Consider the following 72,089-nt stretch of genomic DNA (forward strand, 5'->3'; position numbering starts at 1 on the left):
TCCCACCAGTCTGTGCTTGTTTCCCGGGCCCAGAATCGGCGTTCCACGGCTATAACCTGCCCCATTAACAGCATGATCTCCAAAGCACCGGATCCCGCGGTTCGATAGAATTCCATGTCCATATCCTCATCACTCTCGCTGCCGCGCTGCCATAGCCTGCTCCTCGCCGCCTGGTTTTCCAGGTTCTTGTTCAGCATAAACTGCACGATAAGGCGCGAGGTATTTACAATGTTCATGACTGCTGTCTTGAGCTGAGCGGGCTCCATGCTTGCCGTGGTATGGCGTCTGCACTGTTCACCCAGGAAAAAGGCGCAAAACGGTTGTCTGCCGTTGCTTCCTGGAGAGGGGGGAGGATATACCCAGAACCACCCGCGACAATGTTTTTGGCCCCATCAGGCATTGGGATCTCAACCCAGAATTCCAATGGGCGGAGGAGACTGCGGGAACTATGGGATAGCTATGGGATAGCTACCCACAGTGCAACGCTCCAGAAATCGACGCTAGCCCCGGTACATGGACGCACACCGCCGAATTACTGTGCTTAGTGTGGTTGCATACATTCGACTTTATACAATCTGTTTTACAAATTCGAATTATATAAATTCGGATTAATCCCATAGTGTAGACATACCCTAACTTCATTACCAGGAGAATTGGTTGTACCTATACTAAAGAACAGAATTATCTGACACGTAGAAGAAGAACACGATTTGTTAAGAAAGAGTCAACACAGTTTTTGTAAAGGGAAATCATGTCTCACCAATCTATTAGAATTCTTTGAGGGAGTCAACAAGCATGTGGACAAGGATGATCCCGGGATTTAGTGTAGTTGGACTTTCAGAAAGCCTTTGTCAAGGTCCCTCACCAAAGGCGCTTAAGCAAACTAAGCTGTCATGGGATAATAGGGAAGGTCCTCTCATGAACCAGTAATTGGTTAAAAGATAAGGAATAAAGAGTAAGAATAAATGGGCAGTTTTCCCAATGGAGTGAGGTAAATAGCGGGGTCCCCCAAGGATCTGTACTGGGGCCTGTTCTGTTCAACATATTTATAAATGATCTGGTGATCAGTCAGGTGGCAAAATTTGAAGATGATACAAAATTACTCAAAATAGTTAAGTCCAAATCTGACTGCAAAGAGTTACAAAGGGATCTCACTAAACTGGCTGACTGGTCAACAAAATGGCAGATGAAATTCAATATTGATAAATGCGAAGTAATGCACATTGGGGGGAAAAATCCCAACTATACATACACTATGATGGGGTCTAAATTAGCTGTTACCACTCAAGAAAGAGATCTTGGAGTCATTGTGATTAGTTCTCTGAAAACATCTCCTCAATATGCAGCAGCAGTCAAAAAAACTAACAGAATGTTAGGAACCATTAGGAAAGGGATAGATATCATAATGCCACTATATAAATACATGGTACACCCACACCTTGAATACTGCATGCAGCTCTGGTCACCCCATCTCAAAAACGATGTATTAGAGTTGGAAAAAGTACAGAGAAGGGCAACAAAAATGATTAGGCGTATGCAATAGCTTCCATACAAAGAGAGATGATAAAAACTGGGACTGTTCATTTTAGAAAAGAGATGGCTAAGGAGGGGATACTATAGAGATCTATAAAATCATGAAAGATTTGGAGAAAGTGAATAGTGAAGTGTTATTTACCCCTTCATATAGCACAAGAATTAGGGGTCATCCAATGAAAGCAAAAGGGAGCAGATTTAAAACAAACAAAAGGAAGTGCTTCTTCACCCCGTGGACATTCAACCAGTGGAACTCATTGCCATGGATGTTGTAAAGACCAAAAGTATAACTGGGTTCAAAAAAGAATTAGATAATTTTCATGGAGGATAAGTCCATGAATGGCTATTAGCCAAGATGGTCAGGGACGCAACCCCATGCTCTGAGTGTCTTTTAACCTCAAACTGCCAGACACTGGGACTAGATGACATGGGATGGATCACTCGAAATTGCTCTGCTCTGTACATTCCCTCTGAAGCATCCAGTACTGGCCACTGTCAGAAGACAGAATACTGGGCTAGATGGACCACTGGTTTACTCCAGTATGACCATTCTTATGTTCTTATATCAATGCTCTATTGATGCTCTAATGGCTCTAACCCATTCTACTTGCGTTTTTCATTCTGTGCTCATCAACAGGGTGTCTGATCTCCTTTGGATGTCTTACATTTCCCTGCCTTCAAAAAAAGGCCAGATTTCTCAGCTACTGCAACCCCTGCAACCTCAAAGACCTGGGCTCTTTGGTCAAATAGAAATTCAGGATTTCCCCCTCCTTTGGGGAAAAATGATGTGGGGCAAAGAGGAGGGAGGCATCAGTTGATTTAGGACCTGGCGAAAGGGGCTCAGGTAAGCCATTGACTGCACTCTCTCACTCTCAGATCAGCAGCTCCCTCCCAGGGGATCAGAGTAGGCTGGGGTTTTGTGATCTGTTGTGGGCAATGCACAAATCATCCATTTGGAAGTAGGAGGGAATTTTCCCTTTCCGCCAGACTGACCAGGGCAGAATGGGATTTTTCACTTTCCCCCCAGCAGCTCCAGGATCCAGTGGGGTAGGTCAGGAGGTTAGGACCAATTAAAACATTGATCAGAAGAATTACATGCAGCAAAATAACACAAAACACGTCCAACTTCAGTTTCAAGTTTTGTTTTGTTTCATTATTGATTCTTAGATTTGTATTTGCCAAAAGTTACTTATCTCTCTCTGAGCTTTAACCTACCAAAGTTAAATCCAGGCCATAGAAAAGACACGGGAAGTGAATGACATGTGAAATAAAGATCATGTGAAGAATGTGCCCTCTGTTCATAAGTAACCAGCCTCTGACATTCAACTTCTCAGTTGCATTTCTGCTTTTTCAAGCATAGAAGAAACAAGGAATAACTTCAAGGAAATGAAACTACATGTTTGCAAGTATCCGTGTGATTATAGTTATTATATCTGATCCAAGAAACATGAGTTTTTATTTAAAACTGAAATTCTCAAAGAGACGCTTCAGGTAATTACAATACAGAATGTGAATAGCTTCTACATGAGAAGTGGGTAGAAGGTTAAAAAAACTCCTTACCACCATCTTTGTGCTTTGGAGCAAGGCCTAGTTCAGGGGTCGGCAGCCTCTGGCATGCGGCTTGCCAGGGTAAGCACCCTGGCAGGCCGGGCCAGTTTGTTTACCTGCCGCGTCGGCAGATTCGGCCGATCGCGGCTCCCACTGGCCGCGGTTCGCTGTCCCAGGCCAATGGGGGCTGTGGGAAGCGGCGCGGGCGAGGGATGTGCTGGCCGCAGCTTCCCGCAGCCCCCATTGGCCTGGAATGGCGAACCGCAGCCAGTGGGAGCCGCGATCGGCCGAACTTGCCAACGTGGCAGGTAAATAAACTGGCCCAGCCCGCCAGGGTGCTTACCCTGGTGAGCCGCGTGCCAGAGGTTGCCGATCCCTGGCCTAGTTATAACTTCAGCTTCCCAAATGAAAGGATTATGGACCTGATCCAACCCCCCTGAAGTCAATGAAAAAACTCACATTGACTTCAGTTGGTTTTGTATCAGACCATGTGGCCCCAATCCAGCAAAGTACTTAAGCATAAGTGTAACTTCAAGTACATAAATTCTACCATTGACTCCTACTTTGGATTCAACAAGAAGACTATTCATGTTCTTACACACAAGTTTTAGTGCTTTATTGGATTAGGGTCTTAGTTTGGCTAGTACTGACAGTAGTGGTAGTCAGTTTAAAGAAGAGTGTGTGAGGGCAGGCCTTGGCTATGTCTCCTGCTACACTGGCCGGTTGAGCTGAGACAGCATGGAGGAGAGTGCATGCTGCACCTTTTAAAAGGATGCAGCAAGAAATGTTTTAGCCAGCATACCCGGTGGTATTTTGCCTTGATCACTGAATCTCTACACCCACTTTAACATGGGCCCCAGTTTATATTCCACAGTCTTGTCCCGGTGCATACATTATTGGAAAATTTCAAATTAATCTTGGTGGAATGTTTAGAACCTTCACGATTTTCTTTTGTGCTTCATATATTAATACATTTCCTTAATAAAATAATAGAATATTTTTCTACAAGAGAAATGTTGATTACAACAAACTCGTTTCACATATGTAAGTAAAAGAGACAAGAGGAGTGGCTAATGAATACAGAAAATATTGTGTTTTTATTGTGATATATCTTTGCCTGGTTTAACATAATAATCTGCCACTTCAGCCAACTCGACATACGTATAGAAGAAACGCTATGTACTGTAGCCATGCTGCAAATCAGATTAATATGTTCACTCAGTTGATATGACTATCAGTGATCTGTTATACTAAGAGCTCACTGCTGTTCCTAATGAAGCTAGTGGAAGTTTTGCCATTGACTATCGTTGGAGCAATATTCAACTCTAAAATGTTCTTTTGAGGTGGATTGGATGACTTGTTGGATTAATACATTGATACAGAGCATTTTACCTCTAGGTCACTTGTTTGAGTCTCTTCTAATTTAATGATTCCTTGGTTATATAGACTTCTGTTGTCAGCTACACTGCACATTGTGGCTGTATTTTTAGAACTCAAGCCCTTCTGTCCATCCTTTTAGACCTTAAAACGTGTGCAAAGCAGGAGTATTATTAGAGCTTATATTCAGTGTGTATCAGAGACTTGAGAATGGCATGATCTCACAGAGAGCTCAGCAGGTCTGAAATTCCATCCCCATAAGACACTAGCTGTTCTATTATGACATGTCAGTGTTAAACAAAAGTCAATCATCTGATGGCAGTTTTGTGGCCTATGTGCAGTGGCGCTGGGACAATTTGTATAGTGGGGGTGCTGAGAGCCATTGAACCAAACTGTAAATCCTGTATATGAAGGAAATCACTTCAAGCCAGGGTGTGCAGCAGCACCCCCAGGATCCCTAGTTCCACCACCTATACCTATGTGAGATGGGTTGATGATTTCAGATAGGTGGGAAGGTATGGGGAAGCTTACATTACTATTGACCTTGCAGTGCCTGCTCCCAAGTGTCATTGACAGTCAATGGGACAGAGGTTCCTAAGGCCCAGATCTTCAAATTTAGGGGCCTAACTCTCATTGAAGTTAGTGGGAGTTAAGCATCTAAGTATCTTTGAGGATCTGGGCATAGCTCACTTAAATTTTCAAAAATGCCTTGCTCTATACACATTTACAAATTTCTCACCTTTTAAAGTTTAATGGAGACAACTAAACAGTTCTTTCAGATTCTATTTAAATAATCAAGGAGACCGGGAAAAAATCTAATAATCTAATGTAATAATCAAAGGGTGAAATAACTCAGTGTGTTTAAGCGTGATTAAGCATGTGAAGTTGTGAATTATTTCACTGATTCATACATGTTAAAACCTTTTACTTAGACTGATATTTATTATTAATAAGGGCTGGTGATGATGCTTGTTAACAATAGGTTTGAAGATGTGGTCAACATGTCCCAGAACTAGGATATGTGAAACATCACCCCTCTTAACACTTTTGTGGATAGTTACATTATATGAGTGTATTCATAATAAACTAGTTTGAAATGGAAATTGACATCAAGTTAATGGAGAATAACTAAATCCCTGGGTATGCTCAGAACCTTGCAGGTTTGGGCCCAGAACTGATAAGGCTAGTCTCATAAGTGTTGCAGGATCCAGCCTTTATACTATGTTTATGTCACTCTCCTTTTATTAACAGCCATTTTCATAGCTTGAGAAAGAAAACATTAGGTGAAGGAAAATTTGTTTTATCTTTTGAACTTATGGAAAGGTGGAGATCACATGCAGATTGCTCTCAGTGAATGTTTCAACTTAAACAAAATGTTATTCAGGTTAAGTGATTTCAGGGCCTGATTTTGCCAGGTGTTTTATGTTTTTCCAGATACAAAGAGCAGACTGCACACTCTGGCTGATGAATATTTAATTTTAGATTAAGGGAAATAAAAAATGAAAATAAAGTCTCCACAAGAAAGCACAGAGACTGTATGTGAACTTGGGGAAGGGGGAAAGAGGGCAGAGACAGCAAACTCCTAGAAATTTCTAGTGAAGTACTCAGTAAATAAAATAATAACATTTACACAGGCATCCAGAGGTGGATGCATTTCAGCAGAGTATATGTGATCCCAATCTATATAAAGGGTCAAATCCTCAGTGCTCAATGATGCTGGGCTGATTTACACCGGGTGAAGATCTGGCCCCAAGTCAATAGAGTACTTTGGCTAAAAGATAATAAGAGTAAGAGCAAGATATTGTTATACTCTTTTAGTTGTCTCTCATTTGCTTGACAATACTCTGGATTGTCACTGATTTCTGTTTAAAGAATTGCAGAATATAGTGAAGCGCTCAACTCTTATTAGAGATCTCAGTTTGGTGTATTGTTTGGTACTTTGACTAATTTCAATATTTTTAGTATTTGAAATAGACTGCTTGGGAAAATTCCATTTGTGGTGGGATGAAAACCTCATGGTGCCTGCCAAGAGTATGTGGGAGAGAGAGCTGAACTTTGCTTACACTGTAGCTCAGAGGCCTTGATATCTGTAATGCTTTCATTCAGGCCTTACTTACTGAAAATGTAAAACCTCAGAGAGCCTAGAGAAAAGCTTTACTTTTAAGATACAGGTTAATATTTGTCAAGCCAGTGGCTGCAGGTGGGTTTTTGGCTGTAACATGAAGCTGGTCTTAGTACAGCTTTTTTCAAAATCTCTTCTCTTTTTAAACACTTTTTTTCTGCATGCTGACTTGCGGAATCAGCCCCCTATTGCCGGAAGCAGCAGATGGGAAAGTTAGGATGTGAGATGCTTCAACCTCCAGTCCTGTTGCCTAGTAGAGGGACCAACAGCCTGTGAGCTGCTGAGTCAGTTTAGGAGTGCCAAAACATTCAGAGTCCCTTGCTGGTTAGATTACTTGTGCCAAAGAATGACCCTGCCGATTTAAGTGGTTAAACTGTATGAAATTCTTTGGATGTGGCTTTTCTTCTCACCTCAATCTTACCACCTCCATCTGACACAACACAGATATCATCATCTCACTGTCGTACACTCTGCACAGATTCAGGAATGGCGACTCACCAATAGGTTATTTATTTAGTAGGCAATGTTATTAGGACAGATCCCACACACAAGTGCATGTGTACACACACACCTTGAGGAAAATTGTGAGATTCCCCTCTGCAGGGAGGTGTTAGGGCACGTCAGATTTTGGAGGCTGCCCCCTTAATTGTCCAGAGATCTTGAGGGTCCACAGGGAAGGGATCACTGTCACCCCTTGCCCTTGGGGATATTGCTCCTGCTAGAGCCATGCTGCCATTTGCTGTCTCCCTCTGTGGCTCATTAGTAGTAGCTGCAGAGAGGACCCAGAGGCTCTATTACCTCCTGCCTGGATTTCCATTCCGGGTGCAAAAAAGGGGATAGTGATGCAGAAAGGGGCAATTCCCTTGCTGCACCCCTTCCTGCCTCCAGAAATCCATGGAGCACCCACAAAGAGGTATTTATGGAGGCTGGGGTGGAGTATTGTGCCATAAAAGCAGAACTCTCTCACTTCCCATGCAGTAAGGGAGAGATGGTCCTGCCCACAAGCTTCCAGACCACTCATTTTTCTGGCTCTCTTCATTTTGGGAGTCTGTTCTTGATAAAGTGAGAGAGCTGCTTCTGTGTTGATTTTAAGTAAATGCTTTCTAGCTTTATCAGGTGCAGACCAAGCCACTGCCAGCCAATCAGCAAGCTGGAAAGATACTGGGGCAAATGGAATTTATTGTGCAGAATATTCCTGTGTGTTTATAAAGATGCTTTATAAACTGCTGAAATGATTTTTACGTAAATTTTATTTCCTTTTTCATTTGTAATTAAGATTTATATGGCAAAGGTAATGTATGTCGTAAATGCAACAAGAATATTGCTGCCCATGACAATAAAATTCTGGTGTATAAAATGAACGCACAAACTGTGCCCACATCTAAAAATACAAATGACATCTACAGCAATGCCCTCTTGACTGCTCAGTCCAAATACTCCAGCATCATAGACAACCATTTTTACATTTAGTTTTACACTGCATTTTATGTTACATTTTTTTTCACATTTTAGCCATACTTTTATATTCACAATCTTCCACCTGATCCCTGATCATGGTATGAGGAATTGCTAGTTATGTGTTCAGTAACTAACCACGGTGGCTTTTTAGTTGTGTAATTGTATTGTATAATCTAATACTCGTACCTTTTCTTTATTAGTGAGTGACACACTAATTGATGAATTTACCATATGCTCAGAGACAAGGATAAGTCTGGACTACTTGTTGACTAGAAAATTGCTGAGTCATGTGCTTAGGCTCATAATGAAACTGTGTTTGACCTGTCAAAGTGCAAAAAAGCTATCCACTCTAATTATTAATTGCTGGAAACTGAATACTATTTAAGGACTGCTGAGCTGTTGCTGATTAAAAAGGATTCCCACACCCCCCAACTTTACTACTTTCAAGATGGAAAGTGGACAATATGGAGAGCTGGCAGGGTTAGATTTATTCCCTTTTATGTGATCTTGTTGTTTTTAAATAGTAAAAGTAAGAAAATACTCAGAATATTTTCAGTACTTGATTTAATGGCAAATCCTGCTTGCCTTTTCATGTGTGCAGACCCAATGTCTGCAGTACATGGCTCCATGTCTGTGGTAACTTTGGCCCAAACTGATGCCTGGTGTAACACCATTGTTCTCAATGTGATATTTTTAAGTCCTGAAAAATATAGGTATTATTTTAGGTGAGATGGATGGGAAAGCAGTCTCCTTAGGTCTTGACAATGGGCACCTGCCTGATGCCAGGTAGAAGGGGAAAAGATTAAAAAAAGTTGAGCTAACACATTCACAGCTAGAATTTAACAGTTTTCAATTTGGCAACATTCCCAACTGTTCTGGGATCCAAAAGGCAGGAGAAGAGAGACCGGAACTGTTACCTGAGATTCTTGGGTTTCTCTTGGCACCTGATTATCTCCTCCTGTATTCTTCTTCCACCCTCCACACCCTTGGGTTCTACTGAGGCTGGAGACTGAAGTCCTGTATTTATCAGTAGAGCAGATGAAAGCTTGGCAAAGTCCATAAAAAGTAGACAGGGCACTCCTGTTCAGGTACAACATGTTCCATTCTGTACACCCTCTCTGCTACATGCTCATCTTGTTTTCTGAGCTGATTCTGCAGTCCCTCTGCCAGCAGAGCTCTCATTGACTTCCCATTGCACAGAAGGGCTGAAATGCACACAAAAACCTGCTCTCTGGGGATATACACCATTGCCTTGATACTGCACATTGCAGCACCATTACTGCTAGTGTTGTGTCCTAAAAAGAGACAGAAAAACACAGGGAGGAAAACCTGGGAGGGTGATAATGGCTGATGCTGGGCTCCCTACTTGACCAGGGAGGGAATATTACTTCGGACTCAACTACCTCCCTACCCCCTCAGCACTGGTCAGTCACTACTGAGGGGATATGGCCATGCTGTCTTTAGGGATTAAGAAGCTTAGAGAGGAGCAGGTATGATGGTAAGGAGTTCCCTGGGGAAGCCTGTAAAGCTCCGGAGGCCTATGAAAAGGTCAGTGAACCCTAACAGGCCTGGGACAACCTGTAAAGCCAGAGAGATCTAGGAAAGGGGACAACAAGCCATCTAGATTACAAGAGATGGTGATCTCTTTCTGGATCCAGAACCAGGGTCCTGAGGTGAGGACCTTACCAACTGTTTGTTTTAATTGCACCTTTCCTGAAATTGTATTAAAGGAGACATGCGCTTTGGCCAGTTTGTGTTGACTTCTCCTTGGCTGGATCTGTTAAAGTGATATTATTGTGCCCAGTCAGGGAAAAGTAAAGTAGGGCTCACCTGCAATACCACACCTGGCCACAAATGGGTGTGCAGAGATGACCCACACCTTTACAACTTTCTTACGCACTTTACATTACATGGGGATAGGAAGGGTACCTGGAGTGAGAACCATTTGTAGGTGTCCAGCATCACTGTTGTATGAATTTTACGTGTAGTTTCACATACAATCAGTGTCACTTTTCTTCCATATAAAATCCATTTTTGAAAGTTAGATTAATCAAAGTACAAGTTGAAAAGTGTGGCCAACCTGGCTCCTTCTGCCCCAGAGGATGGGGGCTTATTCTGTGAGACAGCAGAGAGTAATACTTGTAAACTTTTCCACCAGTGAAGGGCAGCTTGAAATTATCATTAGAGTCTGATGTGGAATTTGCTTAAGCAATATGCTGAATCAGCATATTCCCCAGCTGTATTGGCCTCTTACCCAGCCAGTCTTGTTCACTGTTTGGGTAGCACTTGCCTCCTGTAGGCCTTCAAGGTAGAGGAGGTTGCAGCTGCTTTATACCACTATAAATCCCCATCTCCATCCTTTTTCCATTGTGGAATTGCACTTACTAGAGTTCTGCACTTGGGTTTACCCCCAGCTCTTTGATCCCACTCAAGTGAACACTTTAGCACTTCTTCCCACAACCTGGCTTTTATATACTCCCCAGGCTCAGTATTTAGCTCTTTGTCCCAAAACACTTTAGTGGATTTTTCCTCTTAGCCCTCTTCTTTCAGGTTATTCCCCCAACCTCTCCCATTACTGATTCCTGGATTCTTTGATCTTGCCGTCCAACCCCAGACAGACTCTTGGTTTCTCAGTGCCTCACTGCTGTATTAGGTGTCCTCAGACCACAAAGCCCAGATCACATGATTCTGGCTTTTAATTCACCCCTAAGGAATGCCACTTGAACTACCATAGTTCAGCTTGTCACTGCATCATTACACAAGTTTCTATGCTTTCCTCATTCCACTGTGAGCCCTGATGTGTCCTCCCATGTCAATTCTTCATACTCTTCCAGTGACAGAGGACACATCAGGATACAGTGGTGTTCACTACAGATGAGACACGACCTGGCGTTCTGTTTACTTGAATAGATATTCCTTTAAAATTCTTGCCAAAACACAAGCACAGACTTCACTGATGGAGAAGTTAAAATAAGCTATCCAAATACCGTAGTTACCATACATGTAGCTTTTTAGTTGTCAGGTTATTTATTTAGCTAATTTACAGTGACGAGTGCAGTATAAGAACCTGAACAGAATATATACTTGCTGTAGCCTGAATGTAAACTAGCCTTTCATTTAGGGAGTATTTATTGTGACTGTAGCTACCAGTCAGTTTGTTTTTAACTTTTGGGATCTTCAATTTTAAATCTTAGCATTTAGTCAGTTTGTTTTAAAATCAGCTCTGAAACACACTCATAATCTTAGCATCAGCTTTTTAAAAGTGCACATTCTTTATAAATGACAGGCTTGCCAGCTGTGTTCATCTTCCTCATACAAATTTTTGTGGTGATAACCAAGCTTGTTGTAATAATCAATTATCTGGATCTTGTAAAATGAGAATTGCTGAGTCACTTCTAGCTATAGCCAGTAATACATCGTATCACTTCCTCATATTTATCTTGCATAACCACTTTTTCCTCTTTTAACAATGTCCTTCAAACACTTAAGCAAAGCTGGTCATGTGCAAGTATATTGTGGAAAACAAAGCCAGTACTATAATACAGTGAATTGTACAGCCAAATGAATTGTTCACATCTGTTTTATTACTTAAACGTACATGACATACAAACTTTTCTTGCTCAATAAGTGCATCCTTGGCAACATTTTAAAAAATTAAATATATACTCAGCCATTATTATAGCAACCAGGATAACATAGGATTGTCCTTTTTTAAAGTGTTTAACAAGAGGATTAGAAATGTAAAAGCTGTTTAATGAATGTATGTCTCATGCTGAAGACAAAAGACCAAAAAGGTCACCAAGAAATCTGTTTCTTTAGTGTATATAGCATCTACATCAGTGATTTCTAAAAATAGGTGCTTGTCATGCTTTTAAAAGTTCATTGTCTTCGAATTTTTATAATGAAAGGGATGCACACAGGGTCAATAATCCCCTCCACAGTAAAGCCACATACACACAACTCCAGGAAACTGAAAGTTTCAGCTCATGCAGGTGACATGGGATCATCTTGTTGGGTGGGTGGGTGGAGGAAATAGTTAACGTTTGCACCCTAAGGATTAGTCCACCAAACCCACTGATGTCATCCATAAAGGGCTAGTGAATTCCCATGGGGGAGCAATGCCTCCTCCCAGCTCCCTGGGGCCATGGCAACAATGCTTCTTCTAGAACCTTCTCCCCACAAGCAGCTGCCCCCCATTCCCACCAGGGCCGGCTCTAGCTTTTTTGCCGCCCCAGGCAAAAAAAAAAAAAAAAGCGGCCAGACTGCTGAAGCAAAAAAAAAAACGGCAGCCGCAGGGAGCGCGTGGAGGGCGGTCAAGGCAGCTTGCAGGGGGGTGAAGGGCGGCACCTGCCCGCTCCCTCCGCCCGTGGGCAGCCAGGCGCTGTAGCCCGCTCGCAGCCAGGTGAGGGGCTCCCCCCTCCGGCCTTGGGGTGCCTCTCCCGGCCGGGCAGGCTCCGAGGGGGCCGACATAGGCAGTGCTGGCTGGGGTCTGCGACCTCCGAGCGGGGCCGGCATTGCAGCGGGGCTCGGCACAGAGCAAACGGTGCTGGGATCAGTGGGGCCTGCCCCTCCGCTGCCCGCCGGGCCGCCACAGAACCCTCCCTCCTTCCGGTGCCTGGGGGCTGCAGGAGGTGCTGGCTCAGCCGCTCCTTTAAAGGCGGCTCGGCCGGGCCGGGCTGAGAGCGGCGCGGGAGGCAGAGGCCAGTGCAGGCGGTGGGGAGTGGCACGTCCCGGGGAGCCCGGCGGCACGGTGAGCGGCGGGGATCGCTAGTTTGTGCCCCTGCAGGGCTGGGCTGGCCGCCTCAAAATTGGCCAGAATGCCGCCCCTTACAATGTGCCGCCCCAGGCACGTGCTTTCTCGTCTGGTGCCTGGAGCCGGCCCTGATTCCCACAGGGAGGTATTTTGGAGTACACAATGGGAATCACCATAAAATAAAGCTGACAAAGGATTAAAATGGACAATGCATAAAAATCACACACAGGATAGGAGATGTTTAGGAAATTTACAAATAAGGAGCAATTTTTGTCAGAGGTTGGAGTGGCTAATCCTTAATGGCATCATCCATCCTGACTGCATAGAAGCCACCTCCATGAGTTTGGGGCTCCGTTGGCCTGGAGGATTCTGGCTGGGAGAAGGCTGGTATCTATTGCAATATCTTCCCTCACACCTAGGGGATTTACACAATTAGCATAATCTTCTACTGCTTCCCTGCTCTGTGGCTCTGAAACACAACCTCTGTGGTTGAATGGGGAAACATCAACTGGACGTTAGACACCATGAGAGAAAGGGATGAGGAATCAGTGTAAACTACAGTATACATATGTTTTTATTGGTCACCCAGAAGTTGGTCTTTGTCTCTTCGGCCTACTCCTTCTTGTTCTATTTGTCCTCGCTGGAGTGGCCACTGCATGACAGACACAGCCTGGACAATTAGGGACCCTTCCATTTGTTTCTACAATTAAGCTCCATCTTCTTGTTTGGACTGGCTGTTCTTTTTTGTAAATCCAAAGGGCAGACATCACTGGCCAAATTCTTCCACTGATTTCACAGTACTTATATCTGGGATGACTGTAGCCCCACAAGCTCACAAAACATCACATCCCAGGAAAGAAATCCAGCATGAGAACAATAACCCTTTCTTTTCTTTTGGCTGGACCTGAGCCTGGTAACACTGAGTTGAAGGACAGAACTAAAGGTTATCAAATGTTTTATCTGGAGCTGTTCTGTGGAAATATAGAGGACTTCAGGGTCCAGTGCTATGAGGTTGGCGCTATTCACCAGTGCTACTCTCACTAATACAAACATTCAAGGTTTTGGAAAAGAGAAAGGAAAAACCTTTGCCATAGCATAAATAGACATATGATTCTATTGTCAGGCTCCTATCCCAAGCCCCTGGGCATCTGAATTCCAAGTCTCCCTTTGTCCTGCTTTCAAGTGTCAGTACTGCAGCTACCATCAGATATAAGACGGATACAGCATCACTTTGCCTTTGCCTTAACAAAAGGGGTTTCTTGCAAAAACGTGGGACTTGCACTTGCACTTACAGTAATATATAAACTGTAAAGCTAAATTCATATTTGATATTTGTCAACTATGCCTTAATAAAATGGCCAGATCTTCTTGTGAACAGTCACTTTACCTCTAATACTTAAGCATGGTCATGTGTAAGCATTTTTTTTTCAACAAAGGATAGGAGGTGGGTAAATGGCAACTGTGACATTCCCCAGGGTACAATCTGAAGGACAGCTGTGTCCCCTCAGTTCTCACCTGGGGTGCCTTTTACACTGCTTCACTGTGAGAGTAACCACTCCTTGGCCTGCTTACACACAGCCTCCAGCATGTAAATCACTCCCAGCTATAATGCATGAGTGCTCTAGCCAGCCACTCATGAATTACATTGCAGGGTAACACTAGCAGACTCCCAGTCCCAGACTTTCCCCCCAGAAATGTCTGTCTTGTACTGCCCAGCACCCTCCTGGACAACAAGAGCTCATATGAAGTCTGTCATTTCATTAATAGAAAATGATATGCACAAATCTTATCTCAAATGGAGTTTCCCAAACACTTCAATCCAAACATACACTGGTTTAGATAAAACAATAAAACAAGTTTATTAAGATAAAGATAGATTTTAAGTGATTACAAGTAATGAGGCATAAAAGTCAGACTTGGTTACAAAGAAATAAAAGTAAAACACAAACTAACACCTAACTTAACAAGCAAAGTGATTTCAAAGCAAAAGTTTCTCTCACCACATGCTCTGGAATCCTTTCAGCCAGCATCTCTTCCCAATCCAATGATGCTTTTTTGTCCTTCAAGTGTTGTTGGTGCCGTGAGTAGAGATGAAGGAAGAGATGATTTGGGGCCTCTGTTCCTCATTTTCCTATTCTTTGAGAATCCTTTCCAGCTGGGGTTCAGGAGACAGAAAGTCTTGGGAGACGGGAACCTCCAGCTGATTTTTGCCAAGAAATAAATTTCTCACTTACATCCTTTTTCCTATCAAAGAATGGCTGCTTAATCAGTCCATTTGATTTTGTTGACACCTGGCTGAGCATGAGTTTGCCGTTTGTATAAGGAACTGGTTTGTGCCTGCTTTTTTTTAAACTTTGAACATGTCTCAGTAATGTTATACAGTAAAATGTTATAACTTTGCATACAATGTTGCCACACATATTTTAACAGGACAATAATGATCAGCAAATTATGAGTTTTCAAATAATACTTCACAAGGCATACTTGTGTACAAAATCCATTATAGTTTTTTAAAAATGGTGAGCATAGGGATATAGTCTGTCACAGCAACCCATCCTGGGTTTTGTGCATGTGGTTAAGGGGATAATGTATGTACTTTGGGGTAGGGACTGTCTCTTATTATGTGTATAAATAGCACTTAACACAATATGGTTCTCATTTCAGTTGGGGCTTCCAGGTATTACTGGAAATAATAATAAAAATGCTATATCTAGTCCAGCACAGAGTTCCATAAACTCTGTATGTACAAAATAACTGCTGTTTTTGCACAAGGTCATTTATAGCTTATAAATTATCATATTTATGCCTTGCATGGACTGAAGAGAAAAGTTATGGTTTAAAAAAATAGCTTCATGACACAGATGTATTTGTCAGATATTTCAAATGGGCAAGGAAGCTTGTTGCAAAACTTCTAGAGGTTCTAGGTACAAAAGAACTACATATCTCTTCCCCTGAAAGGAGCCCTTAGGCATGACTGGGTACATGTCACCTCAGGACGGGATGCAGAGATAAAGTTTCTAGACACCTTAAATGACTGCTTCTTTGAGCAGCTGGTCCTGGAACCCACCAGAGGAGAGGCAATTCTTGATTTAGTCCTAAGTGGAGCACAGGATCTGGTCCAAGAGGTGAATATAGTTGGACCGCTTGGTAATAGTGACCATAATATAATTAAATTTAATATCTCTGTGGCAGGAAAAACACCACAGCAGCCCAACATTGTAGCATTTAATTTCAGAAAGAGGAACTACACAAAAATTAAAGGGTACAGTGCCAAAAGTGAAATCTCTGCAAGCTGTGTGGAAACTTTTTAAAGACACCATGATAGAGGCTCAACTTAAATGTATACCCCAAATTAAAAAACATAGTAAGAGAACCAAAAAGGAGCCACCGTGGCTAAACAACAAAGTAAAAGAAGCAGTGAGAGGCAAAAAGGCATCCTTTAAAAAGTGGAAGTTAACTCCTAGTGAGGAAAATAGTAAGGAGCATAAACACTGGCAAATGAAGTATACAAATACAATTAGGAAGGCCAAAAAAAAATTGAGGATCCATTAGCCAAAGACTCAAAAAGTAATTGCAATTTTTTTTTAAGTACATCAGAAGCAGGAAGCCTGCTAAACAACCAGTGGGGCCACTGGACGATCCAGGTGCTAAAGAAGCACTCAAGGACGATAAGGCCATTGCGGAGAAACTAAATGAATTCTTTGCATCAGTCTTCATGGCTGAGGATGTGAGGGAGATTCCCAAACCTGAGCCATTCTTTTTAGATGACAGATCTGAGGAACTGTCCCAGATTGAGGTATCATTAGAGGAGGTACTGACTTCAGTACTGGGCAAACTGGCTGAAACTATAATAAAGAACAATATTGTCAGACATATAGATGAACATAATTTGTTGAGGAAGAGTCAACATGGTTTTAGTAAAGGGAAATCATGCATCGCCAATCTACTAGAATTCTTTGAGGGGATCAACAAGCATGTGGACCAAGGGGATCCAATGGATATAGTGTACTTAGATTTTCTGAAAGCCTTTGACAAGGTCCCTCCCCAAAGGCTCTTACGCAAAGTAAGCTGCCATGGGATAAGAGGGAAGGTGCGCTCATGAATTGGTAACTGGTTAAAAGATAGGAAACAAAAGGTAGGTATAAATGGTCAGTTTTCAGAATGGAGAGAGGTAAATAGTGGTGTCCCCCAGGGGTCTGTTCTGGAACCAGTCCTATTCAACATATTCATAAATGATCTGGAAAAAGGGGTAAACAGTGAGATGGCAAAATTTGCAGGTGATACAAAATTATTAAAGATAGTTAAGACCCAGGCAGACTGCAAAGAGCTACAAAAGGATCTCTCAAAACTGGGTGACTGGGCAACAAAATGGCAGATGAAATTTAATGTTGATAAATGCAAAGTAATGCACATTGGAAATCATAATCCCAACTATACATATAAAATGATGGGATCTAAATTAGCTATTACCACTCAAGAAAGAGATCTTGGAGTCATTGTGGATAGTTCTCTGAAAACATCCACTCAATGTGCACCGGCAGTCAAAAAAGCGAACAGAATGCTGGGAATAATTAAGAAAGGGATAGATAATAGGACAGAAAATATCATGTTGCCTCTATATAAATCCATGGTACGCCCACATCTTGAATACTGTGTGCAGATGTGATCGCCCCATCTCAGAAAAGATATATTGGAATTGGAAAAGGTTCAGAAAAGGGCAACAAAAATGATTAGGGGTATGGAACAACTTCCATATGAGGAGAGATTAATAAGACTGGGACTTTTCAGCTTGGAAAAGAGACGGCTAAGGGAAGACATGATTGAGGTCTATAAAATCATGACTGGTGTAGAGAAAGTAGATAAGGAAGTGATGTTTACTACTTCTCATAACACAAGAACTAGGGGTCAACAAATGAAATTAATAGGCAGCAGGTTTAAAACAAATAAAAGGAAGTATTTCTTCACACAGCGCACAGTCAACTTGTGGAATTCCTTGCCAGAGGATGTTGTGAAGGCCAAGACCAGAACAGGGTTCAAAAAAGAACTAGATAAATTCATGGAGGATAGGTCCATCAATGGCTGTTAGCCAGGATGGGCAGGAATGGTGTCCCTAGCCTCTGTTTGCCAGAAGCTGGGAATGAGCAACAGGGGATGGATCACTTGATGATTACCTGTTCTGTTCATTCCCTCTGGGGCACCTGGCACTGGCCACTGTCGGAAGACAGGATACTGGGCTAGATGGACCTTTGGTCTGACCCAGTAGGGCCATTCTTATGTTCTTATGTATGTCTAAGTTCCAATCCTAGGCATATGCTACCCCAAGTGTGATTTTTTTATGGGTTTTCACTCAGAGATCCTCCTGGTTGTCCTAATAATGAAGATGGGATGTTTCCCACTCCTCACAGGACTAGAATTTGGTTTCATCCTCTCAACCCACTGTTGCCCAGATTTGTGGTGCATCCTAAGATTTCCACAAGGCTTCTGCCAAGCTCCCTTAATTTAGCTCCCTCCCAAAATCAGCCTGAAATTAGGTGCCATGTGGACCATGTTGCTAGCTCCTCCAATGCTCCAGCAGTGGAGGTTTGCAGCTGGTAATGCAGAGTTACTGCTGACTTGACCCTTATTTTTTTTGGTCACTATATATATATATATATATATATATATATTTCTAATGCAGTCACACAAAACAAAACATGCATACACAGTGAATTAAAAACAATTTTCTCAGTATGGGTTTGCTCAGTTTTCTCCCTTTGAATCTTTAGTCAAAGTTATACCATAACCATGGTTTCTGTATTTTAGTGTTTTGTTTTTTCCCCACATTACCCCTCAACGGATAACTGGAGTGCCGGGCATTTTATACTATAATCAGTAACTTTGACTGGCCTCACTCCAGGAACAGCTGAACAAATATTTCTAACATTGGCAACTTTCCTCCTTCCTGCTTCTGCCTGCCTTCTTCAGTCACTGCTTATGTCTAGCATGGTCAGCTTGTGGAAATGAACTGCCAGTAATAAGAGGGTGAAAATCTAAGTACTGTTTTTATATGTTAAAGGGACACACATAATCTCCTTAAGACCAAAGATGTACCTTGCTTGAAGCATCTCTGGAGTACACCTTAAAATATTGTGTATGTAGAAATATAACATACATAGTCTAAGGTCCTCTGCAATGATATTATGGCACTTAAAAGCAAAGCATATTGTGAAATACTTTCTGAAGGTCAGTCAATAGATGTAGGACAATGATGTTTGTGCCTCTGCTAACAAAGGTATGCCCTCATGCTAAGCAATAATGAGGCAGATCCCATTTATTTCGAGAATGTTTACAGGTTTCCCATGAACCGTATACATAAGGACATTAGTCAGAAGGCATCATTCTGATTCCTTGGGCTCAAGATAAAATCTCTGAAGTGGCTTGACCTATATTAAAGGCCCTACATATGAGGGATGAAGCATGCATTATTTTCTAACCTCAGCTCACTTGCACAGCCCAGAAAGAAAGAGTCCTGCTCTAAAAATGTCTTTGCATAATGAAGGGGATGGTGCCTCATTGCTCTTGTTCTTTTTGTAATTTGAGGATTTTCACACCAGAGCCTGCCTTTGGTGCTTCTGATTCAGCATCCTGTCTTAGGCAGCGGCTATTACCTGGTTTTTTAGAACACGGGTCTGCTGCATACCTGCTGTGGGAAATTTGGCCAAGGCACACGGCAATGGGGAGGTGGCTTTGACTAAGGATATCAAGGCAAACCTCAACTCTTAAAAAGTGTTTCTTGAAATCTTTAATGTCCATGCAGAACAGACTTTAATAGCAAGTTTCACAGACTGCCTATAGACTGCCAGCTAAACTCAGGATCTTAAATGGAGACAAAAACTACATTTATTGGAATTATGAATAGGGCAAGCCAGCTATTAGAGAGAACTCTGGAAAGTAATTGACTGGTGGTTACCAAGCATGAAAAGTCAATACCTGAATTGGCCCACAGGCTGTACAGTGGTTGTGGAGGATAAAATTGGGCTAAACAGACTATGGAAGTATCCTACACTTTGCAGTTTTAGCAATAGACTATAGGCTTTTTATAGATCTATTACATATACACAAATTTTCTTCAGACTCTGTGACATAGTATATGTTGGCTAGATGGTAGCAATATTCTATAATTCATCTTTCCCTCTTAGAAATAATAAATACTGGCTGAACCTGTATTGCTAGATGCATATACTGAAACATTTCATTTATGGTTCCATAGAACTCTCATAATTGGCTGTTTGTTAATTCTATTGAGCATGTCTTTTTATGTTACAGATAGACTGAGGGATGTTTGGTACAGCATAGTGATCAATAAATCTCTAATAGCAATGTTTGTTATAATTTCACACTCATCCCCTTGACTGCCTTGGGATCAGGAATAGGCCCTTTAAGTGTAAACGTAGAGAAAGATACTTGCCTTGTAACAGAGTTGGAACCCTCTGCTTGCATGTGTGACACGTGGATATCCACTTTATTACATGTATTTGGAATAGGATTGCTCTCTGCACTTTGTTGTGTACTTTTCTTCCGGCAAAATGCAATAAAGGAAAAGTTTAACTACAATGAATGTTGACTCACACTAGGACAGGTTGAAGTATTTGTATAAAGCATTACAGAACAGCATGCACTTTGTCCTCTCAGTTTGCCTGTCTTTAAGTAAACACACTTGTTCAGTTTTCTGTCCTCCACACTTTAAACACTAAGTTAAGGTAGAAGTGGAGGGTCCAATCATGCTACCATTTGAAGTCAGTCAAAACTCCCATTGATTTAAAGGGAACAGGAACAGATCCAGAATGATCCACCCATAGCAAAGTCAGGGGACAGATTACAGAGAGGTTGGTTGTGCTAGTTTGACTTCTCTACCAGAAACTTAGCCCCAAGTAAGCATAGGGTAAAATAAACCTCACTTGCTTGTAGCAGTGAAGCACTGTTTCAGGGCTGTGCTGGATCTAGTCTTCCTGGCAGCTACCAGTCAATGATGTCCATCAATCTTTCAGTTTTAAAAGCATTGAAATTCACTAATTGTTTGAACAACCAGAGAGGAAAAAGCAACACTCAGATTGCCTATATCCATTACTCTGTTTGCCTTTAGGTAACTTGGCTAGTATGACTGGTAACTGAAGATTAAGTGAGCAGCAGGGTCTGTGACTGCTCCTTAGTACTTGGAGCATACTCTGCTCCCAGGGGGGTGGAAGGGCTTTCTGTTGTTCCAATAACGGCCAAGTGTTGGGCTCAAAGGAGTTCTCTCCAGTCTTCCACATGGTGGGAATGGAATGGTGAATACTGTGACGGGGATGATTAGGGCTTAGAGTGGGGAGAATGCAGAGGGTGCTGATAGGGATGTGGCCAAAATAATACTGAAAGTGCTTTTTGGAAACCAGGGAATTATACTATACATTCTATAGAACAAAAAGCTGCAGTTACAGGATGTTAAGTGAGCTTTTACCCAGCAGCTTTATTTACTCTTAAATTTCTGAATAGTAATAGACATTTTCCTTGAACTGCAGGCAGAGAGTAATTTGAGTGGAAGGGAACAAGTTCACTATGTCCTTTGCTTTTTACCACATTTCAGTTTTAAAACCCACTTTAGAATGTACAAAACACCCATCTTTAAGTTTTGAAAAGAAAATGCATCAAACAGGTCCCATGCTCAAAAACATCAACTATGGAATATGGTATTATTATTATTGCAGAATAGTTTATTGTTCATGGGCTGCTTAGCTTTATCACAATCAGTATATATTTTGATCACACTTCAGAGGATGCACATGGATGTGGTGTACTGAATTCCAGGGCACTTAATTGTGAAACAACTCTACTTTGAATTTATAATATTCCAATTCTCATGTGGCATAATTGACTTATAGACTTTAGCATGATGTAACTTTAGAAAAATAGCCAATGGCAGGTCTTCCTAAATATATGCTCTAGCTCAGGGGTTCCCAAACTGGGGGTTGGGACCCCTCAGGGGGTTGTGAGGTTATTATATGGAGGGGTTGCAAGCTGTCAGCCTGCACCCCAAACCTCACTTTGCAGCCAGCATTTATAATGGTGTTAAATATATTAAAAAGTGTTTTTAATTTATAAGGGGGGGGGGGTCACACTCAGAGGCTTGCTATGTGAAAGGGGTCACCAGTACAAAAGTTTGAGAACCATCGCTCTAGCTCAAATAGGAATTATTCAGAAAAGCCCTATGACTTGTGTTCTATCAAGAGTCAGACTTGATCACAGTAGTCCATTCTGGCTTTCTAATCTATTTTTTAAAATCAATAACATTTAATAAGAGAAGAGGCCTTGCATAAAACATTCATGCTCTGTATTAAAGTATTTGTGTAATTTTAAGAACACACAAGTCTGGAGAAGAAATGTTTTCTGTCTCCATACAGGGATAACTTTTTGGCCCCATTGAAGTCAAGGAGAGTTTTGCCATGGACTTCAATGGGACCATGATGTCACTCTAGCTACTTAAAACAAAAGCCACTACACACACTGTGGTACCTTTTGTTACCGGTTTTATCCCATTTGTTTGCACTTCCTGACCGTATCTATCAAGCTTTAAATTGAGGAACAGACCAAAGTATTCGGATTATAAAACTTAGTCTAAAATGGGGTAGACTTTGGTCCATCAAATACACCCACCTATATACAGAATAAAACCAAATAGAACTAAAGCTGCTCATCCAGATTTATTCACAAGGTTTAATTAATGAGATTAACAGATCAACTACTATATCCTACATAAAAGGATAACAAAAATAGGAATAGTAATATTGGTTTTACTATGCACATTAAGAGGTTCCCCTCCCATCTAATTTGACATGTTTTAATTTAAAAAACCCAAAACAAAACAAACAAAAAAGAAAAGAAAGATGATGACAGGCTTCTTCCTAAAGTGCCTACTCAACAAAACTTGCATAAAGTAAGACTACTTCAGGGCCCATGGTGCTTCAAAGCACAAATGGCACATACCCATGTACATTTGTTTCCTGACATGTTTAGGCTAGGTCCAAAGCATTCTAGTTGTATGAAATAAATGGGAGTAAGAAGGGTTATTCTTTAGGATTATCTCTTGGCACCTAGTTGCGCATTGCTTGCCTATCCTAAACTCTCATTCAAATCAGTGGGAGTTTGTATCATTAGGGGGCCTGGTATTTCATATTTTGCACACACCAAAGTTAACAAAATGTATGGCGTAGCATTTTATGCCACAAGTAGAGCAAGTAATCTTTATTCACATTCAATATTAGAATGTGGCCTCAACTGAGATTACAGATAATCAGAAATAAAATGACACATTTAGCAATTCAGAGATCTAAGTTTTATTGTTTAGTCCACTGCCCCAAGTGGACATTCATCTTTAGTATAAATCCATTGTCTTCAAAGTCTAACGTTATAGGTATCCATTCTATAAAACATGATTAGACAGTCCACACAAACAAGACCTGATTTAATTTCTTTCCTGACAAAGTTCTGTTGATGGCAAAACTCAAATTTCCTTCAGGAGTTATGCCCCAGGATTGAGCCACTGATTTTGTTAATAAAAAAAATCAATACATGTGATATTTTATTACAGTGCAAAACCAGATTTTGTTGGAAAGTAGGAACAATTATAAATCTAATTAAAGAGTCCCTGAGTGCCATTCAGTAAAGAATCATCAAGGATTAACATTGATCCTTAAGAGAAAAAAAGGGGATTGTTGTTACAAGCACTTACTGAATTTTGAGGGCTACTACTTTATTTAAAGTTTAGATTTGATATGGGATCCTCACGCATTCACTTCAGATTTTTTCAAAAAAATATTGGTCACAAACAAATATTAAATTTTTTTTACATTCTATTTAAAATGGAAATACAATACAAGTTATCACAGTTTTGAGGAAAGTGACCCAGATTCAGCCATGGTATAAACACCAATAGTTTCAATGGAGTTGTGACTACTTACACCAAGGTTGAAGTTGGCCAACACATAAGACTGTTTGAAAAAGATAGTACAAAAAGGCAAAGTGAAAAAAATTATATTTTTTTCCAAACATTTTACAAAGACTTCTTAACATTGTTTAAAAGTCATACTCTCATAGCATAGGAAACTCAGAATACTAAAGCAACATTACTGCAGTTTCCACAAAAGTGCATAAATGGTTAATATAAAAGCTCTGTCCATACCTGCACATTGAAAAATGACTCCTTTTAAAAAAGAAAAGGTCACTCTCCACTGTTCTCCCAAAAATTGCTTTAAAAGGGTCATACTGTCACAGCTTGTTTGTTTTACAGATGTTTAAAAATACAAGTTTCTAGTAATTTAAAAGTGTGAGATGTTTTACAAGAGAATTTAAAAAGATGTATCAATGTTCTTAAAATATTTTAAGTTGTCCTTTACATTTAGTTTAGCCTGGATTAGTAATTTTCTAATACACCAGGCTGATGTTCGGGTTTCTTAAAGCAATGGCATTAGATTAAAACGAAACTGAAGCTGCTCATATTCTGATAATTTTCAGAAAGGCAACCAATAGATTTAGCCCTTAGCCTATCTTTCTATATCCAAACTCATGACCCTTAACATTATCTGCTCTGTCAAACCTTCTTTAGCACATTTGGTGTGCTTTAATAGAAAAGCTTTGCTTTACAATGCTACATTACATTCATAGCTTCGGCTTACTTGGTTATACTGTACTTAATTTTATGAAGTGCTACATACATGTAATACAATATTTTGAACTTATTTATTCATGAACTAGAATAGTATAAGCTAAAACTGCAAAGGTGTTTCTCTAAAGTTAATCAAAACCAGACAAAGGCAAAGAGATATATTTTAGGCAAACTTCAGATATTAGACAAACATCAGAACTTTAAAAAAAAAAAAATACACAGTACACACAACTTGTTTGTTAGTATAACATTTCAGCCAGTTTAGAAAAAAAAAAAATCCAGTTCTCTTAACTGGAGCAGCATATAGGCAGAAACCACAACATTTATGTAAAGGGGAAAAACCCCAACAAAATAAAAAACATAAAACAAGTTTTACTCAAGCTAATAAACATGAACTATATTGCTCAATGGGTAAATAATTGCTCTAAATTCAGGTGAAGACTACACATGTACATCAGCTAAAGAGTACTGTATGTATTTATGCTAGTGAGGCCATAGTCTTCATCACGGTTAAAATGGAAGAAATTCAAAATTACAATTATGATAAAATATTGTTGCATTCCTACACTACATATTTTGGTGATTCAGTTTAAACCCTAAACTTAGTGTCAGAATAATTTCCTTATAACCCAAACTTGAAACTTGAATTTGGCCAAGTTTCTTAGCTGGTTAGGAGGTCTCCCTTGAAGTGAGTGTACTATGACTGTGTTAGACTGTAGAGAAACACCTTACTTTGCCCTTTATGGCTACTTTGAAGCATCTAACTGCATACATGTATTATAATTAAACAGGGGGTGGCAATAGTTTGAGACCCCCTAAACAGTGGATGTATTACTAGGTGGTGAATCGTTAGAGACTGCTTTGGATTTAAGACCACAGCAAGCAAAGAGCTGATTCCCCAAGGTTTTTTGGGCAAATCGGAAGTACATTATATGGCCCATTGCAACAAAGGACACAGAAATAAGCACCAGTAAGCCGAAAGCTTCAGGGTTGGGGGCCAGGATGACCATGATGAAATGCAGCAGATCAAGAAGGTAATTCATGGAGTTCTGGACACCGTTTATAATGCCTCTTTCAGACTCAATCACATTTTCTTGGAGCAACTGTGTGACAGTCAAATCAAAGGACCAGAGGCCTATGGGGAAAAAAACAAAAAACAAAAAACAAAAAGAAAAACCTTGATTTATATCGAAAGGTTAGATTTTCAAAGGGGTCTCATTCTACAGTTATTTCTTTACCAACCCAATCTTCATTATATAGCACTGATTTGAAGTCAAACATCTGGGTCAAGTTGTGATCTCATCTGACTTGAATAGACTTTCCATCAGTGTAACTAAAGGCAGAATTTGGCCCTTCGCTGCTATTTCTTATAGAGAGAGAACTGGTGCAACACTGAATTAAGTATGCCTGTCAAACAATGCTTTGTACAATAATCCTTTCCTTATTAAGGAGCGAATGGAAATACTCTAGGATTGTGAAAAAAAATCTGGATTATTTGACACACATACTAAAACTGAGTAAGGTAAATATTGTAACATTTAAATTCCTTTAACTAGTTTAAATTCTCCATGTGCAAAAGAGGAAAATGTACAGATACAGTAAGATTAACTTTTTTCCAAAGTAAAATTAAAGAAATTTAGAGCACATCATGTAGACTATAACCAAAGTCTACTTATTGTTTAAAGAATTTTTCATTCCAGTTGTCATCTCCATTTAAGGTTTGTGACTGTAATAAATAATAGTTCTGTCCTGTGGAGAGATTAATGTGGGGGGGGGGGGGGGAGGGGGGAAAGAGAGAGAGAGAGAGAGCGCGCGCATGTTTTCAACTGTAAACACTGCAGGAAAGTTTGATTTCAAGGAGAAACTCATTGTAGTAGCTCCTGTGCCTGATTAATCTGTTTAATTATGATTTAAATTCTCTTTGCAAGTAACCTAAATGCATGCAAGCCAAGTATTTTCTCCTCCCAAAAGAACAAAAGTATAGAGAAGCCATAAGAGCAGTACTACAAAATGATAGTTATACATTGTTTCATTCATGCAATTAAATTGTTCTGCTCTTTGATTCTGTTGAGGTGTTAATACTAGGCTATCTAGCAAATCCTCAAAGCTTTAATTAAATGTTATCAAATATATAGCAATTTTAATTAAACATCTGCAAATACTTAACTCCATCTCATGAGAGAGTATACTACATATGTTTACAAAGGGTACTGAGTAAAGAAAATTACGACTTAATGAAGGCATTGTGCAATATTATACACAAGAAACTAGGGGCTACGGTAACTACATAGGCAAGACTACTGCAAGATCAAATACAGCAAGTTTTAGACTTGTTATGAGTAAGAGTAATGCAGTCAATCTTGGGTTCTTTATTAAAATCTGAGTTTAACAAAAAGGATCTACAACTAATAAAGTTCTAATAGAATTAAAAATAAGCACAGATTAGAGAGTTTAATAGACAGACATTACTTACCAACTCTAGCAGCAATGACTCCTGCAAACAGAAGACTAACAGAGATTAAAGGCACAGAGTCAGAACTCATCTCTAGGTCACTGTTAACAGAGCTAGACCTGTTTAACCAGTTGTGCATTCCAGTTGTAAAGGATATTTCAGACATATCAGCTGGAAGTGCAGTAGGCAATGGTTGTCCTTCCAATAACCTGGTACGGATGTCAGCAAATGGGGAAACAGTCAAATCCAAAGGACTTCCAGGCATGAACACAGAAATCACACACAAGACCAAGCAGGCAAACTGGGCTATTCCAGAGATGAAGCCTGTGCGAACTAGGCCACATTTGCGACGGAGCCAGGTAAAGGCTACTGTTCCCATGATTCCAGTTATGGCCGAGGCCCCCATCAGAAGGCTTAGCACAGAACCACTCAAACCCTGAGTGTATGCATAACCTGTAGTAATGCAATCAAAGCCCAGAACGGTCATATAGAGGAATGCAAGACCCAGGCCTGCAAGAAACACAGGTTGGTTGTAGTATGCAACCCAGCCATCACGAAATGTGATGAAAGGTTCAGCAATCCGGGCACTACAGCTGATTTCCTTCTCCAGCTGGGGCTCAAAGACTGTTACATCTTTCTCACCAATTAACTGGACTCCTTCAGTGGGCTTCAATTCGCTATCTGTAAAACAGAAACATAACTATTAAGTGCTTTCCTGCAAAAGAACTATAGGAGTATAGCTCCTTATGTTGTATGTATTTAATGAAGGTGCTTCCTTTCTGGGAGGTTTGTCATTTTAAATATATTCTGGTTAATTATGTTACAAAAACAGCTTTGTTAAAATTATTATATTTCACATTCTACCCATGCCCTTAAATCCAGAAAGGAATAGGGGGAACCAAAAAAATAAAGCTAATTTTCATTGATTTAAAAAGCAGCTTGTTGTGTTACATTGGTGAAGAGAGAGTAGCCTACTCTCTCTTCTCACACTAGGTTTCTTGTGAAATGTGAACACTAAGCAATGGCTTGTGCAAAATAATTTGCTTAATGACACAACTAGGCACTTATATAGGGCTTTAGTTTTCAAAGCACTGTACAAACAATTAAAAACCTTCTCAACGCCCCATGAGGTAGGTAAGCAAATATTATTCCCTATGTTATTGGTGGGTAAACCAACACAGAGAAGTTAAGTGACTTGCTGAAGGCCACTTAGGGAGTCTGTGTGATAGCTGGGATTCTAATAGAGTCATTCCTGATTTCCAATCCTAGACACTCACACTGTGCCAGGTTCTCATTTTGTTGCAAACCTAAAGCCAGGATAGAGTTGGCAAAGGTTGAAAAAGCCTTTCAGCTAGAGTGGAAGCCATCTGACACTTTGTGGATGGCTGAACTTTAGTGTGTGTTCTGGAGTTTATTTGAACATGAAGCTTTGCACAAATCCCTGCAAACTGGAAGGCCTGCATGAGGCATATTAACAGCCCTAACAAGTCTAGTTTTAAACCAAGTCAAAATAATAGTGGGGAATGAGACAGGTTTTCTAAACACTGCCAGTTGCTAAGTTTGTCCTTAGTCTTGAGGAGCTTGAAGAAGCCCCATTCAGAGCTCCAAGGAGCTGTACTCGCCTTTTAACCTCTTCACGTCACCCCATCAACCTGTGTTGTCACCAACCTCTTGGTATAGGAGAGGTGACAAGGTCTGTTTCTGGAGCACACCACCACTGCTCCAGTATTAACCCCAGGGCACTCTCCTCCACAGAGGCTAAATGTGCTTTCTCAGGAGTCCCATGCACTGCTGGTTGGGGAGAAAAGCACTCAGGGAATGTTACTATCTAGGATCTCCTAAACTGTAGTGCGTGGTACTAGCAGTAGACTGCTAAGATGGCATCATCCTTCACCATCTTTTTACTCTAACATTAGACTATTATAAGTCGTCCTAGAATTTACAAAGAATGTATTTCTTCTTACAATGGCCCTACCCATATGTCCCCCAGGACTACTCTGGTCCCTCCTTAAGAACCCTAATCAAACCTTAAGTCTTCGAAAGGACAGTCCTCACTTAGTGGTACCTCACATTTAGAGTATCTTTTTCCAGCTACTGCAACAAATTCCATATCCTTGGGGGAGGGGGGGTGTTGGAAGCTCTGTGTTTCCTAGGTGCTTTGAGTGGTATTTCCCTGTTAGACATCTTCCTTTTTCAAAGGGAAAAATATTCTTTAGACTCCATATTCCAACATCTGCCACATTTTGGATACATTCTATAATTAAAACTGGCTAGTTTAAGATACCAATTCAAGGTGAGAGTACCAAAATGTCCATTCTTTGGCTGCTGTTTATGGGGTATTCCAGCCATCTGCAACCTCAAATATTGTTACTCAAAACTAAGTTAATTGGTAACGACACCCGACACTAAAACAAGTTGCTCTAACAGTAAAGAGTAAAATCCTGAAAAGTATCATTAAGCAAAAAAACTAAGATGGTCTACAGGAGAATAAAATGGAAAATGAATGGTTTCCAGTTTTGGTACGATTGATGTAATGTATAAAATCAATTTTAAAGATATCATTGATACCTTTCTGTACATTCAGTTGTTTCAGCTCTGATTCCTCAATTTTTGAAGTAGCTTTGAGAGCTAGAGCAGGGGTTTTCTGGTAGACTTTCCAGAGCAGCAGATATTCCAAACACATAGACAACAGGTTCCAGCCAGAAATGAAGCCACAGCCAATCACTGGTGAGCCAAAGGTCATTATTTGGCCAACTGCCATTGGGGCCAAGATATTGGTCAGCTGGTCAATTCTTCGTACTGTAGCATTCATATCTATAATTTGATAAGCAAAATATTAATGAAAACTTACAGCAGAAGTATTCATTTTAATCTTCTATTATATTACACATACTTGAGCCAAATCCCAGTCCCTACAAAAACCAATAGCAAAACTCCTATTGACTTCACTGGGACCAGGATTTAGCCCTTATGTATGATAATACTTCTGTGTCTGATGAAAGTTAGTTTAGTTTGATTAGCCCAATACAATTAAACTCCCATTGCGATCAGAGTTTTGTCTGAGTGAGATGTTCATGATTGGGCATACTGGGATTAAAGTAAGCAGGGTGAAAAATTATCAAATGTCTTCAGAATAATACTCAAATGATTCCCCTTTCATCAAAGATCACTATGCACTCCTGGCCCAGTTCTGAAGCAACTCTCCTGAAATTAGTGGGCGCACCAAATACAGAATGGATCATGCCCTACGAAAAAAATATTTCTGTAATGGATGACAGTTTAAGAAACTTCTATCTGTACAACACTGAAACCATGTATTTCTTTGCTTCCTCAGTTCACCTCTCTCCAATTACAAATGACCATATAATACCCATTCCGATAGCAACAGACCTTTGATTTGACTAAATTTCTTTACTGAGGCACGCAGTGGTCATCAATCATTCTGCAATTTCAGAGAGCAAAGTTCTCTCTCCCCCTTCTGTTCCACTCATGCACATTTAGGTGCAGTCCTCTTGGGTTTTGACATTAATATATAGCTCATGGTTCCATTCTAATAATGGGAAGAAGAGTCCTCCCTCTTCCCTCCCCTGACCCCATGAACTTTTGCCTTACTTTCCCCACCAAGTTGCTGTGCATATAGCAGTGACTAATCTTTATTTGCATTGAACTGGTGCCATTAGGAATAACTTTATAACTAAAAGCTCTGGAAGAGGCTTCCATCTTTAATTAAGGAGGTAGTGGAATCCCAGTCAATGGAGGCTTTTAAGAACAGGTTGGACAAACCTGTCGGGGATAGTCTAGATTGAACTTGGTCCTGCCTCAGTGAAGGGGGCTAGACTTGATGACCTCTCGAGGTCCCTTTCAGCCCTACATTTCTGACTGTTCTGTGGCCAACAGAAGTCACTGAATGCTCAGCTCTCTCCACCCCTCTCAACAGGACACATATGTAGGTGCTTAAATATAGATATAAGAGCCTAATTTTAGAGTCCTATTTTGGAAAATCTTGGCCTAAGCTTTCTGTAAAAACATGAACCAACGGTAAACCAATATACTGATGTTTTCTGGAGTCTGCAGAAAGCCTGAAATTGCTTGTTCCTTTCAAGGAATTAACTCTGAAATCTAAAGATGATAAATTGTCAGTATTAATAGCCAATTCACTGCTGATCAAAGCACACAAGACAGAGGAGTCTTCACACAAAGACCTGCCTGATCTACAGAGAGAGAGAGAGAGAGAGAGAGAGATTGTTTCAGCAAGGAGCTTGGGAAAGTAGCATTCCTCCCACAACACCCCCCCCCCCCACACACACACACACACAAATGAGTTAGAAGGGAAGCCATATGGGAATCAAAATGGAGAGAACCATCTGGGATAAGTGAGGCGAGAACACAATAGCTTTTATTTGCCTGTTCTGCTAAATTACATAGCTGTGTGCCGCCTTTGTGAAAAGAGTGAACAGAAACATGTTCTTTTGGCCTTTGGTCATTCTGCATATTTCACAATCAAGGTAAATATTTTACAGATGTTCCTCACAATACAATCCTTGTTGTGTTTTTATTTTTTTTTAAAATTAGTTATAACAGTATCTAAAACAAAACACACCCCACACCAGACACAAAACCCTCCTTGGGAGAAGTCTATAAAATTGGAACAGGTTTTCTGTGTGAGGTATTTGTTTGAAACAGAGTTGCAAGAAGGAATGTGCAGGAACCAATTGCCTGATTTCCGAGGCAATCGTACAGAACACAAATGGTCATATGATGCCATTAATCTGTCAGAATTGAGGAAAGACAAAAAAGGCAATACTGTCTCTATTACATTACACCTATTACATGATAGCTCCCCCCAGGGGTGACATGCACCTCTTCTTGTGTGAAGAAGCAGAGAAGGGATGTGATTTGCTAAATACAAACAAGATTAGTGAGAACCATTAACATTAAGGCTCTGCAAGGGAACTTCCAACAACAACTTGTGTTTTTGAAGAAACTTAAAAGAAATTAAAACACTACTGTTCTACAGAAGGTAATTGCTAAGAAACTACTGCAAGGTCAAAATAGGGGACTAAGAGGAAGTTTGTAATTTGAGAAATTAAAAATAAATCAGAAAAGGTTACAAGTTGTGCACTTTCTTTGCCTAATAAGAAGGTTAATCTCTCTAATGTTCTCTGGATATGGGATTCCCTTGGTAATAAATGTTGATAAATCTTAATCATATCCTGTTAGTCAATGCATTTACTATTGAGTATTAAATACTAAACACAGATGATTTGATGAAATTATATATTTGGTTTGCAGAAATAAAACTCATCTCCCTCGACAGTGTTAGAGTTGGATTAAAACTAGAACTAGATAGTTACCTAGTCATAAAACTATGTTGTAATCAGAGTTTTACAACAGTCATTTCAAATCTCTGTAAATATAGTGAGGAATATGGTAGGGGGAAAGCTGCCCTTTTAAACTGTTGTTCTCTCACAGCTCTTGGAACATAGAAGAATGTGCTGACTTCAAGGTAAAACTGCAGTCTGTTAAAAATCAAGCCCACATGCTAAGACTTTTAGGTAGTGGAAATAATGTATTTCACCTGCCAATTTGCTTCTGTCTTCACCTGCAACCACAACAATCCAGTCTCTCTGAATTGTAATTGTAGTGGCAGTGCTGGCCAAATTTGCAATATTTGCTATTGTGATAACCAGGATATAGCACATGGTCTGGAGGAAAGGAAAGAAGAAGTGTTAAACATGAGTAAAATGATGGACCAAGTTAATGACTAAAAGACATCATGACTTTTTCTTGGACAACCAAAATTATAGTTCTGTATTTTAAAATATTCACATAAATGTTACTTTTCAGACCGTACAATGATAATATGAACATTTTTAAAAAATATTTTATTTATTAACAAAAAGGTATGTTCCCCTGTGCCCTTTTGCAACAAAGCTAAAAACAGTAAGTAGGATTTAATGGCCTGATCCTGCATCACTGAAGCCAATGGCAAAGCCTCCATTGATGTCCATGAGTGTAGGAAGAGACTCACTGGGGCAGATCCTCAGTTGTAAGAGCTGTATTGGAGTCAAATTAAACTACCGGTAGTTGCTTTCCTTTACTAGTGACATGTAAGAAGTCTTAAATTTGAGCACTTACAAGAAGCCATCCAGAGTATAAGGTCAAAAGTTGGGTCTTAAACAAGAAGACAATCATCAGGATGATACCACACAGGATGACAGATGCATTCTGTACAACCAAGGAAGTCTGAGCCACTGTTTCAGGTAAAAAAAAAAAAAAGTTTATAGAATCTGTGGATATTCCCCATCTTCATGTTTGGAATTATTTAATAATTATTTTTTTCTATACAAGCTATATTCAAGTCCTTTCCCCCCCCCCCCCATTTTCTCTTTTAAAAATTAAGTTTATTTACAAGGTAAACTGTTTAGTGTGCAGAGATCTCATTTTAACTTTGAATCAACCACTGTCTTACAGAGTCTACACAGAATCAAATTCATTCTTAGTGTAGTTCCACTGACCTACTAGTGTAATACAATAAGAGAAAAGTAGACATTTTCCTCCATTCAGCAGGACTTCAAAACACTGTTTTTAAAAAAAGCGAGTGCTATTGTGTAAATGCTTTAAAATTAATTTTACAGAACAGGTTTTCAATTAACTACATAATATGTACTCTTCAGTCACCTCTTAACATACAAGAGTAACAAATTACAAAGGCAGTTATAATATACACAGTGTGGAATAATGCTAGACAGAAGGAAGTGTTAAATTATGTTGTCAGATTACTGGATTCCAGGAAACTGATTCTGCAATCCTTGTTCAGGCAAAATTCACATGGATTTCACTTTCTCTCTCTAGCTACAATTAGAGTTTTGCATGAGTAAGGAATAGATCAGCGCTTAAAATTGGTGTTCTCTTATCTTTGAGATTATCCATATAGAATTTAGTCTATTATTATTCTGAATAGTTTCAGATTTATAGACAGTTAGTAAATTAAGCCTGGTTTTCATATTTAACCAGAGGATCTTTCTAGCATGCCATTATGCAAACAGCTGCTTTAAATGGCTTCCTCTTCCGACTTGGATTTGAGTCACCCCATAATAGACAATAGCCTCCACTAAGGTTGCTAACCTTTAAGCCTTGGGTTCTTGTCCACCCAATCTCCGATAATGGCTCCCAAAAGGAGAACTGATCCTGCCACAACCAGTCCATAGACGGCAGTCAAGAGGAGGCTGTTTCCATAAAGTTCAACCAGAAAGACAGACACTGCAAAGTGCCACATCCGATCTCCCTTAAATAAGAAAAAAGTTGATATCAGTATTTGCATTTTGCTAGATGGTAACTGATTTCCATGTTTTAATAGCTCCACAAAGAATACCTATGCTTACATGGCATTTAACAACTTGGTTACTCCCTGCCCTCCTGCTCCCAATATAAGTCCTATCTGCCATTCTGTGCATGGAGCACCCTCCAATGTCAATGGGAGCTTGGGTCCAGACCAATACTATTATTGGCCCCCAAGTAATGTTGGTTATCCCCAATATGTCATAGTACCAAAGGCTTTCTATGGTAGTATGAGCCAAAATTCTGTCCTCAGTTACAATCAACGAGCCTGAGAAAGGACTAAGTTTTATGAAGATTCTTTGGGATAGCTCAGTGGTTTGAGCATTGGCCTGCTAAACCCAGGGTTGTCAGTTCAATCCTTGAAGGGGCCATTTAGGGAACTGGGGTAAAAATCTGTCTGGGGATTGGTCCTGCTTTGAGCAGGGGGTTAGACTAGATGACCTCCTGAGGTCCCTTCCAACCCTGATATTCTATGAAGCTTACATTTTCTAAAAAGAGCACTGATGATGGTAACTTTGTCCATGTGGAACTTTAGTTTCACAGGGTGGAACTAAGCAACTCTGTCATCTATTCTAGCTGTGCAAGTTTAAAATGACACTGCCAACTTTAATCAGCACTTCTGTCTGAATACATTTCACCTACAAAATACCTTCCAAGACCACTGTTAATTGTTTCCCCTGTAGAAGGCCAGATTCCTCTGGCATTTGTATGGAGCTTCTACTTAGGAAAATGTGATTGGAAAACTACAAATTAGTAGGGAGACAGGTGGCAGGTGTTGAATATGAAACCAGATTTTAATTCAGTTATTGAAATTGACTAGATTTCAAGTTAAGCATCCTTAAGTTTCCAACAGAAGAGTGGTATTTAGAAATAATGTATCCTTCCTGTATTGTAGTACCACCAAGGTGATGCAAAACTTATGATAGCAATTGCAATAGTTTAAAAACAACTAAGTGTTAAAGATATTCACGGATCTAGTGTAAAGGTAGCCCTTCTTAATTTTATGCAAAACAAGTTTCCATTATTGTGATTTACTAACAATGCTGTGCAATATGCATAAATCCACAGCTGGCCATTGAATTTTATTTTTCCTTTATTTAGGCCACATAATTTAGGTCATTAGCTCAATTTACTTTAGAAGTATATTGCAACAAATGCATTGCAGAAGTTGTAGTGTACTACTGCAGACAGTTTGGTTAAGGAGAGTCCCTAATGTTAATCTATTATAGAATATATATGCTTCAGTTATCAGCTTCTTTTGAAAGGCTCAGTAATCATCTGCATTTCAAAGTCCTTTGTACCACACAGAAGAGTGTTCCAAGTTTGTTGCAAAAAAAAAAAAAAAAAAAAAAAAAAAACACTAACAAATTGAACAAGATGGCAATAAAGGAAAAGGCCTCCAAAGTGTCACTCTGTTTGGGACCAAATTAATTGTTGCTGAAAGTCCAGGGGAGTAGCAGCAGTATACCCCAGTGATGAATTTGGCTTTCGGGATTCGTTAGAATACATGCACGGAGGCTTTTCTGGAGATGGGTTGCTCCAAACACTCACAAATTTAGAAGCTCTATCATTTATGCAAGTGCCTGTGATAGCGGTCAGAAGCAGGGCCACACAGATTTTTGGGGCTCAAGACAAAAATCTGAAACTGAGGCCCCTGTGGAGGGAGGGTTGGAGAGCAAGTCTACCCCACATTCACCTTGCAATGGTAGATGTTGTCTTGGGGACCTGGGCCCATTCACTCCTGGCATTGCGATCTTTTGCACAGAATCACACCACCACTCAAGTTTGGTCTGGTCACCCTCACCGTAATGGAGGTGTAGCTGGGACAAACATAAGCAGTGCTGTGACTCTATGCACCAGGTCACAACACCATTCACTCAAATTCCACAGGCTTGGGACCTCTCAGACAGGCAGACCCCCCCCCCCAACAATTCACTTGAGTTCTCCATGTACAAGGAGGAAAAAAAAATTTCCTTCTGTAACATGCTATGCTTACATTCTTTATTGGGGGGGGGGAAGGAGGTGTAAAACTATGCATAATTTAATTCTTTCATAAATGGAACTTAAGTGTCTTTCTGAATCAAGAACTCAGTACGATTCAAGCTACTTCTTATTCAACTTTCACTTACAAATGTATGTAGGTGGTCACTGAACCCTAAATTCTGGCTAACCTGTTTGATTGTTCATTTAGATAGAAATTTAATTCAGGAGAAAGCACTACTTTCATAATGATGCAGGCCTGATATACTTCTATTCCTGCATCAAAGTTTTAGTTGTTGAACTTGATTAAATAATAAGGAGCCTTTATGGAAGCCCCATCCACATACACGTTTTTAAATATTGAAAATGATGCACCTTGACAGCTATTACTCTCAAGGTAAAATCTTGGCCTCACTGAAGTCAATGGCAAACTCCAGTTGACTTAAACGCGCTCAAGATTTCTCCCTCAGTATCTGCAGGCCAAGATCTTGCTACTGGAGACTAAAAACCCAAATACATATTAAGCGTAGCCTTCTCTTGGTTCCCTATGCCTGTACTACATTGTATGAAACATGGACATTACTCTTTAGCTTTTATTAATGCAAAAAATTTAAAAAGCAGTTTGTCTTGTTTAGACTGATACTGCTCAAAGCTACTGCTACAGAATCAGCAGTTTAGGAGTTCATTAACTGGGCAATTTCATCCATTGTGTTCACTCACAGTACTTTCATGCTACTCCACATTGTCTCAACTTCTCCAAAGCTAGCTGTTTTCAACAGCGGAAGCATACTGGTTTTTGTTTTGAGGTTGTATTTTTAAAATCAACTTTAAAAAAAAAAAAAAAGTCAGATCAATTAATGGCACAGAACAGTGAATTGAAAATTAAGCAGCACAAACAGAAAGTAACAACCCAGTTATTCATTTTTAAACTACAGCCAGGACTCAGGGAATTTTGATAATTTAGCCTTAATGCAGGGGTGCTGGAACAATTTTTATAGTGGGAGTGCTTGAGAGCCTTATTGAACCAAACTGTAAACCCTGTATATAAGGGAAACCACTTCAAGTCAGGGAGTGCTGCAGCACCCCCCGCACCTCTAGTTCCAGGACCTATGCCTTACTGAAAAGGCAGAAGCACATAACAGGCTTAATCCTGCTATTCTTGAGATCTTCTAATCATTCATAACATGGATATTAAACCCTATTTCTGTATGAATGACAGCTATTATCCTAACCATTCCTCTTTTAATGGCAGTTTGATGATTTTAGCACTGTATTATAATAGTACTGTATATAGCTGATAGAATAAGGTTTAAGGCCCAGATCGCCAGAGGTATTTAGGTGCCTAACTTCCATGGATTTCAAAATACCTGTGGAACTAGGCATAAGGGACCAGCTCAGTACAGCACTTAGCTCGTCCTTGACTTCTACAGTACTTAAGCACATGTATTTAAGAGCAGGTGCTTAACATGGAAGCGGATTACGTTTTCCCAACTAGAATAAAAGGTTTATCTATACAAAATTATGTATTCAAAATACATATCACTGTGATATTTCAGAATGAAAACTATACAAAAGCCATTTCAGAGGTCTGGGTTGATGTGTTTCCATCTTGAGGGGCAGAGAAAGATCAAACAAAAATAACTTTCCCTTCTCTCCTCCTCCCTTTCTCTATTATTGAAAGTCTTATTTTAGGCTCCAAAGAGGAATTATTGTGGGTTAAAGAACTTTTTAGACAAGTGCAGGACTGAGCCTTAAAAGTTAGACTAAACATCTGTTGCTTAAATAGGAGTTTTCCTGATTAAGGACAGTGGATTCAGACCCTCAATTGGGTTTTTGAAATCAATAAAGGTGTATAGTGTTTAATATTTCTATATGCTGACATTTTTCACTCAACTGTTTGCAGTAGTCCAGATTATTATCCTAAATTCCCAGTCAGTCACCCTTATTCATGTTGAATGATACCTTACCTTAATCTGCAAGTAGCCCCATTGATGGATTTCAGTGGGACCAATCACATAGTAAGGTGCCACTCTATGTTAGTAGAAATAGCAGAATCAGGCTCGATGTGCGTTTTGTTGACTGAACATACTACTTCTCATAACAGCAGTAGCACCAACAAAGTCTTTGGACTAAAATAATTCATTGCTATATTGCACCTGTTTAAACCAAAAGTTGACTCTCTCTCCAGGCCTTCTTAGGAGGAACACAACTGTAATCCTTTACATTAATGAAAGTGAGGCATACAACCTTGTAGTCCTAGAACAGTGTGCTCACTGCTGTACAAAGTACATACCAAGCCAATCCCTGCCTCAAAGATTTTACAAATTAGAACAGACATAGAAAGACAAGGCAGGTGTTCAAGAGGAACAAGTTACGTTAAAAAAGTGCTTTTACTCATCTTCTTAATTAATACTTGTCATTCAGTTGCAAGATACTGGATTAAAATGATATTAAACAATGTAGCATTTCTCAGGCTAGATTTTGCCACTTCATATGATTTTAATGAACTGGGAGATACATTTCATCCAAATCAATTTCTAGATCTCCTTCATTCACCTTGAAGCACTGTAAATTGCTAACAAAGGTTGGTTTAGTTACAGGTGAAAGTGTTTCAGTAAATAGACACTGTTACAGGTAAGGATGTTACAGTTTCAGAAAAACAGAGGTTTGTTAATAAGTACTGATGACTAGGAAATCTATTGTGCAACATTCAGTAATTTACATTGGTGAGCAGGTATACAAACCCTTCAAATTATAAAAATCAAGGACAAAGCAGTACAAAATATACTTTGATCAGTAGGGCTCAGTTTTATTGTTATCCTCCACCCACTTTGAGTAGTATTTACTCTCTAACAAGCCTTACTGGTTTCAATGACATTCCTCAAGCAGTAAGGTATCACTCAGTGTGAGTGAGGGTAGTGAATCAGGCCCTTAGACAATTGTGAGCACTGCACTTTTATTTATTAGAATATTAGCAAATATACTGTACCAGATCATGTGAAGATTATGAAGACTTAGTGAGATCTCACCACAACACTTTGCAATTAAGTCTTTGCCAAAGACCACCTTCTGTATATAAATATACAGTGTGCAGTACAGACTAATCAAAAGCAGATTAAGGAGGTTCCACTGCATGATGTTTGTTTGTGTATTAAATATATACACACATACACACTTACCCAAGTGGAGAGTGCATGTCCAAGATAAAGAAGAAACTTTGCAGATGTAAAATAATTGACACAGGATCCTAAAAATAAAATGAGAGAAATGCTGAAGAGGATTCAGATGCATTTTGCCTACTTATTTGGCATCTTCCTTGGTTGCTACTAAGTTTTATTCATTTTAAAGTCAGCAATCTCTACACTGCAAAAGTCTTATCGCAAAAATAAGCTAAGATTTTTGCTATACATGTTTTAATTCAACACACTGGAATAGCCACAGCATAGCAGTTGTGCAAGAGAAAAAACATTATACTAAATGAAGAAACTGAATATATCTCAACATGTCTTACTAGCTAAATCTGCACAAAGTTTTGCAGCATATTTACATTGTGCCACCTGATTGTACCCCATCCAACTCATCCCACATGCAATATCAGACAGTGTTTCTCAATGACCAGTCTGCAGACTAACACCAATCCCTGAGATCTCTCTGACAGAGTTTAGGAAGGAAGCAAGCCAGTCCCTGGTATCAAAAAGGTTGAGAAACACTGCACTACACCACCTATGTGTGCACCTTTTCCACACATCACTCTACACACACACCACACATACATCTAAGGCTAGGTCTACACTACGGGGGGGGGGGGGGGGGGTCGACCTAAGATACGCAACTTCAGCTACATGAATAGCGTAGCTGAAGTTGCGTATTTTAGGTCGACTTACCTGGCTGTGAGGACGGCGGCGAGTCGACCGCTGCCGCGCGGCCATCAACTCCACTTCCGCCTCTTGCCGCGGTGGATTTCCGGAGCCGACGGCAGAGCCATCGGGGATCGATTTTATTGCATCTTCACTAGACGCGATAAGTCGATCCCCAATAGATCGATTGCTACCCGCCGATCCGGCGGGTAGTGAAGACGTGCCCTTAGACTCTAGTTCAACCACAAGTCACTAGACTTGATGCAAGAAATACAGAATGTAATTCTATGGCCTGTGTTACAGAATCACAGAAAAGTAGGGCAGGAGCTCACACTACATGAGGGGTTCTCAAACTTCATTGCACCACAACCCCCTTTGGGCAATAAAAATTACTATGCAACCCCAGGAGGGGGGGACTGAAGCCTGAGCCAGCCCAAGCCCCCCAGTGGGTTAGGGGGACCAAAGCCCAAGGGCTTCAGCCTCAGGCAGGGGGCCTGTAACTCGAGTCCCAATGCCCAGGTCTGAAGCCATTGGGCTCTGGTCACAGGCCCCAACAAGTCTAAGCCAGCCCTGGCAACCCCATTAAAATGGGGTCCTGACTCACTTTGGGGTCCCAACCCACAGTTTGAGAACCGCTACACTACATGATCAATAGAAACCTTTCTGGCCTTAAAATCTCTGTATTACCTACTGCACAGCCCACTGCAGCTGAACCACACGATGCCATGCCCCCGTAACCCACACATGTAATGTCACACATCTGAGCGGCATGGGGTGAAGTGCTTGTAAGTGCCGCCCCCGTGCACACTCGCACTCCTTCCCAGGCAGCGTACCCCACAAACGTGCTGCGTCCCTTCTCTACCAGCCCCCTCCGGGTCAGCAGCCCCCCTGGGCTCCCCGCACGACACTGACCACAGGATCCTCCGCCGCTTGTCTGCTCTGCTGCCCGAGTCATGTCCGCTTGCGCCCCGATTCCTGCTCGCTCTGCTGCGCTGCCAGTCCTGTACCCCAGCCGCGGGCGCAGAGGAGGGGACGCACGGGGAGCAGGAGGGGACACGGCTTCTCTGAATGTTTCTTTCCCAACTTAGCTATCACTGTAGCTGAAGTTGGGAAGCGATAGCCTTATGCACAGGGGCTGGAGGGGCTGCGCTCCACCGGGAAGGGGGCCCAGCCAGGCGCCCAGCTCCTGCGGCCGCTGCTACGGCTGCCTAGCGGCTCGCCACCCTTTATAGCCAGGCTGGGCCGGAGGCGGGGGATGCGGTCCCAGGATCAGCCTATCAGCGTCCGCCTGATCTGCATGTCTCCGCCCAGCACGTGTAGTACGGCGAACTGCTCCCTCTGGGAATGTGCTGCTTATGGCGTACGGAGCATGCGCACAAGAACTGCGTCTGCTCAGTAACTGCTGCAGAAGCCACTGCCCTCCTGCTCTTATTAGCGGAAGATTCTAGTGCCTGCTTTTTTACAGGGGCTAAAAAGGGGCAAAGGGGGCAAATCGGAGGAGGGGGATGGCTAGGGACTGAGCAGGAGGCGAAAAAGACCCGCCAAGCCTCGCCCAGCCTATGGCCTGGGGGGCGCGGAGGGATAAAGGAGCGATGCGGTGGGGACGTTAGCCGGTTGTGGAGGGGAGTTGAGCCGTCTGTGGGTGGCGCGCAGGATGGATGAGGAGGGGCTGGAGGGGCAGCAGAGCAGGTGTAGGGATCTGTGTCCCCGCCCGAGGGGCAAATCTTCACGTCTTAAAATGTTGTAACCCTGCTTCGCAGAGTCACACCCTGAGCTTTCCGCGTGTTGATGAAGTAGGTGATATCTCGGAACAGTCAGGCTTTGTCCCGTCCCTCGCCTAGACTCCTGAAGGATGTAAGCAGGCAGTACTTTAACAACCTGTCTCATGTATTGACTGCTGCAGGGATCCCCAACGCGGTGCCCGTGGGTGCCATGGCGCCCGCCGGGGCATCTAAGTGTGCCCGCGTACTGGCCGGCAGACAAGCATCCGCCGAAATGCCGCCAAGAAGCATCATCATCCAGAGGCTGGATTTTCGGTGGCATTTCGGCGGCGACGCCTCTGGATGACGCTTCTCTTCGGCGGCGACGCCTATTGACATTGCTGCTTGTCAGCGGCATTTCGGTGGATGCTTGTCCGCCGCCACGGTCCTCCGTAGCTCGTCGTCTGGCGCCCGCCAGACAAAAAAGGTTGGGGATCACTGGACTCCTGGTTTCCCCCGCTTGAAAACCTACTGACGTTTGAGATTAGGAAGCCTTTGCTGTAACTCACATTTATTAAGAGGGGACACTAATATTAAGTAATAAGGTAAAGAAAGAGAAAAAGGAAAAAGTTCTGCTATTATGCTGGTATATATATAAATATGTAAGTCAGATCTCATAAGTCCAGTATTGCCAACCCCAAACAATCATGAGATTGATTTAGAAAAATCATCAATTAAAAAAATAATTTTGGGGTTCTTATTTCCTTTTGGGTTTTGAGCCTTTAGGGTTCTCAAGCTTTTCTGAACCATGAGGTCTAAAAATTTACTTTAAAAATCAAGCTGAGATTATCACGTAATCAAATGACTCAAGAAATTGGGACTTCAGAGAAAACACCAAATGTAAGACCCATGCTAAAATCACAAGGGTTGGCAGTACTGTGAGTCCTAGCTTTCAAAGTGCATATATAGTCAAAGCTCCTTTGGAGTATGAAGCAAGGGACCAACAAAAAATTGGTTGCTTAACAAAGTTGCTGTAATTGTCTAATAAATATGGAGCAGAACTGTACTCAGTACATTCACAGATAGTTGAGGGCAATGGTTTTCAAACTTTTTTTCTGGAGACCCAGTTGAAGAAAATTGTTGATGCCTGCGACCCAACAGAGCTGGGGATGAGGGGTTTGGGGTGTGGGAGGGACTCAGAGCTGGGGAAGAGGGTGGGGGTGAGGGCTGTGGGGTGGGGCTGGAAATGAGGGGTTCAGGGTGTGGGAGGGGGCTCTGGGCTGGGGCAGGGGATTGGGGTGCAGGAGGGGCTCTGGGCTGGGGGTGCAGGCTCGGGAGTGGGGCCAGGGATGAGGGGTTTGGGGTGAAGGGGGGCTCCGGGTTTGGGGGGGCTCAAGGCTGTGGCAGGGGGTTGGGGTGCAGAAGGGGGTCAGGGCTCTGGGCTGGGGGGTGCAGGATCTGGGGTGGGGCCAGGAATGAGGGGCTTGGGGTGCAGGAAGAGGTTCTGGGTTTGCGGGGGCTCAGGGCTGCGGCAGGGGATGGGGGTGTGGGGTTGGGTGTGCGGATTTACCTCCGGTGGCTCCCGGTCAGTGGCACAGCTGGGGTGCAAAGGCAGGCTTCCTGCTTGTCCTGGCACCCCAGCCTGTGCTGCGCCTGAAGCGGCCAGCAGCAGGTCCAGCTCCTAGATGGAGGTGCACAAGCAGCATTGTGTGGCTCTCACCCGCAGGCACCGCCCTCTCCAGCTCCCGGCCAATGGGAGTTTGGAGCCAGTGCTTGGGTGGGGGGCAGCGTGCAGAGCCCTGTGGCCCCCCTGCCTAGAAGCCGGACCCACTGCTAGCCGCTTTCGGGGAGGAGTGCGGTGTCAGAGCAGGTAGGCACTAGCCTGCCTTAGCTGGGCAGCATCACTAACGGGACTTTTAACATCCCGGTCAGCAGTGCTGAACAGAGCAACCCAGTGCCTTACCTGCTGCAACCCAATCCCAACTTTGAAAAACGCTGTTTTAGGGTGATCTTTTAAGACCAGAGATAGCCCAGTAAAGATGGTCTCTACTACAGGTTTCACTGTACTTCTTTCCACACCATATGGGCAATTTGCAGCATTCACCGTGAGCGAAAATTACAGAAACAAATAATTTTGTAGAATTTTTAAATGGTAGATACACCTCTACCCCGATATAACGCTGTCCTTGGGAGCCAAAAAATCTTACTGCATTATAGGTGAAACCGCGTTATATCGAACTTGCTTTGATCCGCCGGAGTGTGCAGCCCCGCCCCCCCCGGAGCACTGCTTTACCGCGTTATATCCAAATTCGTGTTATATCGGGGTAGAGGAGTATTTAAATAAACATTTACAATATGCAGTTTTTCTGGCTAGGATGTCATGCAGATGTTTTAAGGTATATCAAATCTTGTGCTTCACAGTTCATGGTGATTGCTCCTGATGGCACCATGTGGGAGATTTATCTTCCCATTGTAGAGCAGCAGTTTTCAAACTGTGGGTTGGGACCCCAAAGTGGGTCACGACCCCGTTTTAATGGAGTCGCCAGAGCTGGCGTTAGACTTGCTGGGACCCAGGGCCGAAGCCGAAGCCCAAGCACCACAGGACTGTGGGCTCAAGCTTTGTCTTCAGCCCTGGGTAGCAGGGCTCAGGCTTCGGCTTCAGCCCGGGGCGGCGGGGCTCAAGCTACAGGACCCTCCTGGGGCTGACACCCTTGGGCTTCGACTTCCCCCTGCCCAGGGCAGCAGGGCTGGTGGGGGGGCTTGGGCTTTGGCCCCCCCACCTGAGCTGCGGTGCTCGGGCGGGTTCGAGCTTGGGTGGGTTCAGGCTTCGGTCCCCTCTCCTGTGGACGTGTAGTAATTTTTGTCATCAGAATGGGGTCGTGGTGCAATGAAGTTTGAGAAACCCTGTGCATTGCAAAATTGGCCTGGTGAATTTATGGGAGAGGGTTTTCTTCCCCAGAAATATTAGGTATATAGGTCATTGCTGGAGGCAAGATACCAAACTCTATGGAGCAGTAATCCATCTGGTATGGTCACGCTTGTGATCCTGTTCAAAGTATTTCTCTATTAAAGAGATGGCTACATTTTTTATCAATGAATCACAGTTTATTCTTTGTATAAAAAGAACACTCCCCTTGGAAAAAGTAATACACCTGCACATAAAAAAGGAGGGCTACAATTACTATTTTTATGGGGAGATTGTATATCCTGAAATTAGTTTAGTAGTTTTTCCACAGTGTATATTAACTAGAAAATACACCAAATCTTTCTCTCAGGTTGGGCTCAAAGACAGAGGAAGTTTTGGGAATGCCCATATTACAAAGCCTAAGTGCCTTCATTGTACTGTACTTCATCAGCAGGTAAAATTTCTTTGTTACTATTATGATATATTAAATAAATATCATATATCAAAAATTAACCAATATTTAGTTGATGATTAGACCTATTTACTAAAGACTTGATTCTGCATCCTTTACTCACAAAGAATAGTACTTTACTTTTTGAGTAGTCCCATTGATTTCATGGGGAGTACCTGTGGAGTAAGACATTACTCAAGGGATATTAAACCTTGTGCTTCAGTGTTTAAACCAATCTCTGGCTATATGATGCCAGGTCAGACCTATGTGAAAGGCAGATTATCCCACATCTGGTTGCTAAGGCCTGGTCTACACTACGAGATTAGGTCGACTATAGCAGCGTTAAATCGAATTAAGTCTGGACACGTCCACACGACTAAGCCCTTTCTTTCGACTTAAAGGGCCCTTTAAACCGGTTTCTTTACTCCACCTCCGACGAGGGGATTAGCGCTAAAATCGGCCTTTGCGGGTTGGATTTGGGGTAGTGTGGACGGATTTCGACGTTATTGGCCTCCGGGAGCTATCCCACAGTGCTTCATTGTGACCGCTCTGGACAGCACTCTCAACTCAGATGCACTAACCAGGTAGACAGGAAACGCCTCGCGAACTTTTGAATTTCATTTCCTGTTTGCCCAGCGTGGAGAGCACAGGTGACCACGCAGAGCTCATCAGCACAGGTAACCATGATGGAGTCCCAGGATCGCAAAAGAGCTCCAGCATGGACAGAACGGGAGGTACGGGATCTGCTCGCCATATGGGGAGACGAATCAGTGCTAGCTGAACTCCGTAGCAGTAAACGAAATGGCAAAATATTAGAAAAGGTCTCAAAGGCCATGAAGGACAGAGGCCATAACAGGGACGCACAGCAGTGCCGCGTGAAAATTAAGGAGCTAAGGCAAGCCTACCACAAAGCCAGAGAGGCAAACGGAAGGTCTGGGGCAGAGCCGCAAACATGCCGCTTCTACACGGAGCTGCATGCCATTCTAGGGGGTGCAGCCACCACTACCCCAACCGTGTGCTTTGACTCCGTCAATGGAGAAACATGCAACAGGGAAGCGGGTTCGGGGTACGCGGAAGATGATGATGATGAAGACAATGAAGATAGCTCACAGCAAGGAAGCGGAGAAACCGGTTTCCCCAACAGCCAGGATATGTTTATCACCCTGGATCTGGAACCAGTAACCCCCGAACTCACCCAAGGCGTGCTCCCAGACTCTGAGGGCACACAAGGGACCTCTGGTGAGTGTACCTTTGTAAATATTACACATGGTTTAAAAGCAAGCGTGTTTAATGATTAATGATTCATTTGCCCTGGCAATCGCGGCCAGTACAGCTACTGGAAAAGTTTGTTAACGTGTATGGGGATGGAGCGGAAATCCTCCAGGGACATCTCCAGAAAGCTCTCCTTCATGTACTCCCAAAGCCTTTGCAAAAGGTTTCTGGGGAGGGCTGCCTTATCCCGTCCACCATGGTAGGACACTTTACCATGCCAGGCCAGTAGCACGTAGTCTGGAATCATTGCATAACAAAGCATGGCAGCGTATGGTCCCGGTGTTTGCTGGCATGCAGACAACATCCATTCCTTATGTCTCTTTGTTATCCTCAGGAGAGTGATATCATTCACGGTCACCTGGTTGAAATGGGGTGATTTTATTAAGGGGACATTCAGAAGTGCCCGTTCCTGCTCGGCTGAACAGAAATGTTCCCCGCTGTTAGCCATGCGGTGGGGGGGAGGGGTGAAGTGATCATCCCAGAGAATTGGGTGTGTGTGTGGGGGGGTGGGGGGGTAGTTGGGTTTGTGCTGCATGTTAACCTGGAAACCCCAGCCCCTCCTTTTACATTGCAAACCCATTTTAAATGGCCAACCCAACGGGTGCTTGGTATGGGAAATGTGGGCGCTGCTGTTTGAAACCATTCCCACATGTTATGAAGGTTAAAAAAGCCAAAAGACTGTGGCTTACCATGGCTTCCTGCAAGCCGAATTCTGTTGCCTGGCACTGCGTGAGTGATCTCTCACACCAAACCGGCAGGCCCTCAATATAAGAGGAAAAATGCGACCTTGTAACGAAAGCACGTGCTGTGTAATGTGAACAGCAAAATTTAACGTGAAAGAGTGTACCCATTGTTCTCTAAAATGTGTCTTTTTTAACCACCTCTCCCTTCTCCTCCACCAGCTGCAAATGTTTCTCCTTCGCAGAGGCTAGCGAAGATTAGAAGGAGAAAACGGCGGACTCGGGATGATATGTTCACGGAGCTCCAGATGTCCTCCCACGCTGAAAGAGCACAGCAGAATGCGTGGAGGCAGTCAATGTCAGAGTGCAAAAAAGCACAATTTGAATGAGAGGAGAGGTGGCGGGATAAATCGCGGGCTGAACAGAGCAAGTGGCGGCTGAAGATGATAGGTGGCGTCAGCTTGCAGACAGAAGGCAAGAGTCGATGCTCCGACTGCTGGAGCATCAAACTGATATGCTCCAGCGTATGGCAGAGCTGCAGGAAAGGCAGCAGGAGCAGAGACCGCCGCTACAGCCCCTCTGTAACCAACAGCCCTCCTCCCCAAGTCCCATTGCCTCCTCACCCAGATGCCCAAGAACACGGTGGGGGGGCCTCTGGCCACCCAGTCACTCCACCCCAAATGATTGCCCGAGCATCGGAAGGCTGGCCTTCAATAAGTGTTAAAGTTTTAAAGTGCAGTGTGTCCTTTTCCTTCCCTCCTCCCCCACCCATCCCGGGCTACCTTGGCAATTATCCCCCTAGTTGTGTGATGAATTAATAAAGAATGCATGAATGAGAAGTAACAATGACTTTATTGCCTCTGCAAGCGGTGCTCGAAGGGGGGAGGGGAGGGTGGGGTGCTTGGTTTACAGGGAAGTAGAGTGAACCGGGGAGGTAGGTGGGGGGGCGGGGCGGAGGGTTCATCAAGGAGAAACAAACAGAAGTTTCACACCGTAGCCTGGCCAGTCATAAAACTGGTTTTCAAAGCTTCTCTGATGCGCACCGCGCCCTGCTGTACTCTTCTAACCGCCCTGGTGTCTGGCTGCGCGTAATCAGCGGCCAGGCGATTTGCCTCAACCTCCCACCCCGCCATAAATGTCTCCCCCTTACTCTCACAGATATTGTGGAGCGCACAGCAAGCAGCAATAACAATGGGGATATTGGTTTTGCTGAGGTCTATCTGAGTCAGTAAGCTGCGCCAGCGCGCTTTTAAACGTCCAAATGCACATTCCACCACCATTCGGCACTTGCTCAGCCTATAGTTGAACAGGTCCTGACTCCTGTCCAGGCTGCCTGTGTACGGCTTCATGAGCCATGGCATTAAGGGGTAGGCTGGGTCCCCAAGGATAACGATAGGCATTTCAACATCCCCAACGGTTATTTTCTGGTCCGGGAAGAAAGTCCCTTCCTCCAGCTTTCGAAACAGACCAGAGTGCCTGAAGACGCGAGCATCATGTACCTTTCCCGGCCATCCCACGTTGATGTTGGTGAAACGTCCCTTGTGGTCCACCAGGGCTTGCAGCAGCATTGAAAAGTACCCCTTGCGGTTTATGTACTCGGTGGCTTGGTGCTCCGGTGCCAAGATAAGGATATGGGTTCCGTCTATTGCCCCACCACAGTTTGGGAATCCCATTGCAGCAAAGCCGTCCACTATGACCTGCACGTTTCCCAGAGTCACTACCCTTGATATCACCAGGTCTTTGATTGCCCTGGCAACTTGGATCACAGCAGCCCCCACAGTAGATTTGCCCACTCCAAATTGATTCCTGACTGACCAGTAGCTGTCTGGCGTTGCAAGCTTCCACAGGGCTATTGCCACTCGCTTCTCAACTGTGAGGGCTGCTCTCATCCTGGTATTCTGGCGCTTCAGGGCAGGGGAAAGCAAGTCACAAAGTTCCATGAAAGTGCCCTTACGCATGCGAAAGTTTCGCAGCCACTGGGAATCGTCCCACACCTGCAACACGATGCGGTCCCACCAGTCTGTGCTTGTTTCCCGGGCCCAGAATCGGCGTTCCATGCCATGAACCTGCCCCAGTAACACCATGATTTGCACATTGCTGGGGCCCGTACTTTGTGAGAGGTCTATGTCCATGTCAATTTCCTCATCACTCTCGTTGCCGCGCTGCAATCGCCTCCTCGGCTGGTCCTGGTTTTGCTTTGGCATGTCCTGGCTCTGCATATACTCCAGGACAATGCGCGTGGTGTTCATAGTGCTCATAATTGCCGCGGTGATCTGAGCAGGCTCCATGATCCCAGTGCTATGGCGTCTGGTCTGAAAAAAGGCGCGAAACTGACGGAGGGAGGGAGGGGCGACTGACGACATGGCGTACAGGTACAGGGAATTAAAATCAACAAAGGTGGCTGTGCATCAGGGAGAAACACAAACAACTGTCACACAGAATGGCCCCCCCAAAGATTGAACTCAAACCCCTGGGTTTAGCAGGCTGTTGATTTCACGGAGGGAGGGGGAAGCAAATGAATACATCTATTTTTTACATCTTAAGCTGGCAGCAGACGGTGCAGCATGACTGATAGCCCTCGGCATCTTCTGGGTGCTTGGCAGAAAATGATGTAGTACAACTGATGGCCATCATCGTCAAGAATCAGATGCCCAGAGTGGAAAGTTTGGTGCAGTATTCCTTAGAGGAATCTGCTGAAGAACTTTCCCGGGTGCCTCTGATTGAACTCACTGAGGAGTACGACAACGACACATACCAATCATAATACACCATCCACTGCCAAAAGGCAAGGAGCTGCTGCTGTGTAGCAATGCAGCCCCACGTCTGCCAGCACCCAGATTGCCGATGAAGGCTACCAGTCATACTGCACCGTCTACTGCCAAAAGGCAATTAGCTGCTGCTGTGTAGCAATGCAGTACCACGTCTGCCGGCACCCAGATGACATATGGTGACGCTGAGCTGAGCTGTGCTGAGCGGGCTCCATGCTTGCCGTGGTATGTCGTCTGCACAGGTAACCCAGGTAAAAAGGCGCGAATCGATTGTCTGCCGTTGCTCTGACGGAGGGGGAGGAGCCTGACGACATGTACCCAGAACCCCCCGCGACACTGTTTTGCATGATCAGGCATTGGGATCTCAACCCAGAATTCCAATGGGCAGCGGAGACTGCGGGAACTGTGGGATAGCTACCCACAGTGCAACGCTCCGGAAGTCGACGCTAGCCTCGGTACTGTGGACACGGTCCGCCGACTTCATGCACTTAGAGCATTTTATGTGGGGACACACACAATCGACTGTATAAAACCGATATCTATAAAACCGGCTTCTATAAATTCGACCTAATTTCATAGTGTAGACATACCCTAACACTTTCACCTCTGCAGCATCTAGTTCTGACCACTGTCAGAGAGAGGATACTGTCCTCAAAGGAGGGTGGTTCTGATCCAGTATGTCAATTTCAATGTTTCTGTGTTTGAGAGGCAAAACTGGGCCCTAAATAGTTTTCTATTAAATTGCTATGATCCTTCAAATACATTTGATGCCAACGAACCATGTCAGGAAAACACTACTAAACCAGAGTTTTGTTCATGCTTTTTTTCTTTCCTGAGCTTCCCATGGTGCAAGCTGGATGAATTAAAATACAAAAATACAAATACAATAAAAATACAAAATACAATATAAAGAATACAAATAACAACTGGAATGACTCCATACACATTACAAATGGTACATTATATTGTAAGATTGAAAACAATGTCCTCGTTGTTTCTTCTGCACCTTTACTGCACAGATGACCCCCCCTTCCCCTCCCAATTTTGTGGTGGTTAGAGTATGAAATTTGGATTCAGAAAGCCTAGTTTCTGTTCCTGGATCATGTGTATGTGTTTACCTGGGGCCCAGAGCCAGTGCAGAGATATGGGCCCTCCTTGCAGATGGCCCTGGCCTCCCACAGATCACCTGGCATATGTATATTTATGAGCAAACTCCACCCTCCAAGATAATAATCCAGATATTTCCTCCCCTTTACTCCATCATGTAGGTTTTCCCATAGGAAGGGTTGATCAGGCCCTTTCCTTTTAATTAAACTAAAACTGATACCATCATGTAGATATTTCTTCACATGAAAAAAAAATCCTTTGGAGTCTCTGCTTAATACCTATATGTAGATTATGCAGGGGGAAATTTTAAATGCTGTCCTTTATTTTGAAAGCTCTCTTAATTCTACAAAGCTATCTCCTAACAGGCACAGGAATAAACACAAATAAACTGTAGACACATTATAATCTTCCTAGACAAATTGTTTATTGGATCAACAGTTCTAAAAGCTCTCAGGCTTTATTTAACAATCAGATAAAGTTGTTTTCTCAGTTATAGCCTAAGTGAAGAAATACAACTGTTGAAATGGTTTTGGATTTTTAAACTACAGACTAAAACAATTTGCAGTTCACAGAAGATAGAAAGGACTTCTCTAATGAGCAGAAAGAGCAGATGATATAAAACAGGAAAAACTGTGGCATATCCAAACTGTCTCTGATTAACAGTTTGTTGTAACAATAACATTGCAAAGGTGCAACAGCAGAAAGTGTTTTAATTATTAGTATATGTGTAATTGTAACATAAACTGGATTAAAGGGATATTGAAATATATTTCCTGGAAAAATAATGACATAAAAAGTATTTGGGGATAGTATGTGCTTTTGAGCCATTGCCCACATCGGTGGCAGTATCTAGAAGCACTGAGGCTGTAGCAGAGATGCTGCAACCAGAGCCCTATCCATGCTAGGGAATTTTACAAAATTATTCCCACCAGTTCTACCACTGATTCAGAAGAAGTGTTAGTGTCAGCGTGAGACTTCATGTAGAATAAGATCCTCTGTCCAGATTACTTAAAGATTTTAGTAAGTTTAATTAACATGATGGTAAAAAGCACCAGAGGCTGCTGGAGCCCTTTCTGTATTAGGGTTCCCATTCTGATGTGAGTTTTTCTGTGAAATATACCTAGTGTAGACAGAGCTTAGTAGTGCTGGGGAGCAATGAAACTCCTTACTGTGCTGGCCCATGTGCAGAGGCAGTAGTGCTATGGCTCTGTCCTCGTCTAACTTTATGGATTTTAGCTATCAGCACTAAGTCTCCTAGTCCATTGACACATGAAGCTCGAGGACCAAGAATATGCCTAGCCCCTGTATGGGGGAACAATAGGGGTGGAAAAGTTCCTCATGTTCACCAAGCCTCCTGCCCAACGTTCTTATTTAGGGCTAGGCTCATTCTTCTTATAAACTGTTGCTCTCTAGAACATAATCTGCACACCTCTCTGTTCTTACCTCTTTTCATGTCTCACGTCCCTCCATCTACCTTCTTCATATCCTTCTCCCAATCTTACCAATGGGCTTTATTCCATTCAGCCCTTATCCCTGGAGCCTCATCTCTGACTGAGGTCACTATGTCTCTATCTTTTCCTCCTTGAAACACACTTCTGCCAAACAGCTTAGGACCCTCCTCAAAGAAGTGTTAACAATAGAGGTAACAGGGGTCGAGTGAAAAACAAAGAAACAAAACTGAACAAAAAATCATGGAACTAGCAAGATGCATGATAAGTTCACAGCTCACTCACCCTCTCTTGCATCCATTTCCCCCCCAAACTTTGCTTATGTGTTATCAAGACTCTGACCCTGCAGCTGACAGCATGGGTAGACCCCCTAAACCTAAACCTGTGCAAATCCCCACTGAAATCAATGGGGCTCTGTGCAGGTACATACTCACATGGATTCAGTTGCAGAATTAAATCAGAATCCAGCAATAGGATTAGTAGAGGTAATGCTTGTACCATCAGCTGAGCGTATATCCCAGGGGTGGCCAAACTGTGGCCCGCGAGCCATCTGCAGTTCTTTTACAGTTAAAGTGTGGCTCGCTGAGCCCCCCACATCTGGCCCCATTCTCCATCTACCAGACTTGAGGAGGGTGGAAGTTCGAGACCTCTGCCTTGCAGCAGGGTGGGGGGGCAGGGGATTCTGCCCAGCAGGGACAGGGGCTCTCAGGGCTTCAGCCCCGCCAGACGTGTCTGCTGGGGCTTGGGGCTTCAGCAGGAGTGGGACTGAACAAGCCCCGAGCCCAGCAAGTGCTTCCCACGGGGCAGAAGCCCTGAGCCCAGCAAGTGTGCCCAGGTTCTCAAACTTCTGAAGATTGTCGTGTGCGGCTCAGAGGGTCAATAAGTTTGGCCAACCTTGGTATATTCCCACCTTTTTCTAAAATTAGGCAAAACCGTGTGGTCTTACCGGATCTGTTGTTCCTCCTGGATTCTTAAATGGCAGTGATGACCCATAGGACCTTTCATTTATAGTTAGATGGTAGGCTGCAATCATTCCTGTCTAAAACAGACCTTATAATGGCATATTCAAGTTTGTCACCACCAAGATAGACTACTGTGATACACTCAATAGGAAGACCATTCAGAAGCTCCAATCAGTGCAAAATACAATGGTTTGCATGAATTGAGTAGACCTCTCCAAGCACCTATTAACCCTGTACTAATGTGTCTGCACTGGCTCCCTGTTTGCTTCTGTGTGCAGTTCAAGGTGTTGTTGGGTGAAAAGTATTTAATGCTCAGATTGGAGTGAAATTTGATTACCTAAGACTGTCTCTAAGCCCTATAGGTGGCTGTTCATATCAGCTGGAAGGCTCTTGCTGTCAGCTCCCGATACTGTACCTTCCAGGTCCTCCAGCAGGGCTTTCTCAATTAAAAGTCTTTGACTTTGGAATTCATTCCCTTTGGGAGTCTGCCAAAGCACAGTACTAGCAGTCTTCAGAATATCAGGCAAGTTGCATTTATTTGGTATAGCTTTGGGTTGATTTTCCTTTCCGTTAAAATATGGTTGCTACTATTCTGACTGCTGAAGCAGTGGTTTATATGAATGCTACCACCAGGAGTAGCTTTAGTTAATGTGTTTGAAAATGTTGTAAATAAGTGACTAGTTGTGCTGGCAACAGGTGCTCTAGAAACCATGAAAATAAATAAATAACAGAAGGGACAGAAGTAGCAGATGGTACAAAAAAATAGAAGGTACAGAATATTTTGGAATGATATATAAGCATACAAGATACTGCTTATTAATTTAAAAATACACATTGTGAATAAAAAGAACACACTAGTGTCCAGTATAATGTAATGAACAAGGTTTTTCTTTGAAATTTCACAAAATTAAAGAATGGAATATACAAAGGGTGGCATCAGTGACATAAATCTGTGTCAATGACAGTGTGTGACAATGGAAGATGCTTCTCTGAGGAAAAAATTATTGCAGGAAAAAGGATTTGGTTGCAATTTGACTACTGACCATATATTCATTCATAAAAAAAAGAAGGCACTGTGCATTAAACAGGTGCAATTTAAGACTCTTGTACCAAGCGTAAAAGAGTGATTAAAAAGAAAGTAAAATGTCACATTTTGTTAACAGTAATGAGTGGACATGCCATATACAAACGACAACAATGTTATTTCTGCAAACAGCTCCCTACATCACACTGTAAACATTTACTCTCCAGAGTCTGAAAGTAATTGCTTGAATTGGAACACTATGTTTGGAGGAAGCAATTAAAATCACTCTTCAGCATTCAGTGACAGGCTAGCTGTAATTCAAGCTTGTTTTGTTTAGTTTTCTTCTTTACTGCTTGCAGCAATTTGTCCCCTCCAGGGCATTACTGTTCCCTATGACTAAGCAATGCAAAATGTTTAATGATCAGGATTTTATTGATATTTTGACCTGCAAAAAGAAAACATTGGGATTTATCACTCATTTCTCCCCACAACTTTTACCCTCCCCCCTCCAAAAATAAATTTTCCTACATTTGTGTCTGAAACAGTTGTTCAGGAGTTTTACTGCAAATGATAACATCAAATACAAGTACAAACCAGACAAGGTTTTTATTACTTTTGGAAAATGCCTTTCTTGCAAATAATGCATTCTACATGCTTGAAGATCACTCAGAAGTTTAAATTAGTGCAAATCATGGCTGCCTGCTTACTCAGCCAGATTCTGATGTTCCCACTTAACCTCCAGTATTACCTTATTCTTACCTTGATTCAGGAAAACACTAAAGGATATTCTTAACTTTAGGCTCATGTTAAATCCCACTGACTTCATTGAGGCTTAGGCACATGCCTGAAGTTAAGCACGTGCTAAAGGGTTTTTCTGAATAGAGATGGACTGCTGATTTGGGGCCTCTGTACTTAGCCCCATTGGTTTGAATGGAACTTCTTGTAGTGTAAGGGACTACTCGACAGGAACAATGCAGTAAAATCTAGCCTTTAGAGGCGGCTCCTGTTTGGGGTGTAATTCAGCTGTGGTCTTTAGACTGCACTGGCTATCAGTTTGTTTCTGGGTCTAATTCAAGGTGTGGCTTTTTATCTATAAGGTTGATTTAGGGACTAAAAGTCCAATAAATTTAAATTAAATTAAAATTTAAAGGAACTTCTCAGAAGACTGTCTCGCTACATTTAAAGCCCATTTGTACTCGTGCACTTTTATGATAAAAAATTTGACTTCATAAGTGCTGTTTGTAAACCAAGTCCCTTTTTCTTACTACTAGCTAAATAGTGAGAGACAACAACACATAACCCAGCATTAATGTTTGTGGTTGAACAGCAGCTCCATACCCTGCATTCCATGGTAACCACTCACATTTCTTTTTATAGGAGCAGTAAATTTTCACCAATGATTCAAGCACAGCATAAAGCAACAGAGACGTAAATAAGCTTGTATAGAATTACTAAAGGAAACAATGATATGTCAGCAAATATTCATCTTAACTTAAATTAAGCAATCACTTTCTGTGCCTATGAGGGTAACAATGTTAACCTCATTTTGGTGGCAGGATGCTCTTACAGGAATCAGACAACAGCAGCTTCAGTGCTGGTATCATTGGCACTGATTTTGCAAGCTGCTCAGTGTGGGTGAACCCCTGTGTTCATGCAGAGCCCCACTGAAGGTGATGGGGCTCCCCAGAAGTGCAGCTTGCAAGATCAAGGCCTTAGGTCTTCACAGCGTACAACTTCAGCAAGGCAGGTTCTGGAGCTGCTTGATGTTATGTTAGTTTATGGGTGGGAGTATGTCAGAAATAGTCTCTTTCTAGTCTCTTACTTTGTAAGAGACCAGACCATGTTCTGTATTCGATGGTGACTGGTGATCATCTGTGCTGTACAGCTTCTCATCTTCCTCTGGACTGGGCTGTGGCTGTCAGCCTTGCTTCAGGTCTGCTCAGTCATGTTATCTCTGCTTGTTTTTTATTAGGGTCTAGTCAGTCATGTCATCTCAAGAATTAATAAACCCCCTCCCCACTCTCCACTCCTTCCTTCGCTTGGGGCATCATTATTTGTAATCCTTTAGAGACAGGGATGGTTCCACTAATATAGCCAATCTAGTCGTTAGCTCTTTCCCTATATTACTGAGTTCTCAGTTCTCATACTTAGCTGCCTGAGTCTTCAAAGAGCACTTCGCAGTTTTGCACATCAGTATCTGCCTGCCACTCTTCCCGCTCTGACTGTGGCTGACTTCATTAAAGCTAGCAGATGGTAAATGACTATTTGTTGTTTCAGTCTTTATCTCTCTGACTTTGAATTTCTCACTCTTAAAAATAAAAAATACCATGGAAATTATAAATACTGCTGCTATCAAATATGTTGTCTGTCTTTAGGCTACTTTCATTAAGTATTAACAAGATTTAGGAAGATAACTAATAAGTTGTATATTTAGGAAGGAGCTTTTGTTTGCAAGCTTCTTCTACAAAAGAATGCAAGTTAATACTTGTGTTACTATTGCAATTACTCTAAAAAATAAAATAAAATTACTGTAAAGAAGGAAGCAATGGCTATTCCTTTCCCATTCTAATTACGTGTCAGTTAGTGATATCTGTGGCCTAGATGGTGCTATGAGGACAGTCCATATTAAAAGGCAGTGCATAGCAGTGTCACCCCAGAGGCATCCTGGGGAGTTGGCTGGAGTGGCCCTGTGTGCTGGTGATCTCCAGCTGCCAGAATGGCCTCCAGAGTCTTTTGGCAGCTGGCACAATTTAGAACCGCCTCTGAGCCGCTCCATTCTGTACCAGGAGATCAGCCTTGCTGGCTAAAACCACATTTGCTTTCCCCTTCAGCACTGTGCCAAGCACAGTTCTGCAAAATAGAGAATCTGGCTTGTAAGGTTTGTAGTTTTCAGTGATTCACTGTATTATGTACAAACCTACTCACTACCTATAGTACAAAAAAACACAAATATGACTAATGGCTTCCTGCTTCCTTGCCATAATACTTATCCACCCTATCATTAGGGTAAATGCAAATAGAAGGCCTGAGCTGTGATCCTAACCTACATAGCTAGACAAGGTAAAACTTTTGATGGAATAATTAATGTATGCGATGCTGTTTAATCATTCATTTAGGAAGACTACATTTAAGCACAAGTACCCACCAAGGATTCCAAAAGAAGAACTGACAGTGAAAGCTTTGTAATTTATAGCACTGGATCTTTCTTAATCTGTGGTCTACGGACCCAGGGCCAGTGCAAGGAAGTTTCGCGCCCTAGGCGAAACTTCCACCTTGTGCCCCCCCCCCCCCCCAGCCCTGCGGCAGCTCCCCGGCCCCCCTTCACCCTGAGGCGCCCCCCCCCCCCGCGGCAACTCCCCCCCTGCCCTGAGGCGCCCCCCCTCCAGGGAGCTGTGCGGCAGCTCCCCCCCCGCGGCAGCTCCCCACCCCCTGGCCCAGGGATCCTGCCGGCGGCTCAGACTCCCTCTCCCTCCCAGCGCAGCAGCTGCTGTAAAAAAAAAAAATTGGGGGCACCGCTTTTTGGCGCCCCCAAATCTTGGCGCCCTAGGCAACCGCCTAGTTGGCCTAAATGGTAGCACCGGCCCTGTACGGACCAGCCCTTCCTGGTGAGCTGCAAAATGAATTGTTTTGAGAGCCACTCAGTAAAGAATTGGGGTGCTTGAAGAGGAAATGATCTATGATAATTATCTTTCTTTCATGGAGAGGTCCAACAATGAAAAAGCACCTGTTTACAATGTTTTATGATTATAGACTAGTCTTGTAAAAAAAAAATCTAGCAAATTATCTAGTCCATCGTCCAAGTCTCTACATCAGGACAAGGCTGATTTAATATTTCCTGGACCATCCTTTAAAAATGGCCTTGCCACTTTCACCCCTCAGTGAGCTGGATTTTTGAATTGGCCCAGGGATTAAAATAGCTAGTTTTGTCAATCAGAATACCTGAATTCTTTTCTTTGATCCTGGATTTTCGTGAAACTTCCCAAGCTAGTATGACAATGTGTTCTGAGAGACTTAGCATTCAATGAGATGGGTACTTGACTTTCAGTCAGACTTAGGCTCTTTTGAAGTCCTTTTGAAAATGGGATTTAGCCATCTAAGTTACATAAACATTGCAATATTGAGCAAAGCAACACATAAATATCTTTAAAAATCTGGACAAAAGTCCAGATACAGATGACAAGTTACATTTGTTTGTTTGTTTGTTTATTTCTAGAGAATCCTATGTTATCAGTGTTAGGAAATATCAGCAACATCTTTACTTGTAACATCTTGCCTGGTATGATATAGGAGTAAAACCTTATGATCTAAGGTTCTGTGTCGCACACAAGTTGGAATGAATAGTTGTGTATTAGCAACAGTCTTACAGAATGCGTCCATTGTTCTACCCTAGTGTAAGATCAGAATCAGGTCAATGGACTTTACATTGAGACCCAGTCCTGCTCCTATTAAAATCAATGATTGGTTTGCTAGTGACTTTAATTGGGGCTGAAGCAGGACCTTGCTTTGCTGTAAGTGTAATTTATTTCCATTGCTTTTTTGGATGAGTTTTTAAAACAAAGACTCCTCTACATCTGTGAGCTGTTTACTAATTATGGTTTCAATCCTGCAAACACTTTTGCACATGCATAATTTTACATTGGGAATAGTCTTATATTGAAAGTATGTGCATGTGCCCAAGTGTTTGCAGGCTCAGAGTCTATACCTATGCTAAATAGATGTGGGAAAGCCAAAAAATGTGACATTATATAGGATGAACAAGTAGAGAATGTTTATCAGATGAAATCGCAACCAGATATGTCAGATAGGTCACAGGCATTGTTGTGAGGTATTTAACCTCAAGCAAACTAAAAGTTCAAAGCAACATATAATTATAAAGGAAAATATTTATACAACTGATTCTCTTAAAGTTAATTCCTATTTACAGACTATTAAAACCCATTGTGAGGAATGAAGTTTTATTATTCATCAATTCCCACTTTCTCCTCCAGTTTGATCAGGTCTGTTACCATCAGTGATAGAGTCTATACCTGCTGTCTTGAAATAAATATTTAGTTTACTTCACTACCTATCACTAATTTCAAAATGATGTTTTCAGTATGTTGCTTAGTGGCTGCAAATCATACAGAGTCTGCTAAAGAAATATCTCCTATATTTTACAGATATTAAAGTTGTTATATGTCACTACATATTTAATTATATAATCAGTTGTGCTTCTATAGCACCATTACCCAAGAACCTCAGAGCACTTTGCAAACATTACTATTTTAAGCTTCACAACACGCTTTTGAGCTAGGCATTATACCTATGCTGTAGGTAGGGAAATTGAGGTTCAGAGGAATTAAGTGACTTGCCCAATATCACGAGGCTGTACAAACCATTCTAAGTCCGGGTTGAAAAGGATTCAATTGTTTCACAATTGGTTTGCTTGGTGCAACACTCTGAATCTCAAAAAGGAAAGTGTTTTGAGTGTTTCACTCACTAATTCATGTTGTTGAATTCAGTCTTCTGTGTGTTTGGTCAGGAAGTTCAGTTTAATTAGTAAATCATTTAATTATGCTCTGATATATCAACTTAAACAATACATTATGCATTACAGTTGATTACTAATACTGAAATACACTGGCCAAGGACAGAACCATGGGGAGCAGAAACCTGGAAGAGGAGAAGGAAGAGTATCTACTGAAGGAAATGCTAAAGGAGCGATCAGCAAAGCTAGTGTCACAGAACCCTCAAGGAACACACTGTCTCAGTGAGAAGTGGTTAGGTTTATAGTGGCAAAGGCAGTGGAAAGACAGAGAATGAACATGGAGACAAGACCTTTACATCTGGGAAGGAAGATATAATTAGAGTTTTTGCCAGGGTGATTTCAGTGGAGTTGAGTGGGCAGACATCGAACTGGAAGGAAATGAGGAGGGAGTTGGAGAAGAGAAAGTTAAGACACTGCTGAGAAAGAGGTGTGGTTTAGTGACTTAGCAGAGAGCTGGGAGTCAGGAAGTCTTGAATTCTAAGGCTAGATCTGTCACTGATTCACTGTGTAACCTTAAACAAATCTTTTCATCTCTCTCTCTCTCCCTCAGTTTCTCAATCTATAAGCAGTCGATATTTACTTACCAATCTCATAGGGTGTTTACAAATATTAATTAATATTTGTAAAGTGCTTTGAAGATGGACTAATTTCATGATAATGGCTAGGCAGGTGCCAAGTTGATTTGCTTATTTCTGTCCATCAACAAACAATAAATGCTGTATACTTATAAAATGTGCACACAATTAATCCATGTCAAAACATGGTCCTGTTACTATTATCCCTTTTCTCCACTGCCTTGTTTCACCTTCCTGTCTTGTCTTTAACTAAGCCCCAATCCTGCTCATACTTATGTATATAAGACTATTTATATGCTTAAAGTTAACCACATGCATAACTGTCTGTATGATCGGACCTAAGATGGTAAACGCTATGGAGAAGGAGTAATTGTTTATTGCATGTCTGTACAGAGCTTAAAACAATGGGGCCCCCTCTTGGTTGAAGCTTCTACACATTACTCTAATACAAATAATAATGAGTGAGTGATTGAGTAGTGAATGTGTAAGAAAGTGCTACATAAATGTATTTTGTTGTAAGCTCTTTGGGGCATGGACCATCTTTTTGTTCTGTGTTTGGATGGCGCCTAGCACAATGAGGTCCTGCTCAATGCCTGGGACTTTTGTGTGGCACTGCAGTATTATTATTACTATTTTATTTATAATGTTTTTGTACTTATGCATTTATTATTTTAGCTCATATCAGAAGCCTAGTGCGTTGTGGTACAGTATGGCAGTGTTGTTTACTTGCTTAGAATTAGGCCAGAGTTGAGCTAGTATGGAATTACTTATCTTCCCTTGTGATGCTTCTATTCTAGGCTGAGGTAATTCAGGAAGGCAAAATAGTGTAGTTAGCTACACCATCTGTGTCCTGTAGATAGCTAGACCACGTCAGCCTTGGGTTACGCCCAATTTAACAAGACTACCCATTGTAAGAGCATATTCTCATCTTGATATGTCAGGATTTACCCATATAACTGTGCAATCACGCAACTCGCTAGCGAGTCCATAATTCTGAATAGCTGAATAAATACAGTACTCACTGCAGGCAGTTCACAGTTGTGTGTAGGCTGAAATTTGTTCACGATCCACTCGGCAAAAAACTCTGAATAGCAAACAAGTTTGTAAGAGCTATGAACTGTTTGTAGACGAAGAGAAAAAAGGGCTAATCATTTTACCAGCTCTGCTTGCATACATAAAAATCACAGAATCTTAGAGTTTAAGTCCAGATGGGACAACGAGATCACCTCCTGCACATTACAGGACATTAAACCCCACCCAGTTATCCTTGTACTGAGCCCAATAACCCAGATTACATGAAAATATTACAGCCCTCAGGAGACTAAACTATTGTGTGCCACAAGCAGAGAATAGAAGCGACTGAGGTGCACCAGTGCCGCATGGCCTTTGAAATGGCAGGGAATTGATTTGGTGAGCTATACTCAGATGAACCTATGAATTTATTAATAACCCAACATGCTACAGTAGTCTTCAAAGAATTAGCCTAATTTCTGCTTCTTTTAGCCTCTCCATCTAATTAATTTTCATTTCAGGGGAAAAACAAACACTACCTTATGAATCATAGCATCAAGAATGGTCATAATTAAAGACCAAAACTATTAGCGAATGCAAAGAACCAAGATTTGTTTTGTTCTGAAGGAAAACAGCTTACCTGTCTCTACAAGCCAAGAGGCCTGTGGTGAGCATTATTAAATATGACCAAGAGGCTGACCAATCGGAAAGCAAACCTGTGTTTATTGAGCCCATTTCCAAGCCAGGAAGTAAACGAGTGATTTTTTTCTACGCACAGTACGTACACAGTTCTTACAAAAGGACAGCATATTACAAATTATTTTAATTTTCAGAACTTGTTTTCTTAAACAAGAACCCTTCTCTGTTTATGCACTGCTGTTTTATTTTTGTATATTAGACAAAGTAACATTTTGCTGGTTTTCATGGTTTGAATTTTGAATTGTGGCTGCTGATAATTCCATCTTTCTTTCTGCCTCATGGATGCCAAAAGGGAGGGTGATTTAGAGTTTAGTAGTTTGGTACATAAGAGTCCTGGACTCTGCCCCTGGTTCTGCCACTGACACACTATGTTACTTTACCCTCTGTGTTTCATAAGCACCCTTGAATCACTGGATCATGCTGGACTGGAAATCTGGATACCTGAAGTCTATTTTTGGCTCTGCCACACACTTGTGTGATCTTGAGCAAGTCACTGAACCCGTGTGCCTCAGTTTTTCTCTCTGTAACAGGCAGATATTGACTTGTTATGCCTTTTGAAATCTGCAAGTGAGAAGTGTCACGTAAAGTGCGTTCACAGTATTATTGTCATTTTATAGTCATTAGTATTATTTATATTTATTTCAGTGTTCTCATCTGTAAAATGGGAATAATAATTACTTGTGAGTAACTACAGGGGTTTTCAGAGGTTAGATTCATTAATGTCTGTAAAGTGCTTTGAGACCCTGGGAAGGCAGGCACTATAAATATGCAAATAATTATTTATGTTTAATTTTATCACATGCATGTCACATAAAGCTCACCTGTAAAGGGTGGCCACAGAGCAGAAGGAAAAAGGAAGATAGTGATGTTATTGTATCCATGAGCGATGTTAGAACAACAGCCATTATAACCAGGCACAAGTATAATAACCAAATGGATCAACAGTTGAAACTCTGCATCATACAATACTGTACTGTATAAATTATCAAAGGGGTAGCCGTATTAGTCTGGATCTGTAAAAGCAGCAAAGAGTCCTGTGGCACAGGACTCTTTGCTGCTTTTACTGTATGAATGGTGACTATAAACCAGGGATGTTAAAATGAGGTTAGATTCTGTGCTAGTTCAAATGTCTACTTTCAGCATAAGCTCTGAAAGATACAGTCACTTGGTACCCCCTCCTAATTAAAAGGCAGATTGTGCCATTAGGTCATTAAGGTTGTTGTTTCTTTGTTTGCCTGTGTTTGTTTGAGAATTCCCCATCCAGGTCAATGGGCAGTTCTGCTTAAAAATGGAGTGTGCTAAGCCTGGGAATTTTGAAAGTGCTCTATGTTGGACAGGAATGATGTCCCTAGCCTCTGTTTGCCAGAAGCTGGGAATGGGTGACGGGATGGATCACTTGATGATTACCTGTTCTGTTCATTCCCTCTGGGGCACCTAGCATTGGCTAGGATACTGGGCTAGATGGACCTTTGGTTTGACCCAGTATGGCCGTTCTTCTGTTCAATGTTGGCTTAGCTTTGTCCCCATTTATGTCAAAAGGAGTTTTATCATTGATTTCAATAGGAGCAGAGTCAGACCAAGGCTGAGGCCTTTCTAAAGTCCCCATCTAAACTGGTGCACACTCATGTTTTGTCCCTTATAGAGAAGAGCTACTAACATTGCTATTTACACAGTGCCCACAGAACAGGGAGCTCTCCTGTGCACAAAGTATCTAGGTTGGGTGTGGAAGATCTGGCCCTCTATATTTAGCCTAAGCTATTCAGAAATATTAATTAATATTGGTTATTTAAGTACCAACATTTCTAATGGCTATTTATTATTTTTCAGCACCAGAGACCTCACAGTATAAATGAGTCAGATGTGTTCTCCAAGGAGCTTGCTGCAATCTAATTTCAGACATGACACAAGATAGGGAGTTACAAAACTGAAGGGAAGAGTTGCAAGAGGAAGGACAGAGTGAAAGCACTAAGATTACATGGTTACTCAACAAAGGTTAGTGCGCATCACCAGGAAGCAAAATGTGTGTGTGGGGGGGGGAAGGGAGGGGGGGGGAATTAGTATAAATAAAGATTGAAATGTCGTTGCTGACTCATTTCTTGCCGACAAATGTGAGCAATAAGGAAAGGTTTGAATTTAAAAGGTCCTGGCAGACCAACTTAGAGAGAGCAATCCATAGAGGAAAGCATGGACAAAAGCACAGCCATGGCTGTGGGAGAAGTCGATAAACGAGGTGTCACGTATGTCATCATTGTCAGACTGGAGTGGGCAGGAATTATGTGATAGGAGACTAGATTCAATAATGGGCAACACTCAAGAACATTAAGAGTAAAATGTAATGGAAACACGTGAAAAAAAACCCTACATTTAACTTGGTAAAGATCCTTGGGTAAATTTGGAAAAGTAAAGACATATCCTGTGCGTGGAGTGTGATTCATACAGTATTCAGATCAGAGTGGGACGCAGGGCAGCGATTCCACAGGGCATTGTGGGGATTGAGCAGTCCTGCAGGAGGCAGGGGGTAAATCAGGGACCCCATAGAGGTATGTTTCAGGTGAATCAGCGAGGTGAAGTTCAGGGCCAGATCCTAGCAGGTTCTGAGCATCTCCTGTGAGGTGCTGCATACCCTCAAATACCATTTAACCTTGCAGAATCAAGCTTTCCAATTAGGCAATATGCTAGAGAAAACCTGCAAGCTGACCCATCTAACAACCCCCATCACCTCCATCTGCCAACCAAAACAAAAGTATAATGGTCTCAATTGTGTTAATATTTGATGTGTGTGAGTTTCCCTACACTAAACTTCCAGAAAGGTGATAGTCAAGAGCAGCACTGAGCAGTATTAGCCATGCTGTTTCTACATCTGTCTCACCTGCAAATAAGTGCGTTCTTCTTCGTGTTTGCTCATATCCATACCAATTAGGTGTGTGCATGCCTCGTGCACAGTCGTCGGAAAGTTTTCCCTTAGCAGCACCCATCGGGTCGGCTGTGGAGCCCCCTGGAGTGGCGCCTCCATGGCAGTGAATATAGGTCCCTGCTGACCTGCTGCCTCTTCAGTTCCTTCTTACCGCCAGTGACGGTTGTTGGAACTGCGGTTGCTTGCTTCGCAAGTGCTTCCCTTAGCTTGTTATTTGTTATAGCTCATAGTTCTTAGTTTATAGTTGTTAAGTAGTTAGTTGAGTTAGTTAGTTAGTGATAGGAATAGTTGGAGTGTTGTGTTCCCACACACCTCCACCCACCCCCCATATCCTTCCCCTGGGCTATGGGGCATGCCTCTGTCCCACGGGTTTAAGCCCTGCGGAACCTGCCACAAGCCCATGCCAACGGGTGACCCCCACGACTCTTGCCTTAAATGTCTGTGGGAGGCACACCAGACAGAGAGGTGCAAAATTTGCAGGGCGTTCCACCCAAGGACAATGAAAGAGCGAGACTTCAGGCTCAAGCAGATCCTGATGGAGGCAGCTCTTCGTCCTCAGCCAGCCCTGGGCCAATAGGATCCGGCACCGAGCACGTCCCTGCAGAGTGCTCCGGCCTCCGTGCGTGATACGGTGCTGAGGAAGGATTCTGGCCAAAGAGACCGTTGACACCGGTGCTCCCTGGCATCGAAGACCATGGAGGCAACTTGGCGCTGCTCCCACTCCCCGGTGCTGCACAAGCAGTACAGGAAGACGGACAGGGGCCGCTCCCCTGCGCCAAAGTCAGCAGTGCCGGCTGACGCAACCAGAGTGCATCCAATGCAGGAGCACCCGGTGCCGGAGTTACAGGAGACGGCACCGTCAACTTCAGTCCCTCAAAAGAGTCCGTTGAGTCCGGTGCCCATAGAATCTCCTGACCGGGAGTGCCAGGTGGAGGAGTTGGAGCTCCCCTCCACCCAAGACACTTTTGAGGCCACGACGGCACCTCAGTTCCTGACTGGCAGAAACAGGCTTCTGGCACCGCAGCAAGTGGCACTGTCTAGAAGAAAACTTGCCATGATGAGGTGGTGACCTTCATCAACATGGCACTGCCCCCCATGGCACCGCTCCTTGACACCGCCATCGTGGCACCATTCTCCGGCACCGGCTTCCAGATGGGGTTCCTCGGTTCCATTTAGGTATCGCTCCCCATCACTGGCACCGAAACACCGGTTCCCAGAGCAGATGGAGCGGCACCGGTCTCCAGCTCCGGCTGAGCGGCACCGGTTCCCAGCACCAGCCAAGCAGCACTGATCCATGGCACCTGCTGAGAGGATCGGCACCGAGAGCCACAGTGGCAAACAGGACAACACCAGAGAGCGGGAAGGACAGGAGGGCCTAGCGCCACCTCTGGCTTTGTCATCTTCATCGCCGGATGAAGCACTGGCAGGGGCTTCAGCCTCAGGACCACCCCCCATTGATAGCAGGGCCCATCAGGACCTGCTACGCAGGATGCCTGCAACATGGGGTTGGAGGCAGAGGAGGTGGTTGAGTCTGAGGACCCCATTGTCAACATTTTGACACTGGAAGGGCCATCCAGGGTCGCTCTGCCCCTCATAAAAACAATCCAAAATAACATCAAAACTCTGTGGCAAACCCCTGCATCCATTCCCTCGACAGCCCTCGAAGGAGTACGAAGGGTACCCTGCTCGTTAGTGGTGTCTGCGGTGAACAAGAAGGAGAGACGGGGCAACAGGGACCGACTCCAAAGTCTAAGGAGTCGAAAAAGACGGACCTTTTTGGTCAAAAGGTCCATTCAACTGGGAGGCTGCAGCTGAGGATAGCTAACCAGCAAGCTATCCTCAGCAGGTACAACTTCAATTCATGGACCTCCATGTTGAAGTTTAAAGTATTGGTGCCACCGGACTCGAGATCAGAGTTTGTGGCAATAGTGGAGAAGGGCAAGGCAGTGGCATAGACCTCTTTACAGGCCTCACTGGATGCTGCGGACTCTGCCGAACGAACCCTGTCCTTGGGCATCACTATGAGAAGAAGCTCATGGCTTCAGGCATCCAGGCTTCCCCCGGAAGTGCAGCAAACACTATAGGACCTGCTGTTTGACAGTGCAGGCCTTTTCGCGGAGCAAACGGACTCCAGGCTGCACAGCCTTAAAGCCTCCTGGGCTACTATGAAGTCATTGGGCATGCACACACCAGCAACCCAAGGTAAACATTTTAAGCCCCAGCTGCAACAGTGCTCCTATCCCCGTCGGCTGAAGCAGGATTTCTACAGAAAGTGGGGCAGGAATGGCAGGCACAAGGCGTCCCATCCTCCGCCCGGCCAGGGCCAGGGCCAGGGCCCGACTACACCATCGTCGGGCTCAAAGCAGGCCTTTTGAAGGTGTGCCTGAGGACGGTGCACCAGCCACAGCACCGTATCCTTACCCTTGTTTTCTCAACCGTCTGTCCCACTTTTACCATGCTTGGTCCCAAATAACATTGGACTGCTGGGTTCTCCACACGGTAGAAGTGCACAGACGCTCCTCACCTCAGGGGCAGTGGAGGAGGTTCCTCAGGAGCTTGGGGCAAGGGATTCTACTCCCAATATTTCCTAATTTCCAAAGCCAAGGGGGGTCTCAGACCCATTTTAGACCTGCGAGGCCTTAACAGATTCATGAAAAAGTTGAAGTCCTGCATGGTCTCCCTAAGTGCAATTATTCCCTTTCTGGATCCGGGAGACTGGTACGCCGCCCTCGAACTCAAGGATGCGTACTCCACATCCATACAGCCTCCTCACAGACAATTCCTCCAGTTTGTGGTCAACCACAACCATTACCAGTTCATGGTCCTCCCCTTTGGCCTGTCAACAGCCCCTCGAGTGTTCACCAAGTGCATGTCGGTCGTAGCAGCCTTCCTCCATCGGAGGCAGGTGCAGATATACCCATACCTTCATTACTGGCTGCTCAGGGGTCGTTCCAGGGAACAGGTGGAGTCTTAGCTATGCTTCGTCAGATCAACCTTCAACAGGTTGGGTCTCCTTCTCAACGTGAACAAGTCAACCCTGCTACCGACCCAAAGAATAGAGTTTATCGGTGCAGTGTTGGACTCAATCTGGCTGGGGCATTCCTGCCGGAGGCTCGCTTCCAGCGATGACTGACATCATACAAGGCCTCAGATGGTACCCTATCACTACAGCAAGGGGATACCTGAGTCTTCTTGGCCACATGGCAGCATGCACATATGTGGTACAGGATGCCAGACTGAGGCTCAGACCTCTCCAAGCTTGCCTTGCCGTCTGAGGTGCGACAGCCTAGACTCTGTGGTCACCATTCCAGTGCAAGTCCTTGAATCCCTCCGATGGTGGCTTGACCCTCAAAAGGTGTACTAGGGAGTCCCCTTCAACAGACCTCAGCCCTCTCTGCAGGGCCGGCTCTAACTTTTTTGCCGCCCCAGGCAAAAAAGAAGAGCGCCGCCCCGCCGTAACAACCCCCCCAGCGCCGCGCCGACGACCCCCCAGCGCTGTGCCACGCCGGGCCGCCCAAACCCCCGGAGCGCCGGGCCGCTCAACCTCCCCCCCCCCCGAGCGCCGGGCCACCGAAACCCCCTCCCCACTGAGCGCCTCGCCGGGCCGCCCAAACCCCAGGAGCGCTGCTCCGGCCAAACCGCCGCCCCCCCCCCACGAGCGCTGCACCGGCCCGCCCAAACCCCCCCCCCCGAGCGCTGCGCCGGGCCGCCACGCCAGCCAAACCCCCGCTCCCCCCCCCCCCCCCACGAGCGCTGCGCCAGCCTGGCCAACCCCCCCCCCCCGAGTGCCGTGCCGCCCAAACCCCCGCCCCCACCCGAGCGCCGCGCCGGGCCGCCCAAACTCCCGCCACCTGGAGCGCCACGCCGGGCCGCCCAAACCCCCGCCCCCCCCCGAGCGCCTCGCCGGGCCGCCCAAACCCCCCAAGCGCCGCGCAGGGCCACCCAAACCCCCAGAGTGCCGCGCCGCCCAAACCCCCAAGCGCCGCGCCTTGCCAGGCCGGCCAAACCCCCAGAGCGCCGGGCCGCTCAAACCCCTGCCCTCCAAGCGCCGCGCCGCCCAACCCCCCTGAGCGCCGTGCCGCGCCGCCGAATCCCCTCCCCCCCCTCCCAGCGCCACGCCACCGAAACACCCCCCGCGCTGCCTGGCCGAAACAAAACAAAAAACAAAAAAAAAACCCTCGAGCGCCGCCCCTCCAAACAACAACAAAAAACAACACCGCGAGCGCCCCATGCCACCCCAACATTGGCCGCCCCTTTTAAGGTGCCACCCCAAGCACGTGCTTGGTTGGCTGGTGCCTGGAGCCGGCCCTGCCTCTCTGTCCCTGGTAACGGACATGTCAATGCTGGGATGGGGCGTGCACCTGGGAGATGTTCAGACATAGGGCTCTAGTCTAAGGACGGGCCCTCGCTTCATATCAACATCAAAGAGTTGAGGGTGGTCCGACTAGCGTGCCAAACCTTCCAGGCCCAGCTGTAAGGCCAGTGCGTGGCGGTTATGACGGACAATACAACTGCAGTGTTTTACATCAGCAAGCAGGGTGGAGCCCGTTCCTCTCCCCTATGCCAGGAAGCCCTCCTGTTGTGGGAGTTCTGTCTAGCCACTCCATTCACCTGGAAGCGTCCTACCTCCCAGATGCCCAGAATAAGCTAGTGGACTGCCTCAGCAGATCCTTCCACAACCATGAATTGTCTATCCACCCGGACATCATACACAACATTTTCCAGAGGTGGGGAGCTCCCCAGGTCGATCTGTTCACCACGCGAGGCAACAGAAAGTACCTGTAATTCTGCTCTTTTTAGAAGCGCAACGCGGGCTCGCTTGCGGACATGTTCCTCCTCCCCTGGATGGGACGTCTGCTGTATGCATTCCCACCGTTCCCACTCGTACACTAGGTCCTGCTCAAGATTCGCAGAGACAAGGCGGCCGCTATACTGGTGGTACCAGTGTGGCCTCGCCAACACTGATACACCACACTCCTGGAGCTGTCAGTGGATGCCCCGATCACCTTGCCCTGTTCCTGGACTTGATCACCCAAGACCATGGTTGCCTTCACCACCCCAACCTCCAGTCTCTCCATCTCACAGCCTGGAAGCTTCATGGCTAAACCCAATAGAGCTCATGTGCTTGGAGCCAGTGAGGGAGATCTTACTTGGTAGCAGAAAACCCTCCACTAGGGCTACCTACCTGGCTAAGTGGAAGAGGTTTACATTCTGGTGTACTCAGGGCCGCACACCCCCACTAGAGGCGCCCATACCGCTCATCCCGGAGCACCTGAAACAGCAGGGTCTAGCACCATCATCCATCAACGTGCACCTGGAAGCCATTTCGGCCTTCCACCCAGGAGCAGCCAGGCATTCCTTTGCCAACCCCATGGTTGGCCGTTTCCTTAAGGGTCTGGAAAATCTGTACCCGCAAGTTAGACAACCGGTTCCTGCATGGAACCTTAACCTGGTCCTCTCCAGACTAATGGGGCCCCCATTTGAACCACTGGCGACTTGTTCGCTCCTCTGTCTACCATGGAAGGTAGATTTCCTAGTCACCATTAGCTCAGCGAGGACGGTGTCTGAGTTAAAGGCCCTCACCTCTGACCCCCCCCCCCCCCCCACACACACACTTTTCTTTAAGGACAAGGTCCAACTCAGACCTCACCCGGCCTTTCTTCCAAAGGTGGTGTCCCAATTCCACACCACACAGGACATTTTTCTACCAGTATTCTATCCTAAGCCTCACAATAGCCTAGACCAGAGGCTCTACGCACTGGATGTTTGTCGAGCGCACAAAGCTATTTCGGAAGTCGAACCAGCTGTTCGTAGTGGTGGCAGACCAGATGAAAGGACTCCCGGTCTCATCACAGAGGATCTCATTGTGGCTCACGTCTTGCATCTGGATGCGTTATGAGTTAGCCAAGGTTCCAGCCCCAGCACTAATGACGCATTCCACAAGGGTGCAGGCCTCATCGGTGGCGTTCCTCGCCCAGGTCCCTATTCAAGAGATCTGAAGGGCGGCAACGTGGTCCTTGGTTCATACGTTCACCTCTCATTATGCCATCACCCAGCATGCCAGAGATGATGCAGCATTCGGCAGAGCAGTGCTTCACTCAGCGATTCCATAATTCCAACCCCACCTCCGGGGTAGGGCTTGGGAGTCACCTAATTGGGATCGATATGAGCAAACACTCAAAGAAGAAAAAACGGTTACTCACCTTCTCGTAACTATTGTTCTTCGAGATGTATTGCTCATATCCATTCCAAACCCACCCTTCTTCCCCTCTGTCAGAGTAGCCGGCAAGAAGGAACTGGGGGAGGCAGCAGGTTGGTAGGTACCTATATTCACCGCCATGGAGGTGCCTCTCCAGAGGGCTCCACAGCCGACCCGACAGGTGCTGCTAAGGGAAAAACATTCTGACGACTGTGCACACGGCACACACACCTAATTGGAATGGATATGGCACAATATCTCTAAGAACAACAGTTACGAGAAGGTGAGTAACCGTTTTTTCAACTTGGAAGCCAGTGGCAATGTCTGCTCCTCCACCCACTCGCAGTCATGTTAGTAGCCTGTGCCTGCTTTTCTGTCCTGTCAGTGAGCTATAATTGGCTGAGATTGGCTGAGTGTTCAGATTCTGCATGTGATAGATGGAATGGGATATAGCAATGTGACACATAATAAGAACAAAATGAAACTATGAAGCAGCAACATTTTAAAGTGACTTTTAAAAACCTTTGTTCTTGAAATTGTAAAGCAATAGCATATGGCACTGCCATCCCACAAAGCTAAACCATTTCTGTGGAGTACATGACTCTTCAAGTCTCTTGGCTACCAATCACTTGGGTGGGGGCTGAGCTCATCACCCTCAGCTCCCCCTGACTACACTGAGTAGGAATCAAAAGTATTCTGATCCTCTTGAAGAATCAGTACTTTGGTCTCCAGGGTCATTTGATGGACGG

General features: G+C 43.5%; 1 protein-coding gene across 2 annotated transcripts; it reads right to left on the reverse strand.

Moving 5' to 3' along the window:
- Window positions 1–23,124: 23,124 nt before the first annotated feature.
- Window positions 23,125–41,294, reverse strand: SLC40A1 (solute carrier family 40 member 1). Of its 2 annotated transcripts, XM_065413061.1 has the most exons (8): window positions 41,011–41,294; window positions 39,421–39,488; window positions 34,049–34,208; window positions 33,059–33,174; window positions 32,499–32,625; window positions 29,489–29,734; window positions 26,942–27,601; window positions 23,125–25,603 (listed from the first exon to the last, which is right to left on the reverse strand). In XM_065413061.1, exons 1-8 carry the CDS (start codon window positions 41,051–41,053, stop codon window positions 25,284–25,286), a joined length of 1,740 nt encoding a protein of 579 aa, XP_065269133.1. In that variant the 5' UTR covers window positions 41,054–41,294; the 3' UTR covers window positions 23,125–25,283. The 2 variants fall into 2 exon arrangements, with proteins under 2 accessions (XP_065269133.1, XP_065269134.1); XM_065413062.1 differs by lacking the exons at window positions 33,059–33,174; window positions 34,049–34,208.
- Window positions 41,295–72,089: the final 30,795 nt, after the last annotated feature.

The sequence above is a fragment of the Emys orbicularis genome, chromosome 11, assembly GCF_028017835.1.
Source record: "Emys orbicularis isolate rEmyOrb1 chromosome 11, rEmyOrb1.hap1, whole genome shotgun sequence".
NCBI lineage: Eukaryota > Metazoa > Chordata > Testudines > Emydidae > Emys > Emys orbicularis.

Bases quoted from the DNA above. Each gene is read 5' to 3' on its own strand.
- SLC40A1 (XM_065413061.1), bottom strand. From the start codon at position 41,053: ATGACTCGGGCAGCAGAGCAGACAAGCGGCGGAGGATCCTGTG. The intron at 29,735-32,498 runs GTGAAATACATT...ATCAAATTATAG, and splicing joins AGACAGAAGCAAATTGGCAG to ATATGAATGCTACAGTACGA. The intron at 25,604-26,941 runs GTAAGTAATGTC...TTTTCCCCATAG, and splicing joins AGTCATTGCTGCTAGAGTTG to GCCTCTGGTCCTTTGATTTG.